This window comes from Lathyrus oleraceus, chromosome 7, assembly GCF_024323335.1.
Source record: "Lathyrus oleraceus cultivar Zhongwan6 chromosome 7, CAAS_Psat_ZW6_1.0, whole genome shotgun sequence".
NCBI classification, from domain to species: domain Eukaryota; kingdom Viridiplantae; phylum Streptophyta; class Magnoliopsida; order Fabales; family Fabaceae; genus Lathyrus; species Lathyrus oleraceus.
Window position 1 is genome coordinate 163141303 of NC_066585.1, and position 72089 is coordinate 163213391.

At 37.8% G+C, this 72089-nt stretch overlaps 3 protein-coding genes across 3 annotated transcripts; 2 read left to right on the forward strand and 1 right to left on the reverse strand.

Moving 5' to 3' along the window:
- Positions 1 to 19086: 19086 nt before the first annotated feature.
- Positions 19087 to 30219, forward strand: LOC127101244 (alpha N-terminal protein methyltransferase 1). Its single transcript, XM_051038603.1, has 8 exons — positions 19087 to 19463; positions 19555 to 19699; positions 19796 to 19854; positions 22718 to 22837; positions 25296 to 25397; positions 26130 to 26184; positions 26723 to 26820; positions 29816 to 30219. The coding sequence occupies exons 1-8, from the start codon at positions 19227 to 19229 to the stop codon at positions 29939 to 29941; spliced, it is 942 nt and encodes a 313-aa protein (XP_050894560.1). The 5' UTR covers positions 19087 to 19226; the 3' UTR covers positions 29942 to 30219.
- Positions 30220 to 37204: 6985 nt separating this feature from the next.
- On the forward strand, positions 37205 to 37552 carry LOC127102623 (uncharacterized mitochondrial protein AtMg00820-like). Its single transcript, XM_051039969.1, has one exon. The coding sequence runs from the start codon at positions 37205 to 37207 to the stop codon at positions 37550 to 37552; it is 348 nt and encodes a 115-aa protein (XP_050895926.1).
- A 3048-nt stretch (positions 37553 to 40600) lies between these two features.
- Positions 40601 to 41972, reverse strand: LOC127107837 (polygalacturonase inhibitor 2). The gene has a single exon (XM_051045167.1). The coding sequence runs from the start codon at positions 41770 to 41772 to the stop codon at positions 40738 to 40740; it is 1035 nt and encodes a 344-aa protein (XP_050901124.1). The 5' UTR covers positions 41773 to 41972; the 3' UTR covers positions 40601 to 40737.
- Between the last annotated feature and the right edge of the window lie 30117 nt (positions 41973 to 72089).

Below are 72089 nucleotides of genomic sequence, written 5' to 3' on the forward strand. Positions count from 1 at the left end.
ACAAAATGTCTCTATTGTTTATTACTTATTCTTACTTATTTCTTAATGATCTTTTGTTAGGATCCAAAGAGATTTCGATGTCGTGTACATGAATATGTACTACACGGTCCTTTGATAAAACCGTATCTACAAGCATACGATTTTGATAATATACTTAACATAGTCTCATACTCAGTTTATTACAAATTTATTCTTGTTTTGGTAGAAAGATGGAGACCCGAGACCCACACATTTCATCTTCCTTTCGGTGAGTGTACCGTCACACTTGAGGACGTCTACATGTTGTTAGGTCTACCTATCAATGATAAGACCGTAAATGGTAGAGTTAACCAAGATAAATCTATATGTGAGAAATTGTTGGGTGCCCCTTTGTGTGAAGACACAACTACGGGACAGACTTCGGGTCAACCTAGGGGTCAAAGTATTAATTTAAAATATCTTAAACAATATTATTCAAGTATAACATTAAACGAATAATCTATTGAGTATGGAAATATAATTAAAGTTCACTATTATATTATGATTTTATTAGGTAATTTTTTATTTCCTGAAAGTACTGATAATACGGTAAATATTATGTATTTGTCGTTGTTACGAAAACATAAATAAAGTAGGCACATATAGTTTGGGTTCAGCTGTTTTGTCCCGTCTATATAGTTCACTGTGTAAAAATACCAAAAAAAAATACTTGAATATTTTATTCTTATGTCTATTTGCTACAAGCATGAGGTTGGTCAAGAATATTGTCACTCACCCTAGTCAACGAGAAGTCATTCACATTCCCCTATGCAACAAAGTAAGTTTATCTTAAATCTTCTAATTTGTTAGACTTTATACTACATCTGACTGTAACCAATATATTTTCAACCTTTTCGATATAGGTGGTCAATTAAGGGGATGAACTATAACAGGTGTCCCAAACATGCGGTAGTAGTCTATCAGGATCTTTTAGACCACATTGGACTAGATAATGTATTACTACTAAACAACTCTACTTTTGACTTTAAAAAAATTATCCAATTATATATAATTTAATCATGTCAAATTCTTATATAGTTTATCTGGAGGCCGTATTTGGGTCTTGATCATCAGGTTAACCATGATGATGTTGCAGTTTGGACAACAAAAACACCAATTATCTAGTTCACTACCGTGGAGATGCACCAGAGTGACCGTGTGAAAATCCAGTTCGACATGCAACAATAAATTCCAAAACTTCCGATGTGTTTGGGAGATTGACATCAATAAAGAGTCGATGGCCAATGAGATTATTTCAATTGGAAAGACTTCGCAAAAGAGATGTGTAGTTATTGGAGGAATCGACATCAACACATCTTAAACGAACCAAGCATACATTGTGATAGACCAACTCAACATTATATGGCATGGTTTAGGTCAGTTACAATGCCACAATTTGTGTCTGAGCCAAGGTATTTAATTGATCCACGCCAACGAGTTTCGTCAACATACGCCCAACAACAAATCCTTGCCTAAGAACAATGTCAACCATCAAAACCAAACGACCAACCTCACACCATCACCATACCATATACATCCAACCACCAAACACTCAACCTTACAATCAATTCATGTCACACACTCAAACTAAAAAACAGGAACCAAACCCTAACTACCAACAATCATACATAACCACCACCTATGTCTATAGCCTGAATGATTCATAAGATTCAACCTCATGTCATCATAGCCCCCCCACCCACACACACACACACACACACTTATGAACACCCGAACATCTCATTGCCATAACACCCAATCATTGTTTGACTTTAATACACCACACGAACCATTACTTCGTTTCCAAAATGATTCAATGTCCCAATTCGGGCAACCATACCATCGACAAACCACCCAAGCACAACGACTCAACTACGACAACATGGGCACCAAACTCAATTATGACAACACCGTTACCCCTTGGCTATTAGGAAGAAATGATGACAAATTTGTCAAATACCGTTGGACCTTCCACCAAACCTTCACACCAGCCATCATTGCAACATGTCAGCACTTAAAGACCCCAAACACCTTAGGGAAATCGTGGGAGACCTCGAAGGCAGGCTAACGCACCAGGATGTGGAATAAGGGGGCGTTTCAATCGGGCGAGTTATTAATTTTCTTGTCAATTGTTATGTATTTTAGATTTATATCATAATATTAATGATTATTTTTCATTTACCTATTTATTTTATTTTTCAATTTGATATAAGTATAACATATAAATTTTAATAAAATAATAATATTCCAAGCATGACGCCACAGCAATGGCGCATACACTTCATGTGATAAAGTATGCGCCAATTGCATTGGCTTCATCTGCATGCAAGAGTCATTGCTATTGACGTTTAAGTTCAATGTCAACATGCACACGTCAGTCCAACTGGCGTATGCTTTAGAGGGATGCATGAAAAATGTTATATTGGTAAATAACTTGAAATAATGGTTATTTTGGAAATTTAATTGAAAAACTTGGTTATTTTAAAAAAAATCATCTTCTTCTCAGTGAATTTACAAAATTGTTATTTAGTTTTATTTTAATGTAACGATCTAATACTCTTGAATGAGGTAGAATTACAACTTTGTCATTGATTCAAAAATCTTATCTCTCTGATGATACATAATTACGAAAAAGTCATTTGGAGATTTTATTGATACTTAAATATTAAATAACTTTTTTATTTTAACCAAATACTTTTCTTTCTCTTCTAACAGGCTTATTAGTAAATTTGTGAATCATATATATATATATATATATATATATATATATATATATATATATATATATATATATATATATATATATATATATATATATATATATATATATATATATATATATATATATATATATATATATATATATATAAGAGCACGTCAAATAATAAATAAGATCATAATCTTGATTATATTTATATAAAAGTGTGTTATCTTCAAAATATCAAAAATATTTTTCCTCAACAATATAATCCTTAAATGATGGTTTAATTTTTTAAGGGTTTGGGAGAGCTAAACCTATATTTTGATACATGTTTGAAAATTTTAAAAAATGTTTTATATTATAAATGCTTAATCAAATTTAAACATATTTTAATTGTATTAAATATTCATCTAGTATGTTGAAAACATGTCCATATCTCATTTGAAAGGAAGATGTCCATTTTGCATTCTAAAAATTTGGCATATGTAAAATCACCCTTAATACGATTATCCTAGAGAAGACCTCATACGAGCTACTTAAAGATAGAAACAAAAACATTTCTTACTTCCGTGTTTCGGTTGTAAATACTTTATTTTAAATAATGGTAAAGACAAACTAGGTAAGTTCAATTCAAAAGTTGACGAGGGAATCTTCCTTGAATACTTCATATCTAGTAAAGTCTATAAGATTTTCAATAATGAAACCTTTGTCGTTGAAGATTTAATGCAGGTAGATTTTGATGAAACCAAACCTAAGAGACGAAGAGATGTATTTCTTCTATTTTTGATATTTAGAGAACAAACATAGAAGATTTGTCAAGGATAATATTTTAAAAGTGGATCCTTCAAAGAATGAGGACATTAGAGGTGATGAAGACGAAAGTGAACAAGAGTGTGATAAAAAATATTTCTCATAACAACTTTCTCAAGATTGGATTGTTACAAAGGAACATCAGTTGGACAATATTCTCTGGAATATAAAAAAGGGAGTAAGTACGTGTTTACAATTAAATGATTCATGTAATTACTTTGCTTGCATATCTTAAGTTGAACAAAAAACAGTTAGTAATGCTTTGAGTCATGAAGGTTGGCTTATTCTTATACAAGAAGAACTCAATCAGTTTAAAAGGAATAACGTATGGTATTTATTCCAACGTCCTAAAAATAAAATAGTCATATACTTTAAATAGATTTTTTTAGAACAAATTTGATGAAAACAGAATAATTACTAGAAATAGAGTTATATACTTGTAGAAAAATGATATAAACAAATTGAAGGGATAAACTATGAGAAAACTTATGCTTTCGTAGCTCATCTCAAAGATATTAGATTGCTTTTGACATTTGTCTGTTGTCTTGATTTCAAATTATATTAGATGGATGTTAAGTATGCTTTCTACCATGCCGTGAAAAATACATAAGCGTATCGCACACTCGAAATACAATAGAGTCACCATCAAACTTTTTTTATTCCAAAAGAAAAAGGAAAATATTGATAAAATCCACGAAAAATAAAATAAAAGGTATGGTCGTCGCAACCAAGAACGAATTCAGGAGTCGGTTATGCAAGAGGGAGGTATTAACACCCCTCACATCAATTGTACTCAGCGTAAACCATTTTGATCGTTTTGCATATATGGGTGCTAACTAAAAGTTACTTACAATTATTGATTTATTATATGATTTTTATAAAGGTTTTAATTAAGGAAAAAAAGTTTTTATTAATGTTCGCACCAAGATTTCAAAATATTGTGCCTACATATTCTCACGGTCCAATGAAAAAATCAGAGTTTGTAGTTCGTGGTAGAAAATAAGTGTTCGTTGGTTGATTTTATTGAACAATGCTAAGGTTATGTTCTAGCAGTTAAACGTTGCATGTTTGCTCGCACATAAGAGGCTTAAATATTTGTTTGTATTGTGATAGAACAAATATATCATGTTCGTTTGTGAAATTTTTTTTATTGACATTTGCCCTAAGGCAAACATATAGTTTGGTGTGTTGAGATTGTTTTTAGTCTAAAGACGAGTATACATGCAGAAAGCTCTACAACAGTGTCCAAACACTCGGAGAAGGATAAGGAGAAGGCTTACACCCAATCAATCCTTTTTCTTCTATGTTATTGTGAAAAATGTGTGACAAATTAAGTCAAGGTTCATTAATAGAAGATGATTATTCGCATAGGGACCTCTACAACAGTGCCCGAATAATCGGAGAAGGATAATATCTACATCTAATCAATCTTTTTTCTTTAGGAGAGCCAGCCTAATTCAATTGATTATCAGTTGAAGATTCGAGATGATGACGATGTTCAACATATGTTTATCAGTCATGAACAATCTGGGTACGATGATATAAAGTTATATATGTTAACACAACAACATCAAGTGTCTCAGTTCGTTGATCCATCACGAGTATTTTGTGAAACTGATGACGACGAACAAGCTAAAGTCAATGTTGTTGACGAGGAAGAAGAAGAAGCCGAGTTATTGGTCTATTCAACGGTGAATGGTGAAGAAGAAGAGGAGTCTTTACCAGATAGTCATGTATATTGTCCATCTCAACACATGACAAACTTGAATTTGGATGCAGATGAACCATCGTCAGATATATTTTATAATCCTTATGTTCAAATTCAAGGATCATTGAAAGAAGGAGACACATTTCGCACAAAAGATGACTGTGTCAGAGCCATTAAAAAGTATCACATGGAATTATCAACTGATTATAAGGCTGATCAAGCTAATGCAACGAGGTATAAGATTTATTGTCGAAATGAGCTCTGCCTATTCCTATTGTCAGCATATTACCAGAAGAGGAGTGTTTCTTGGGAGATTGGTTCCATGGGTCCAATTCACACATGCTTAATCATGAACCCAATGCAAGACTATCGTAAACTTAGCTCTCAGTTAATATGCGATGAAATTTTGTCTGTAATTAGCGACAATCCTTCGTTAAAGGTGAGTACAATAATCTCGTATATTATAACACAATGCAACTGTACTCCATCATACAAGAATACTTGGATAGCTAGGACAAAGGTGGTTGAAAAAATGCATGACAATTGGGAAGAGTCTTACAAACAACTTCCAAAATACTTGGTGGCTCTTAAACATTATGCTATGGGGACTATTGTCAATTTGAAAACGTTTTCGGCGTATACCCCAAACGGGACTTGTGCTATTGGTAATGGAATACTCCACCGACTCTTTTGGGCGTATCAACCATGCATAAAAGTTTTTGCTTTGTGTAAACGTATTATACAAATTGATGGTACATGGTTGTACGAGAAATATAAAGGAACACTACTGATGGCAGTGGTACAAGATGGCAATATCAACATTTTTCCAATCACCTTTGCCCTAGTTGAAGGGGAAACAACTGAGGGATGAAGTTTTTTCCTAAAAAATCTCCGATTGCACGTTTCTCCTCAGCCTAACTTATGTTTAATCTCAGATCGACACCCTTCAATAGTGAGTGTCTACAAAAATATTGATAATGGTTGGCAGGATCCTCCGTCGACGCATGTCTACTGCATTAGACATATCGCTCAAAATTTTATGCGGAAGATCAAAGACAAAACATTGCAGAAGAAGGTTGTTAACACAGGGTATGCATTAACAAAACCTTCTTCTAAACACTACCGTGAAGACATCAGATTGTCAAACGCAGATGCAATACAGTGGACCGACAATATTCCATTGGATAAGTGGACTAGGGCATACGACAATGGTTAATGTTGGGGCCACTTGACAATAAATCTTGTGGAATCAATGAACTTTGTCTTCAAAGGAATTTGAAACCTACCTATAACTGCTTCAGTGTAAGCAACCTATTTCAGACTAGGGGCACTATTTGAGACCAGAGTTCCAAATGGAGTTCGGTGTTACAATCTGGATAGTTGTCCAGTGATGCTTCATTGAAATTCATTAGAGAGGAAGCTGCTAAAGCTAACACACATGTGGTCACAGTGTTTGACCGTACTAAAGGTTGATACAGTGTTGTTGAGTCCATAGATCATAATGAAGGCATGTCGAGGGGACACTATAGAGTAGAACTAGATAGAGGTTGGTGCGACTGCGTAAAGTTCCAAGCCTTTCGTATGCTCTGCTTCCATGTTATAGCGGCATGTTCAAAGGTTCAACGAGATCCATCCTACTTACTATATGACGTTTACAAAGTCATAAGTCTTTCCAATGTTTACAAAATTAGCTTTTCAGTGGTAGCAAAAGAGGATTACTGACCTATATATCAATGAGACATTCTCTGGCACAATGAAATAATGCGAAAAAAGAAAAAGGGGCGCTAAAACAACACTAGTATTCGAGCCGAAATGGATAGGGTGAACAAAAGGGTTAGATTATGTGGTTCATGTCGTCAGTCCGGTCATAATCATACTAACTGTCCCAATGTTGGAACAAGCACAACAAGATAATTTTAATTGTAACTCATTTGCTTTATATTAAAAACAACATTTATTTCATATGATAACTTTGTGAGGAAATACCATCACAAACAAATACAACACATAAACAACAACACAATAAACTACAACAAATAAAATACCATTACTAACAAATACAACACATAAACAACATAATTATACGATTACAACAACATAACTATGCGATTACAACCATCAAAACAATTTTGAACATAATATACATCATCATGTGAACGTCTCTGTCAGTCTTAATATCCACCCATACAAGAACTTCTCCATTTTGGTTGAACGTGAACTCAAGCCATTGAATTCTTCTGAACCTTTCACCCTCTGCAATTTCTCCGTCTAACCAACGGTTCAACGTCCGATTAAGACATTCAAACGTTTCTATATTCCAAAGTCGAATCTTTACCGGAGTCTGCACTACTGAAAAGATTAAATCAACATTTCTCTTGTGAATATATGAGTATTCAAACATGGTTAAAGAAAAGAAAAGGAGATTGGAAGAAAATGAAGAAAAATGGAAGGAGGGTAAGAAGTTATGTGAAAAATCATGGGAGATACGTAGTTGTCATACGGTGAACTGACTTTTTGTGTTTTTAATCGCAATGTCGCGGTTAGCAAGAGTCGCCACCGACTTTTCTTTTATCCAATAAGGAAAGGTGGAAAAGAACAGGAAAGACCTTAATTTAGATTCTTAGGTTCGGGAGGTACATTATACAAAGGGAAGGTATTAGCACCCTTTGTATCCATGGTTATCCATGGGCTCTTAATTGCTCAATCATTTATGTTTTTCTAGTTTGAAAAAGTGGTTGGGAAATGTGTAGAAAATGTTTTGAAAAGGGGAATTTAACTTTGTAATGATTCTTGCATGAATGTATACAAAGTGGTTATCTCATTTAGTTTTGAAAATAGTTTAGAGAAAAATAGTTTGGAAATGTGTGAGGTGTGAAAAAATATTTTAGGTTATGAATGAGCAATTAAGGGTTATACCTGTCCGAGGTCTTTCCGGGCATTTCCTTTCCTTATGAGGGTAAAACTGTCCTTACTATTGAGAAGTAAGTAATTTTATCCTTTGGATGTCAAAGGGTCATCGTAGGGTCATCGATAGGTCATTGAAGGCAACAGTTGTGAGGATACCTTAGCATTCGAAGGGACTATCATCATTTAACCGTAGGCTACACCGAAGGGTCGTCGAGGGACAGAGTCGTAATTTCGAAGGCAACATCCGAGGGACCATGATTTATTTTATGATGATTTAACCGAAGGGTCTTTGCTAAGGGTATCCCCATATTCGCGGGACATGACCATAATACCGAAATACCGTAGGGCAGCAAAGAGAGGTCCAATATCATTTATTTAAAGTCCATATTTTAATGTTCATTAGGTAATTATGATGAATCTCCATATTAAAATCAACACATTAAAATCAATACATTAAAGATTAATACATTAAAATTAATTAAGCAATTTAGGGCAGCTCTTCACAAGGGTATCCCACAAATAAAGTGGAAGGCCTAAACGACGATCTTTTCCTGGGACATATGAACCTTTGCAAAATTCAGCAAACGGGTTAGCATACCAAATCAGGGTGCAATCGAGGATTACACCGCAAAAGAAATACAACAGCAAAAATGTCATGCAAAATAATGTATGATGATAAGGGAACAGATCAGAGAAGCATAGCACAGAACAAACGAAATATAAGCTACTGTCCCGTTCGCCTCTGCCTCGCCTAGCGAAGGCCTAGCGAATATTCGCTACGGGCTCGCTTAGCGATGTGCTAGCGAGCGGCTGCGGGTTTTGAATTTCAGAACAGTATAATCTCAGCATGCGGCGAATAATATGGTCAAACATTCAGGATAGGCTGGCATACTTAAACTCACATGCAAAACCTCAAATATGTTTATGAATTCAATTATGATATCACATGCAAGTTAAGAATATAAAGCGATATCACATGCAAATTAAGAAAATGAAGCGATAATAGTAATGCAAACCTGTTTGCAATCGAATTGCAACCTTGAGTTGGCGAGCCGGATTGAGTTGGACGGAGGTAGCTTTGCGGCCGCCGGCTTTTCCTTCAGGGTTTTTCGTTTGTGAGCGTTGGGGTTTGCTTGCTAGGGTTCTCCTTTCGTCCCTTTTCGTTCTCTTTTCATTACTGAAGTGCTGGTATTTATAATGCTCTTTTTCATGACCTAATGGGCTCAAAACGAAGCCCGAAATTTTTTGTTGTCTGTCAGCTTCGCTAGGCGAGCTGGTAGCGAACGTTTGCTTCGCTAGGCGAGCGTGTAGCGAACGTTCGCTAGGCGAGCGTGTAGCGAACGTAACGTTCGCTAGGCGAGCGTGTAGCGAACAGGCCAGTTTGGGCCATTTTCTGGATTGGGCCATTCGTGAGCTGGGCCTTTGTCCCTTTAAGATCAGTGCCATAAAATGAGTCGGAATGCCCCTGAAAAATGTCTTGAAATATTAATGGGCAAATTTTGGGGTATGACAGCTGCCCCTGTTCAATATTCTTGAACCGAGAGAGTAGAATGGTATGTGCACCATTCGTGGTCTGGAGGTGGAAGATTATTGAACACTAAAATGCCCAAAAATTTGCGCTTGTCCATCAGGAGCTAGTCTTGATGGAGATGGGCTTAAAGATGCCATCCAGGGAATTTGATGATGAGAACTTCACGGTGCGTCGTTCATTAGACGATATCTGAAGACATGGACGTCGTACCGAGTCATACGATAGACCGGATAGTGAGTCATCCATTATGATGTCGCCTTCGCTGGGGAGTCAGAGTGTGTTATACGCTGCTGGGGATAAGGGATCAGAATGGATCATACGCTAGACCGCATCTGAATACCAGAGTGAGTTGTTCATTGGGCGGATGACTTCGCCGAGGATGAAAAATCAGAATGGATCATACGCTAGATTGTCTCTGAGTTGCAGAACGACACCTCCATTAAGCGGGTGATTTCATTGGGGATAGAAGATCAGACCGGATCGTATGCTAGATCGTATCTGAGTTGAAGATCCAAATGGGTCTTATGCTAGCCTGTATTGGAGTTGCAGGATGAGTCGTCCGTTAGGCTGTGTCTGATGATGAAAGGGGGTAGTCGTATGCTAGACTACACTTCAGAAATATACCGTACACTAGGTAGCATCTGAGCAGATGAAGGTCTAACTGGGTCGTACATTAAACCGTATCTGAGCAGAATGCCGTCCATTAGGCTGAATCTGATTATAAAAGGGGTAGTCGTACACTAGACTACAATTCAGAGCTGTACCTGTCACTAGGTAGCATCTGAGTAGATGAAGGTCTAACTTGGTCGTACATTAAACCGTATCTTGAGCAGAATGAGCCGTCCATTAGGCTGAATCTGCTTATAAAAGGGGTAGTCGTACACTAGACTACAATTCAGAAATGTACCTGTCACTAGGTAGCATCTGAGCAGATGAAGGTCTAACTGGGTCGTACATCAAACCGTATCTGAGCAGAATGAGCCGTCCATTAGGCTAAATCTGCTTATAAAAGGGGTAGTCGTACACTAGACTACACTTCAGAGCTGTACCTGTCACTAGGTAGCATCTGAGCAGATGAAGGTCTAACTTGGTCGTACATTAAACCGTATCTGAGCAGCATCTGGTCTAACTTGGTCGTACATTAGACTGTATTTGAGCAGCATCTGGTCTAACTTGGTCGTACATTAGACGGTATTTGAGCGGCATCTGGTCTAACTTGGTCGTACATTAGACGGTATTTGAGCGGCATCTGGTCTAACTTGGTCGTACATTAGACGGTATTTGAGCGGCATCTGGTCTAACTTGGTCGTACATTAGACTGTATTTGAGCCGTTGAAGGTCTAACTTGGTCGTACATTAGACGGTATTTGAGCGGCATCTGGTCTAACTTGGTCGTACATTAGACTGTATTTGAGCCGTTGAAGGTCTAACTTGGTCGTACATTAGACGGTATTTGAGCGGCATCTGGTCTAACTTGGTCGTACATTAGACTGTATTTGAGCCGTTGAAGGTCTAACTTGGTCGTACATTAGACGGTATTTGAGCGGCATCTGGTCTAACTTGGTCGTACATTAGACTGTATTTGCAGAATCTGACTTGAAGGACTAACTTGGTCGTACATTAGACTGTCACTAAGTAGAATCTGAGGACTTGAAGGTCTAACTTGGTCGTACATTAGCCTATATCTGGGCAGAATCCGAGGACTTGACGGTCTAACTTGGTCGCACATTAGACTGTCACTGAGCAGAATCTAGTCTAACTTGGTCGTACATTAGACTATATCTGGGCAGAATCCGAGGACTTGACGGTCTAACTTGGTCGCACATTAGACTATCACTGAGCAGAATCTGGTCTAACTTGGTCGTACATTAGACTATATCTGGGCAGAATCCGAGGACTTGACGGTCTAACTTGGTCGCACATTAGACTGTCACTGAGCAGAATCTGGTCTAACTTGGTCGTACATTAGACTATATCTGGGCAGAATCCGAGGACTTGACGGTCTAACTTGGTCGCACATTAGACTGTCACTGAGCAGAATCTGGTCTAACTTGGTCGTACATTAGACTATATCTGGGCAGAATCCGAGGACTTAACGGTCTAACTTGGTCGCACATTAGACTGTCACTGAGCAGAATCTGGTCTAACTTGGTCGTACATTAGACTATATCTGGGCCGAATCCGAGGACTTGACGGTCTAACTTGGTCGTACATTAGACTGTCATTGAGCAGAATCTGGTCTAACTTGGTCGTACATTAGACTATATCTGGGCAGAATCCGAGGACTTGACGGTCTAACTTGGTCGCACATTAGACTGTCACTGAGCAGAATCTGGTCTAACTTGGTCGTACATTAGACTATATCTGCAGAATCCGAGGATTTGAAGGTCTAACTTGGTCGTACATTAGACTGTCTTTGAGTGGTATTTGAAGATTTGAAGGTCTAACTTGGTCGTACATTAGACTGTCTTTAAGTGGTATTTGAAGATTTGAAGGTCTAACTTGGTCGTACATTAGACTGTCTTTGAGTGGTATTTGAAGATTTGAAGGTCTAACTTGGTCGTACATTAGACTGTCTTTGAGTTATTGAAGGTCAGAATGGATCGTACGCTAGATCGTATCTGAGTTGAAGGAGTCATGTGTTGAGATGAATCAGGATGGACCGTATGCTAAGCAGTACCTGAGAAGTGAAGGTCCAACTGGGTCGTACATTAGACCGTGTTGGGAGTAGTTGAAGATCAGAATGGATCGTCCGTTAGATCGTATCTGAGTGGAAGGAGTTATATGTTGAGCTGAATCAGAATGAACCGTATGCTAGGCTATATCTGCTAGTATTTGTATATGTTGTATTTGCAATGAATGTCTGGGATGTACTTATAGACGCCATCGTTAGGAGGATGTCAGAATGAATGTTGACATGGAGTATATCTGAAAGATGTAGTTGAATCTTGAATGTAATTGATAATGCTGTCCGTCTGAATGGACCTTTGTTTTGATTGTATCAAGAGGATAATTAACCTGAAAAATAAAGTTAGCTTCATGCCATGTCATGATGCATGAGATGCAAATGTTGTATGCATGCGTGTGCTGTGAAATGATGTAATGAGTGAATTATGCGTCTGGAATAAATGAGAGCATTGTATACATGTATATGTTATGAAATGATGTAATGTATATGATGCGGAACGAAAATTGTATGTAGGTATGTGATGTGAAATGATGTAATGAATGCACTATGTGTCTGAAACGTTCTTCCGGGGGACTCTATTGGGGAAAATAAATCTCGGTCTTCTGGTCGGAGATATTTGTATTGATGACCCTGTCTCAGCTAGGGGTATTTGACCTTTATCTGATGGCAGAGATATTCAACAGAGCCTGGCTGGGGATAGAAGAAATGACCAATTCGTCTAGTGATGCCCATTTCTTCTGGGGAATAACTGGCTTAGCCGGGGAATAGAATTGGCAACAGATTCATTGGAAAGCCTGGTTAGACCTTCTCCTCGATCCTGAAGTCCTTTAGTAATTGTCATTGTTATTTTATGCATGTATTTTGATAAACATTGATCATATTCAAATGCATATATCAATTCAAGTTAAATCAATGGACATTTACGCAAACAAAACAGAGAAAGTAAAACAAAAGCATCTTTTTTTGGAAATGAAATTGTATTGATTTTGAAAGAGAGCCTACAAATAGGCAATTTGTGTACAAGGAGACAGAAATCCTAGTAAGAGGAAATTGTCAAGAGAACAAAGAGAAAGCTATACAGAAAAGGTTCTATTGATTTTAATTCCACTACTGTCATTATGTCTTCAAGCATCTCATCTCCTGCTGTCGGATAGAAGTGATTGGCTTGTTCAGTCCTTCGAAGTTGGATGGAGCTGTCCGAGGACGGGACATAGTCATACGCTTTAATCCCTAATTTTTGCCTGGACCGCCTTTTCAGGTTTTCAGTCCACCGGGATACCCTTTTTTGCTCAAGCCGCCTTTTCAGGTTTTCGACTTGCCGGGTGTACGTCTTTATATGTTTATCCCCAATTTTTGCCCGAACCCTTTTGGTTCGCCGGGATGCCCTTACTTTTGCCTAGGTACGTCGACCTAGCGGGTCTCTTTTATGCGTAGTATTTTTTTAACTATGTCAGCATTCACAGGATGCGGGAACTCTTCGCCATCCATTGTAGCAAGCATCATGGCTCCACCAGAGAATACCTTCTTAACTACAAATGGCCCTTCGTATGTGGGAGTCCATTTGCCCCTGGGATCACCTTGTGGTAGAATGATACGCTTGATAACTAAGTCGCCGATTTGGTACACTCGTCTCTTGACCTTTTTGTTGAATGCCTGGGTCATGCGCTTCTGATATATCTGCCCATGACAAACAGCCGCAAGTCTCTTCTCATCAATCAAATTTATCTGATCGAGTCGAGTCTGAATCCATTCATCCTCATCTAAGCCTGCATCTTTCACAATTCTTAGAGAGGGGATCTGAACTTCCACTGGTAAAACGGCTTCCATTCCATAGACTAAAGAGAAAGGGGTTGCCCCTGTCGAAGTGCGGTAACCATGAAGAGCAAAAGGTAACATCTCATACCAGTCTTTGTATGTTACTGTTATATTCTTGATATTGTTAGCAGCCTCCACGGCGTCGTTCGTCTTTGGCCGGTACGGAGAAGAGTTATGGTGTTTTATTTTGAACTGCATGCAGAGTTCAGTTTAGTACCATTATCAGTGATAACTCTTTCAGGAGACAGCAGGTTTCTCGAATGTATATTTGATAAGATCCATCTTAGAAATCAATAAAGTGGTATGATTCAACATATACTGTCTTAGTCGGCGAACAACCCAAACCAAAGCACAACAAGCTTTCTCGAGCTGTGAGTATCTTGTTTCACAGTCGGTACCTTTTGCTAAGGCAGTGTATGACATGCTCTTTTCGACCAGACTCGTCATGTTGCCCCAGCACACCCTATTGAATTTTCTAACACGGTCAAATACATGATTAGAGGTCTTTCTTCAACTGGTGGTATCAGAATTGGAGGTTCTCGGAGATACTTCTTGATTTTGTCAAAAGCTTCTTGGCATTCATCATTCCATACCATCTCTTGATTTTTCTCAGTAATTTGAAGATGGGTTTGCAGGTAGCAGTCAAGTGTGGAGTGAATCGGGCAATGTAATTCGAATGCCCCAAGAAACCTCTGACTTCTTTCTTGTTTATTTTAGTACCCAGATTTACAGTTTCAATTGATTCCTCATGCGGCTGTATAGTCTTTTCTTCTTGCAGTAGTCGAGCAAGTTCTCCAGGGACTTCACAATCTTCCTCGCTTCCATCCTCGGCTTGGTAGATCGGATTTTCAAAGTCATAACGAACAGTAGCAGAATTATTATCAACAGGATCCAGAGTGGCTATGGATCTGCAATTTGTTACGTGAGTGTGTGCAAGAAAACATAGCTTGTTTGAAAAATGACAGGAAAGATAAAGAGCGCAATATTTGAATGCAAAAAGTCCATTGATTTATTGAATATGAATATGCTTATGAAAATGACAAAACCCTTGAAAATTTAGCTATTATGCCCCGGGTATAGACACAATGCTTTTGAAACACTAAAATAGCAATAACAATTATTCCTGACTAAAGGAAATCGGGATAGTGTCTTCAGCCTTCCAATTGTCGAGTCTGTCACCAATTGTTGGGAAAATCCGGCTATCCAAGTCATAATCGTTATCAGTGTCTTCCACAGCATTGACAGTCTCGCCCTGATTAGGCAGAGGAGCAGTGATGACATTAGGAGTCTCAGGCGGATCAGATTCAAATTCTCCAGCGTCGATCATATCCTGAATTTTATTCTTCAACGACCAACAATCGTTTGTATTATGCCCGGGGCTATCGGAGTGATATGCACACCTGGCATTGGGATTATAACGAGGAGAAGTAGTGTTGGGTTTTGCAGGAGGATCTCTGAGAGTCATTAAATTTGCTTTTAGCATACCCTGCAGTGCTTGTGCTAAAGTCATATCGATCTTCGTAAACTGCCTTCTTCCCGGGTTAATGTGACTCACAGGTTTCTTGTCTTTTTTCTTCTCGAGCAAGAGAGCCTTCAGTTCCTTCTGCCCCCTGGATAAGTTCAAGATTATCTTCTGGAGTTGAGCATTCTGAGCCTGGAGGTCTTTGACAATTTGTTCGAGGTCCATTTTTCTGTTTGGAGGAAAACCGTGAGAATACTGATCCCTTTAGAACACCGGTTATGCAATGTTATGCTATGCAATGTATGAAATGTTTTCAAGGACTTTTGGAATTTAACTTTGCATAAACTACCAAAAAAGGAAACTCTTTTTTTTTTTTTTTTTTTTTTACGAACTAGAGAAAAGTTAAATCCCTAAGTCCTCGAAATGGTTAGTACAATGCCATGATGTTATGATGATGTTATGTATGTTATGATGTTATGTATGTTATGTAAATAACAAGCACAAGCAATTCACACAACCATCATTCCTAGGTTTTAAAGCTTGCATGAGTTCCATAGGTAAGTACCCTCCCCACTGAAGTTTGGTTGGTTCAACCTGTCCTAGAATAGTAACCGGGTTCTAGAAGGATCTCAGATCATCGACCTTCCTTTAAGTCCACTTCAGTGCAACACCAAGTGGTTGACCAAAGCTTCCCTAAAGTCCAATCTCAAAGAGTGTAGTATCGAGTCTCAACCAACCCCAGTCGGAACCGAAGTCAGTTATCTCACTACTTTCTAATGGCTAGGATGAGTCAATTAGGGTTCTAAAGGTCTGGTTAATGCTTTGATGACACCACGCGAATGCCAAATTTTTCCTCAAGTAAACATGAGGAACATCAGGACATCCAAAGTGTCACATTAACCGTAGCCATCATTTTAACCATTCCAGTATACGCCGGATAGTCGCGATGATCTATTGCTACTTACCTAAGGTACACTAGATCCGGGTGTAGGATCTTTCACTCAAGCATAAAATACCCTTAAAAGAAGGAACAGTTGAAAACATAAATGATTTTTTAAGGTGACCTCTCTTGTAATCTTCCCCAGCAGAGTCGCCAGTTCTGTCATACGGTGAACTGACTTTTTGTGTTTTTAATCGCAATGTCGCGGTTAGCAAGAGTCGCCACCGACTTTTCTTTTATCCAATAAGGAAAGGTGGAAAAGAACAGGAAAGACCTTAATTTAGATTCTTAGGTTCGGGAGGTACATTCTACAAAGGGAAGGTATTAGCACCCTTTGTATCCATGGTTATCCATGGGCTCTTAATTGCTCAATCATTTATGTTTTTCTAGTTTGAAAAAGTGGTTGGGAAATGTGTAGAAAATGTTTTGAAAAGGGGAATTTAACTTTGTAATGATTCTTGCATGAATGTATACAAAGTGGTTATCTCATTTAGTTTTGAAAATAGTTTAGAGAAAAATAGTTTGGAAATGTGTGAGGTGTGAAAAAATATTTTAGGTTATGAATGAGCAATTAAGGGTTATACCTGTCCGAGGTCTTTCCGGGCATTTCCTTTCCTTATGAGGGTAAAACTGTCCTTACTATTGAGAAGTAAGTAATTTTATCCTTTGGATGTCAAAGGGTCATCGTAGGGTCATCGATAGGTCATTGAAGGCAACAGTTGTGAGGATACCTTAGCATTCGAAGGGACTATCATCATTTAACCGTAGGCTACACCGAAGGGTCGTCGAGGGACATAGTCGTAATTTCGAAGGCAACATCCGAGGGACCATGATTTATTTTATGATGATTTAACCGAAGGGTCTTTGCTAAGGGTATCCCCATATTCGCGGGACATGACCATAATACCGAAATACCGTAGGGCAGCAAAGAGAGGTCCAATATCATTTATTTAAAGTCCATATTTTAATGTTCATTAGGTAATTATGATGAATCTCCACATTAAAATCAACACATTAAAATCAATACATTAAAGATTAATACATTAAAATTAATTAAGCAATTTAGGGCAGCTCTTCACAAGGGTATCCCACAAATAAAGTGGAAGGCCTAAACGACGATCTTTTCCTGGGACATATGAACCTTTGCAAAATTCAGCAAACGGGTTAGCATACCAAATCAGGGTGCAATCGAGGATTACACCGCAAAAGAAATACAACAGCAAAAATGTCATGCAAAATAATGTATGATGATAAGGGAACAGATCAGAGAAGCATAGCACAGAACAAACGAAATATAAGCTACTGTCCCGTTCGCCTCTGCCTCGCCTAGCGAAGGCCTAGCGAATATTCGCTACGGGCTCGCTTAGCGATGTGCTAGCGAGCGGCTGCGGGTTTTGAATTTCAGAACAGTATAATCTCAGCATGCGGCGAATAATATGGTCAAACATTCAGGATAGGCTGGCATACTTAAACTCACATGCAAAACCTCAAATATGTTTATGAATTCAATTATGATATCACATGCAAGTTAAGAACATAAAGCGATATCACATGCAAATTAAGAAAATGAAGCGATAATAGTAATGCAAACCTGTTTGCAATCGAATTGCAACCTTGAGTTGGCGAGCCGGATTGAGTTGGACGGAGGTAGCTTTGCGGCCGCCGGCTTTTCCTTCAGGGTTTTTCGTTTGTGAGCGCTGGGGTTTGCTTGCTAGGGTTCTCCTTTCGTCCCTTTTCGTTCTCTTTTCATTACTGAAGTGCTGGTATTTATAATGCTCTTTTTCATGACCTAATGGGCTCAAAACGAAGCCCGAAATTTTTTGTTGTCTGTCAGCTTCGCTAGGCGAGCTGGTAGCGAACGTTTGCTTCGCTAGGCGAGCGTGTAGCGAACGTTCGCTAGGCGAGCGTGTAGCGAACGTAACGTTCGCTAGGCGAGCGTGTAGCGAACGTAACGTTCGCTAGGCGAGCGTGTAGCGAACAGGCCAGTTTGAGCCATTTTCTGGATTGGACCATTCGTGAGCTGGGCCTTTGTCCCTTTAAGATCAGTGCCATAAAATGAGTCGGAATGCCCCTGAAAAATGTCTTGAAATATTAATGGGCAAATTTTGGGGTATGACAGTAGTGTATTTATAGATCAGCATACACATGCATACGCCATTGCCCTAGGCGTCACACACACATGGCACATGCATGCGCCAATGCATGTGGCACACACTCACAACCACACACATGCATGCACCACATGCTTGGGCGGCTAAGCCCATTAACATTACAAGTATGTGCCAGATACTTGAGCGTCTCCTTTGAATGGTAATTGGATGCGCCAATTTAACTAACGCATCAATAGTGAAAAATAATTATTTCGATAATTAATTTAAAAAATAAATTATTTTAATATTTAAATTAAAAAAGTAGTTATTTAAAAAAAATCGTGATTTTGAGTACAAACACTTAAAAGACAATTTCAAAATTTTAAAAGTGTGGTATGTAAAAGAGTGGAAAAAACATTTTTTTTTATTAACGAGTTTGTTAATATCTAACGAAAGTGGTGGTGTGTACTAAACCTATTTTTTTTTTCATTTTTAAATTCTATAAACAAAAAGGAAGAAAGAACAGTATTCATCCACTTTCGGAGTACCTGGGTTATGTTGTGTTGTTGGGTTCCTTGTCACCCTGTGTTGAGAATTCGCAACATTAGTGCCTACATTCGTCACTCGTCTCCTTTCCCTTTCCGTCAAATCCAGAGAATAAGCTGCATGGACGCCGGCGGCTTAGATAACAATGGCCGCGAATACACTACCGCCGACGAGATGTGGAGGGAACAAACCGGCGACCTTAACAAGAAAACCCTCTGGTACCGTGAAGGCGTCTCCTACTGGGAGGTATGTACCCTTTCTTTCCCCAACCATTTTCTTCGAATCAAACTGCATTCGTCTTTTCTGGTTCGTTATTTTCAACTTTTTATAAGACTAGGGTGTTAATGCAACTGTGGAAGGAGTATTGGGAGGGTTTTCAGATGTGAATGAACCTGATATTAGTTGCAGTGATGATTTCTTGAAGATTCTCTTATCTGAACGTTTTCCTTCTGATGTTAAAAGTCAACCACTCGTTGCTCTCGGTACCTTTTTCTTTGATGCTGCTTTCATTCAAATATTTACTTTTTATTATTAATATTATTATTGGAATATCTGATTTGCAAATTCTTGAATTTCAGATTGTGGTTCTGGCATTGGTAGGGTTACCAAAAATCTATTAATAAGACACTTCAATGAGGTTTGTCAGATTTGCCTGCTTACATATATTTTGGCCCTGTTTGAATAGACATCTTAATTTGCGTGATAAGTGCTTATGTACAAGGCCGTCTTTGAGGTTGTTTAAGGTGGGCTACGGTACACGGCCTCACACTTTTTCATGATTAAGCTATGGTTACGGTTAAATGGGACCCTTAAAAAATTCACACTCAACTGAAGCTAACTTCAGCTTATTACACCGGGCCTCTCAGAAGTTTGAGACGGTTCTGCTTATGTATAACTATTTTCAAAAGATCTCCAAAGAGTCACATTAGTGCGGTAGATAAACTCAAATAAGTCAATTCAAAGAGGCCATTTATCTACTTGCTAGGTCTCTATCGAAGCATTTTTCTTTCTCTCTTGGTTTATCAACCGATGCTTATTTTGAATAGTTGATATTGGTGCCTGTGCCACAATTCTTAAAGAAATTGTGTAGCATCTATTGTTTAGATACTAGTAAAGCCAAGAATATTTGGTTATTTTCAGAGTTTGTAAATACTGGGTTGGGTCAGACTAAGAGAGAGAGAGAGAGAGAGCTCACTAAGATTGTGTACACAGCTAGTGAATTCTGTTTGTTGAGCTGTAACTAACTGAAAGAAGCTAAGCTATCTGATTTGTGAGTAACTAACAAAAGTTAAGCTTCAGTTCATTGTCTAATTGTTTATATTTGAAGGTGATTGAATGTTGGCTTGTTTGAGAGGCTACTCAGGAAGAGAGAGGTCAAACTAAATGTAGATGTCGTCGGATCATGTTCATGTTCCTTTCTATTTAATTTGACGTGGTTGTAAAACTGAAATATAATGAAATTTAGGGGCAATTTATTTTTAAGGTGGTGGGTTGAAGTTTTTTCGACCATATAATAGCACTTTATTTGTGACACTAGTCTTGTTATGGTTTATGATTTCTTCAATGCAAACCCTAATTTGGGGCTCAAATTGGTTGTGGGGAATTGACTAAAGATTTTTTTTTTCTCTTCAAAACTTTCTTTGTGAGAATCTTTTATAATATACTATTGTCTTTAAAAAAAATCTTCTGTTTCTACTGACCTTGAGTTGTACAGAATACATTCATGTCCTGCCCCATATGTGTATTAACTATCTGTGCAATCTACTTAGCTGCTTCCAGGATATCATCAAGCTGTTAGGAATGGTACTCATTGAGAAGAAGAGAGTAGATGGAGAGTTAACAAAATTTTAAATTTTTCATTCTTATCCATTTTGTTACGGTAGGAGAATTTATAGAGCAGTTGAGTAACTTAACTCTTAACAAAATTCAGTTAGTTACAACTAAGCTCTAACTGAATTCTGTTATGGACAATTCAAGGGAAAGCCCAATTCTTTTCCTATACTCCTAATAGTCCCCCTTCAAACACAGGGTGATTGATCAAGTGTGGACAAGGGCTTGGTAAGAACATCAGCTTATTGATCTTGAGCAGAAAGCATCTGGGTCGGAGGTCCAGTCAGCATCACAAAACCCTGTGATGGTGATAGGAACCTTAAGGTTAGTTGGTGCAAGAAGAAGGCCGTGATTAACCGTTCCTTGGAGATTCCTTAGGATCCTCTTAATTGCCTTCCAATTTTGTTCTAATGGATTAGAAAGGAATTGACAAACCTTATTCACAATTTTCTCTGTGTAGTCAAAACCTTCAATTTGATGGAATCCCTTGCCACCAACATTGCCTTGTACTTATTGATGGTGCCATCAGGGCTCTCCTTAACTCTGAACACCTATTTACATCCAATAGGTTGTCTATGTGAGGCTGGAGGAACCAATGTCCATGTGTTATTTTTCATGAGAGTATCATACTCTAATTGCTTGGCAGCATGCCATTCAGGAATCATCAGGACTTGTTTATGTGAAGGTGAGTTAAGAGAAGGGTAGGGTGAAGACGAGGTTGAATGATGCCGTCTTTGGCTTTGGTTTGCATAGGGTGAGAGTTTTGGAGATGTATTCTTGGGATAGGTATGAGAGTCTATTGTAGCGGCAGTAGAGGGTGGGGTGATGTCAACAGAGGGCCGAGATGACGTAGGTGTAGCCATGAAAAAGACGAAGAGAACATGAACACACAGTGGATTTAGAGAAGCTCTATGATACTATATTAGAAATAATACTCATTGAGAAGAAGAGAGAACAAGAGAGATAGAGAGTTGACGGAATCTAGAAATTTCCATTCTTATCATTTCTGTTACCATAGGATAGTTTATAAGCAGTTGAGTAACTAACTCAACAAAATTCAGATAGTTACAACTAATTTCTAACAGAATTCTGTTATGGGCAATTCAAGGTAGAGGAAAGGGAATTGGACCAGGGCCCACTTCCTAATACAAAGGAAAGCCCAATTCTCTATCCTATACTCCTAAGACAAGCAACTATCTTATTCAAAAGGAAAAGGGTAAAGGGTAAGGAAGATAAACAGAGATTGTAATATTGAAAAGCATCTAAAATTAGCAGCAGTAACTTTTAACATCTTTAGGTCAAGCCTAATAAAATACAGATAGTTACTGTGTCCGGGTTGAGCATTTTAGTGTCACAACCATGTTCTATCATATGAATAATAACTGGCGTAATTTAGTTGTAGCAATTACCAACTATTTAACATGGATTGTAATATGTTTTGCCTCTTTATTTCTGATACTTCTTTGTTTCTTCCTTTGCTCGTCTTTTTCCCTATATATATATTTTTTTCTTTTATTTGTCTTTTTTAATCTTCAATGTCCTTTGTATGCATGCGACCTCTCTTAGAGTTGATAACATTTTTCTTTAATATCAGTTTAGAATTCTTTTATGTTTGATATTTTAAAGTTTATTAAGCATCTTTTATATCTCTTATTTGTTTTAAAATTCAGGTTGATCTTCTTGAGCCTGTATCACATTTCTTAGAGGCTGCACGTGAAACATTGACCTCTGGAGCTTATGCAAATTCAGATATGCACAAAGCAGTTAATTTTTATTGTGTGCCTCTTCAGGTGTGTACTTCACCTTCACATAAATGCCAGTATTTTATTTTCATCCAGTTAGTGTAATCAGAATTTGAGATAATATCGCATGTGACCAGCGTCCTATCACTACCTGCAGCTAGAAAAGTAGGCTTGTCTTCAAGGCTGAGATAAGGAAACTGAATCGAGAACATTTTATCATTCCTAGGCACTGGGTTAGCCTTGACACAAACAGCTTGCAAGTCACCCAATAATTTTGACAGGATTAATTTTTATTGTTGTCCAATAGAACATGATAAAACCCGGGAATTCAAGAGAATGAAACTGTAAATTATTCAATAAAAAGATGAGTTCAAGAGCTTTACAAGGTTGAAACAAATACTATCCAGAGCCTATGGCTCCCATGAGAGAGAAACTCTCCTAACAAACAATAATAAACATGAGTGATTCCCTCCCTCCACTTGCTGCCCCCATATTCCCCCTCTAACAGAATTGAGTGGCTCTAATGCCACGTCAGTAACTTACTTCCCTATTCTGCTTAGGCCCAAAACCAGTGTACTATCACTACGCGCCGCTGGTAAAGCAGGCTTGACCTCAAGGCTGAGAATAGGAAACTGATTTGAGGACATTTTATCATTCCTAGGTACTGGAGAGTAGCCTTGACATAAGCAGCTTGCAAGTCACCCAATAAAATATTATTGAATACCTATAAGAAGTTCATCATTACATAGAAAAAATCTAAACAAATCACATGGTTCACATTATTGTGGGAAAATTCATTTAAGGAGACTTAGGGCCAGTTTGTTTTAGCTTTAAAAAAATGGATTTTTTCTTTGTATTTTTGAAAATGGATTCTACAAAAATGTTTTTCAAAATATTACAAGTTTTTCTAAATTTGTTTTTTATAAATTAAAAGATTGAATTGTTCATTCTATAACATAAATATACATTATTGAAGATCAAAATATAGTCAAAATCACAATTTTTTCAAAAAATTGTATCTCAAAAATGACTATTCAAACCAAATTTAGTGATTTTTATGAAAAGCTATTCGAAATAGCTTCAAAATTAAGTGATTTTTTGATATTCAAATAAAGTTTCCATAAAATGATGAAATACCTAAAATAACATTTTAAAATAACTATTCAAACCAAATTTTCATTTGAAACTTTTATGAAAAATTTCTTTGTAAATTTTTTTTACACTAAAATATTTAACACTATAAAAATCATTTTTAAAAAAAACCAAAACAAACGGGCCCTTAATCTATAAGGGAACTAGCCCCCCATCCTTAAGAGATTCATGGCCAATACACTAGAAAGAGAATAATAAACCTTACAAACAATTAGGGAGGAATCCCTAATGATTCACTGGCTTCTCCCCTGCTCCAATGCTTTAGAATTTGTCTCCTTGATCATAAAATTCTGAACCATAATGTCTAATTTTTTTTTATAATTTATAGAAAAATCATGTTCTCGCAGAATCGCGCTGCTTTGCATTATAGGTGCACAACGATTTTTGTGTTGTTGCTGATGCGGTAGTCTGTGATCGTAGTTAGCGCGCCACTATTGCTTTGTATGAGCGCCACAATTTTTGCAATAGCGAAATATCAAGCTGCTTGGCCTTGGGTACTACCTGTTTTCTTCATTTGTTGATTTTGTTCTATCCATGCTCGAAATAGCATCGATCTGCTTTATAGGTGCGACATGTTTTTGCGTCCTTTTGCAATTTCTCTTCTTTTTCTTCCATTTCTTGTGTACGAGTCCTCTCCTTACTTTGTCATCATAACTTCCATAGTAAATAAAATACCATAGAATTCTCAATGTTGTTGCTTCAATCTGCTTCTAAGAGGTATCATGAACAAAAATTCATAAAAAAATGGTTTATCCAATTTGAGAGTGATTTGTTTATTAGCAAACGACTTGAAGATGTTCTTCGAACTGGGAATCAGGGACGTTGTTATGGATTCTCAAACTGTGTGGTTCGAATCACCTTAGGATGTCACGGCAAGAGACCTGATTTCAAACATAGCTCATTCTAGCTTTTATTTCTGATTACAAAAAAGTAACTTTAATAGCTCCAGACCTTTAAATTCATTGGTTTTGTTGGTTCTCCAGTTTTTCTTTCTTTTTTCCATGTATTCTGGCTGTTGAGGGACATTGTAAGTTTACATCAATAATATTTAGATTATGCTTTTCATTTTTTAACCATGACAGTTAGCAAGTAAACAACTATCTGGAAACTGCCATTTTTCATCATAAAGATGTATGCATTAAAGCAGCTATATATTAGTTTAAATACTCTTGCAATGATAGTACCAAGACAGTGGTTGTTTCCCTTTTCCATTCCCAAAATGAACAATTGAAGTAACTACTTATTAAGCTTTTCGGGCAATTTCAATACTTGTTCGAGCTTTAATAAATTTACTGTTTCTTTTGATCTTTTCTTCAGTGAAGTTATTGAGCACCTCTTGATTTTCTTGGTTTAGGATTTTACACCAGATACGGGAAGATATGACGTAATATGGATTCAATGGTGTATTGGTCATCTCACAGATGACGATTTTATTACATTTTTCAAGAGGGCAAAGGTAAGTCCTCATTTGTTTGATTGATATTTCTAACTATGTATATCCCTAGAATTAATTCGGAGTCAAGAAATACATTTAAAACAATCAATTTTTTGGATTTAAGAATATCCGTAGAATTAAAGATTTACTTAAAGCTTCAGCAGCTCAGCTTTATCTACCAATATTTTAAATTAAAATGATATATACTTGCATCTTTATGATGTAATCCATTTTATTGATTATCTGAGATTTTCTATAATTGAACTGTTTTGGTTCACAATTACCAAATTACCGGTGAATGATATTTCATGATAAGAATTCAGCAACTATTTCAAAAAACATGTATAGTATGGACAACTTTTCATTTAGTAGGAATCTTTTGGTTTCTATGTACTATCAAAAGTTGTCACTTACTCACACTAAATATTCAAAATCACAATGTATTAGTTATTTCATTAGAGAAACTGTACCTCTTACTATTTGGGTGTCAGAAATATTCGATATTCTGGAAGTTTGTATATAATCAAGCTCAGCACTTCTAAGGATTGATAATCTGTAGTATCTATTCGTTGGTTATGGTTGAGTCTTAACCATGTGATGGTTTTTGTTCAATTTAAACTATTATAACTTTCAATTGATTCTTAAAGTCAATTTCTTTCTTTCCTTCTGTTGTGCTAATTTAAAAAATTATGCAGAAATTCGCCAAAAATATCTCACTTTCATCCTTTGTTTTTACTAATGGCATTAACATAGGTTGGTCTTAAACCAGGGGGACTATTTGTCCTGAAGGAGAATATTTCCAGATCTGGTACGCCGTTGCTCTTTGTTGCATTTCTGTCTTTCCATTCGTAAATGATTCATTTCCTTTATTTCATTCAAGTTCAACTTGATTGTATTTAGTCTTTAACTGTATATTAAGTCGCTCCTTTTGCTCCTCAAGCATCCAGAGTACCAAACAGAGGGATGGAGTATAAGGTTTTAATATATGAAAATAGGGGGAACAGCTTGATGTTTAGAAATGAATGTTAATACAGTATCACAAGATAAACTTCCTTGGGATTAGACCTGTTATAAAGAAACCATAGATTGAAAACTAAGTGTTTCTTATTTTAAATATTTTATTAAGCTGCTGGGAAAGATCATGCTTGTTTTAAAGATTATTTACCAAGTATCTGATCATAAACTTTTTATTATAGAACATATTAATATTGTCTCTACAGCTATCAAGCACAACAGTATAGGAGCTCTGGTTCCACCCAGTGATAAAAGATGTGTTGATAATAGATCTGTGCATCTTCCAGTAAGTTGAACTTTATTGTTTTGGATTAATGCTTTGTTCTTTGCAGGATTTGTGCTTGATAATGATGACCGAAGCATTACAAGGTCTGATTCATACTTTAGAGAACTCTTTTCTAGATGTGGCTTGCATATTTACAAAGCAAAGGTAATTTACTGTCTTTTCATTAGTAAGATTAAAAGTGCCGGCCAAGGTTCAACCACTCTCGACTGGACACTAGGATTCTATTTTCTTCATCGATTAAATAAACTATAGTCTGCTTCTTGAAGATGTTTTGATTTTTAATATACATAGGTGGTTCTCTACTTTTAATCCGTATAATCAACAACTTTGTTGAATTTTTTTAATGCATCTTTGCACATTGATACAAATACGTCTTTAATCTTCTTCCTCCAAATCTAAAATTATATTTATTGAGGAAGGTCATATCTTAGTGTTTTTGGGCCATGACTCTATACTCGGCTTCTCGGCTTCTGTACTTGATTGAACAACAACAATTTTCTTTTTGCTCTTCCCTGAGAACATTTATCCACCAATAAAAATACAATAACCCGATGCAGAGCGTCTATCAATTGCATTGCATCTCCTTCCCAATTAACATCTAAATATCCAATGATATTAGTGTTGTCTCTATCACAAAAAAACAAGCCTTTTTCGAGGTGATCCTTTGATTTACTTAAGGATTCAAATAACATCATCCCAATGGTTGTTGAGAGTTGGGGAATTGACTTACTACACTCATTGGATAAGATATATCAAGTTTAGTCATGGTAAGGTAATTCAACTTTTCCACAAGTCTTCAGCATCTACCTGGATCACTACATGGCTCCCCCTGATTGGGAAAAAGCTTTACATTAGGATCCATAAGAGTATCAACTAGTTTGCAAATATGTAAGACTTGTTTCCTCCAAAATATCAAGAGTATACTTTTTTTTTTGAGAGATAACAATACTTGATTTTGATTGAGCTACCTGAATCCCTAGAAAATAACGAAAATGATTGAAGTCCTTAGTCTGAAATTTCTGAAATAAGTGTTGTTTTTTAAAGCCTTAATACCCTTAGAGTCATCACATCACCTTTAATTACAATATTGTCAACATAAACCACTATATAAATATATTTGTTTGATGAAGAGTATTTGGTGAAAATAGAGTGATCTGATTCACAACGGATTATCTGAAATTGTTGCAGCACTTTACTAAATCTTCCAAACCATGTCCGAGGTGACTATTTCAAGCCATATAAAGACTTGTGTAATTTGTATACCCGATTACACTCCCCGTGAGCAACAAACCCAAGACGTTGCTCCATGTAAATCTCTTCTTCCAAGTCACCATGCAAGAATGCATTCTTGATATTCAATTGAAATGGAGACCATTGTTTCATGGTAGCCATGACCAGAAAGAGGAACAAAAACCATTTTCACAAACGAAGAAAAAGTTTTTCTGTAATCTTGACCATGAACTTGAGTATATCCCTTTGCCACTAGGAGAGCTTTCAATCGATCTACTTGTCCGTCAAGACCCATCTTAACATTAAATATCCACCTACAACCAATTACAACAATCAAGCCTTGCCCCACTAAATGGGGTCGGCTACATGGATCAACTTTCGCCATAATGTTCAATTAAAAACCATACTTATCCAAATTGTTAAACTCGAAATCTTTCTTAATAACTTCTCTTGTAGTTTTTTTAGGTTTTCCTCTGGTTGTTTGACTTCTCTCCATCTGATACACTCTCCTTACCATCGAATCTACAAGTCTTCTCTCTACATGCCCAAACCACCCAAGTCTATTTTCCACCATCTTCTTTACTATAGGTGCTACCCCAACACTCTCTAATATTTTCATTTAATCCTATCCTTTCTAGTCTTACCACACATCTAACGTAACATCCCATCTCTGCTACACTTACTTTATTCTCGTGTTGATTCTTAAGCGTCCAACATTATGTCCTATACAACATATCAGGTTTTACTGCAGTCTGATAAAATTTTCCCTTCTGCTTAAACGGTACCTTTGTGTCACATAAAACACCCGAAGCCCTCTTCCATTTCAGCCTCCCAACTTGAATTCGATGGTTTTCATCTCCTTCTATTTCTCCATCATTTGGTATTACAGACCCAAGATATTTAAATCGTGTGACTTGAGAGATTATATGGTCTCCAACTTTTACCTCTAGGTTAGAAATGCTTATTCTTTTGTTAAACTTACATTTCATATATTTTGTCTTACTTCTATTTAGGTGAAAACCATGTATTTCTAAAACTCGTCTCCAAGTCTCCAACCTCTCATTTAAATCCTCCTTTGACTCCTCAAGTAGAACTATATCATTTACAAAAAAATATGCTCTTGATGCAAAATATGCTCTTGATGCTACCTCGCTAACAGCTGCAAAACAAGAGACGGCAGCCCCTTCAAAAACAACCACAACAACGGCTAGAAACAACCAAGAGACACCAACAAAACCAACCTGCTGCTGCACACAAACAGAATCAAAAGACCTGCTAAATCAATTACATATCCACCTGTCGAAGCCGATTCTAGTTTTTGAAATCCAACTCGGCCGCCGAAAAGCTTTCTAATCAACCCTTAAGTTGAACTAAAAAAAGAATGATTAAATGCAATAAGATTTTAAAAGATACTAGTATAATAAAAACAATATCTCAACAATTATTATTATTATTATTATTATTATTATTATTATTATTTCAAACATTTTGGATTTGAAATTAGGCTGATGTAAGTCTTTGAGTAGAGTGGGCGGGGAAATGATTTTGCCACCATTTTTTTGTTAGGCTGATGTGATAAAAAGTATTTTTAGGTTGAAAATTTAACACCAAATTCTTACAAAGAAAAAGTGGAAGTTACTTTTTTACTGTCTGTGCACTGTGCAGCATGTGGTTGCTCTCTACTTTAAACCATATTTTCTCATAATGTTCTTGTGTTTTAAACCAGAATGGCTTATTTTTGACGTCCTTTCGTTAAGAGTAGTACTGCATGTTTTTATTGTCTGAACAGTGTATTGATTGGCATGGCCCTCCATTATTATTGAGAATCTCTTCTGACATGGTATACTTTTTACCACTCTTTTTCAGTTTCATTGATTATGATATTAAAGCCGTTTTTATGTTCCATCAGGATCAGAAAGGATTCCCAGACGGATTATTCGCTGTGAAGATGTATGCATTAACTACAGAAGCTCCAAAGAAGGTGCATCGCACTAGATCTAAAACACAATCTAATAGACCTAGGAAAATCATGTGATCAACTTGTCTTATGGGTTTTGAATATCTGTCAAAACCCCATTTTTTTCATGTTGTAATCTTTTGTTTTTTGAATTATAAATGCTGGGGAGTTTAAAGTATACTTACTTTCATTCCCTAAAAAAACCCTAAATCCTAAACCCAGTTTCACTCCCAAAAAGAAAAAACCATATACTATCTGTTTGGAACTGTTTGGAAGTATATTTTCGAACAGCAGAAAAATAGATTTGTTTAGATGTAATGCAAGTGACTTTTGTGGCTAAAAATTTTGGCTCTAAATGTTCCTGATTATTTAGTGAGGGAGACAAAGAATCAGCAATTCCATAGTTTTGAAACAATACAGAAGTAAAAAGGGAGTATATCAAATCTTTAACTATGTAATTTAGTCTATCCGTTTTAAAATAATTAAAAATAATTACAATTTTTTCAATTATATTATTTTAATTATTATTATGTAAATTAATATTTTAATAAGGTTAATTTAGTAAAAGGATAATGTCCTATAAGAACGTTATTACATTCTTTAATTTTTGAATAAAACTTTTAAATGATAGTTATTTTAAAATGGAGGAAGTAATAATGGAGAAAGTATTTGGTTTCAAGGAAATGCATAAATTCACAATCCAGAAATTGTTGTAGCATGAAATTACAATCTGGTAAGTAGATTATGAATTTCATTTGAAAGCAACAACAATAATAATCTTAATTTCTCCTTTCAATAACATCAACAATTAATTTGGATTTCAGTGTTGTGGCATGAGATTTGATAGAGAAGATATTATAGATTCATAAAAAGAAATTTTAGTGACCGATTTTTTTCCTGCTTAATCAATCCAAAAGTTCAATGCTACACTCATCCAAATCTATTGAGTTTGAGTTTTTCAATCTACATATCTATTGACTCAACTTATTAATATGATATTAGTAGTTTATTATTATTTTAAATAAAAATATAATATCTCACTACTAACTATAATTTTTTTAATTTTTTTATTCTCCACAAATAATATTATTAGACAAATTAGTTTGAATAATTTTAAGATTAAATATTGTTTTTTATTTTTTTCACGTCATTTTCAATTTGAATTTAGTTGAAATACACTGACAGTATAAAATGATTTTACACCGTCAGTTAATCATAGTCGTTGGATGTTGAAACAAGTTTGACTTTTATTTTAAAAATCTATAAAGTAATACGAACTAGTGATGGTGATGAATCGATTTTGTAAAACTTTTTACACCGAAAGTGCATAGTAATTAATCTCTTCCAACTTACATATCTTATTTAAAATACATAGTAATTAATCTCATTCAACTTACATATTTTATAAAAATAATATGTCTATTAGAATTTTATACTATTATAAAGTATTATATCATATTGATAAATTTTATTAGATATTATATTGATAAATTTATACTATTTGAGTTATGTTAAATTTGTTTATATTAAAAAAACATTAAAAAAATAATTTTTATTTAAAACACAATTCACGAATCCAACACAACCCATAAATAGACGGGTCGGTTTATGTCAATTTTAAGAATGAAAATGCGGGTTGAACGACGAATCCAACACCTTAAAATTTAAATGAGTTGGATAACGAATTAGGTCAAACTCAATCCAACCCAATCTCTACACCCCTAAACTTATATGATTCAAAATGTTGATAGATATATCATGAACTTTTGATTATTTTATTATCTTTTAGTATGTGTAAAATTTTGAAATAAAATTCATTTTAAAATTAAGATAATATCAAATATTATTAAAAGTTATACAGTTAACTTTTCTTTTTCAAATTGTACAGAATTTAAAAAAACATTTATTATTAGAGAGAAGGAAGTATTGTTTTTTCACCCTCTTCATCATTTAATTTTGGACAAGTATCTTTTTCTTTACTTTTTCCTAATTTGTATTTTATTTTTTGTTTCTACTTTTATGGCCCTCTTTCTGTTAGACTCATTTTTCGCAATTTATTTTACTTTTTCGTTCTTTGTGTCTTCATTCACGTGATCCTTTCTGATGCAATGTCTTTGGTCCCACACTAGTACTATATGTCTTTAACTTTTTTATTCAATTATTTTTCCTTACGTATTTTGTTATCAACACACGTTGTTCTAACTAAATTAGATTGGGTGGACTTGCTTTTAACATGCTATGAACAAGATCGTGTTTATATAGGTGGTAGGAGAGTTCTGCCAGCATTGTGCTTGCGGCATGACATTTTACGATCAATCCTTGATAAGAAAAAATTGTTTGGGACAAATTTTCTGGATTGACACCGAAATCTGAGGATTGTCCTCAAACATGATAGAAAGCTGTATGTCTTGGAGAAACCTGTTTCTGAAGAGGAACCTCCTAATTCTGCACCTAAGGTAGAAAGAGATGCTTATAAGAAGCATGTCGATGATGCCAATGAAACTGCTTGCCTCATGCTAGCTACCATGAACTCAGAGTTATAAAAGCAACATGAGAATATGACAGTGTTCGATATGATGGAACACCTGAAGATGCTCTATCAAGAGCAAGTAAGGCATGAAAAGTTTGAAGTTTCAAAAGCCCCTTTTCAAAGCAATTTAGCTGAGGGAGCCCCTGTAGGTCCCCATGTGCTCAAGATGATTGGGTATGTGGAGAACCTTGAGAGGCTGGGTTTTTCCCTCAGAAAGGAACTTGCGACTGATTTGATCTTGCAATCGTTGCCAGATAAATTCAGTCAATTTGTCCTTAATTTCAATATGAATGATATGTAGATTTTGAAGGCCAACGTTTACCTCGTTTTGTGCCATAATCCTTTCGACCATGACTGCCAAATTGTTATCTGCTGCCATGTAGTGTAGCTTATGGAGGCCAACGTTTAGTGTAGCTTATGGAGGCCAACGTTTACCCCGTTTCGTGCCATAATCCTTTCGACCATGGCTTCCAAATTGTTATCTGCTGCCATATCATTACGTTGAACTTGACATATGACTTCGTCAGCGTCCTGATTCCTATTCACCATCAACACTCTTGGCTCCCTCTCTATTGGTATTGGCTGTTTGACCCTGGGAGGTTCTACTCCAACCCCCTGGTTTGCCACATCTACCATATGCAGATTTAACTGGGTTTGGTTAATGGTGGGGTCCTCTTCGAGGGCTGCTCCTTGGTTTTCTAATAACTGCTCTCTCTGGAGTTGTCGAGGGGCTTGTGGGACCCCAAAGAAATTCGTAATGCGCGTCATCTACACTGTTATTTGTTGGTTCGTTTGGGTGGTATTTTAAATCAAGGGATTGAATACCGTACCAATTTGTTGGGCAAGCATATGGACCATTTCATGGTTACTTTCATCCATTTGTTACCTCAAAACCGCTGTCGAGTTTGTTGTAAGATTGAGCATTTGTTGGATCGAAAATCCCATTCCCGGGGTGGGTTAATTCAACCCATATTATGAACAGCAGATCCAAACCCTTGTAGAGGTGAGAACGTAATCACCAATGGGTCAGCGAATGATGTAGTCGTATTATGTAAATTTTCCATCATCGAAGTTGGCATGCCATATGGTTATTCTCGACCATTTAAAGGTATCGTAAATCCCGTCGCATATGACCTGAATGCGCTAGATCCTACTGGAGGAGGGGTCATTTGTTGACCCCGCATCCTTACAGAAGATAAGATTGGTCCAATGTACTTGACGTTGTGGTCGTCGTACTCACCGTGGATGAAATTGCTTCAGACGCAGATATTGGGACCGTAGTTTCTCCATTGTTACTTGGCGGATTTGCCATTTCTCTCATGTATTTCTTTCTCATTATGGCCTCGTTATCGGTGGTTAATTTACCACTTCTTAACCTCATGCAATAAAGTTAAAGGAAATAAATAATGAATAATAAACAAGGAAATTCTGAATATTTCAAAAGATTTTGACAATAGCACCTGTCCCACTGGACGTGCTAATTTGTTTACCGTTGAATTTGGTAAATAAGCGTTAGTCTTCAAAAAATAAAAAATAGTTTGGTTACTCACAAGATCGACTAGATTGATCCTAGGACATGTGCTCTTGTTAATCTTAAGTCTTATAAATGATGAACATTTCGACAATGTTCTTGACTTGGGAACAATATTCAAAGGTTTTAAAAGTAAAAGAAAAGCAGCAATGTAAAGAAACGGTATAAAGAAGGCTTTGAATTAAACTGGAAATAAAGATAAATGACTTCAACAATGTAAATGACTTTATATAAAAAAATATAACATATGGTGATCATACGTACATTCTCACTAACTCGTTTCTCAACACACACAGATACTTAGAATGAACTTGAGATTTTGTACACGATGAAACACCTCGAATCCTAAACACAAGACTCTTATTTATACTAATTTGAAATAATTGTAACAAACGGTCTCTTCTTTAGAAGAAGACACGTTTTCGTCTGCATGCACTTCATCATCCACAACTTTCCACGTGTTTTCTTAAAGAATCAGATAAGGCCAAAAAACAATTGCGAGCCTTATTTGAATTCACGCCTTATCGAAGACATCCCAATCAAAATGCTCTTGTCGAATTGCAGTCTGAATCCAATTTGTTTCTAAGTCCTAAACCAGCATTTTCCTCTACGCAAGGGGTTCATTCGACCAAAACTCCCTTTGTCGAAAGAATCAACTTTATGTATTCTTTTCAAAATATTTTCCCTTGATCTTTATAGTTTATCTCAAACATTTTCTTAGCGTCGATTTTCCAACTAACACAAAGATAACTGAAGTTGTTAGTCTAATTGTTGAAGCTTCTCATTCTCGCAATAATGTTGCGGGAAAGCAATACATTTGTGAAGTGATGGGTGAACTTCAAACATCGATGAAGTTTCAAATGATCTTGTGTGGCATATATATACAAAATGTTGCCAATTGATGATGTTTAAGCCAACAAGGAAGGTTTCTATTGCCTTTCAAAGTTCAGAGGAGAAAAAGGTTGAAGTGGGTAAGGCATGCAATTGATAACCCTTTGAAATTCATGAATATGTAATTTGAAAGTGTTGTAAACTAAGAAGCACTACGAAGTTAATTAAGAAGTATTACGAAATCAATTAACAAGTGCTAGGAGTCAAATATTCTATTATTTCTTTGAATGTTTTGATTTTAATTAAGAAGCATTAGGCTTTTATTGTGTTTGTGTACTCGTTTTAAACTTGGTTTCTAGTGATTTTGTTCTAGCTTATGTACTGAGTGAAGGTTGATTATATTATAAGTATTGAAGGTTGATTATGATATAATTTTTTATTGGTTTTATGATGGTTCTGCACCGGTTATTTTTTCTGGTATTCATAATGGAAGTTTATATATTGTACTAGTTTTATACCGGTAATGAAGGTCTATATATTCAACTAGTTTGGTTTTATATACTGGTATATATTTTTATATGCTATATTGGTGTGATTTGATTTTCTATATGTTTAAATTATATACTGTTCTAGTTTTTAGTTATATATGTTTAAATTATATGATTTGATTTTTAGTTTGGTTTTATATACTGGTATATATTTTTATATACTATATTGGTAATGAAGGTTTATATATTTTTATATACTGTATAAAACAGTATGTATTGGTTGTTTTAGTTATATAAATTATATACTGTTCTAGATTTTTAGTTATATAAGTTTTAGTAATATAAGTTATATATTTTTTTTTTTTGTTTTCATGAGTTATATAAGTTATATAAATTCTATAAGTTCTATTCATATATATATATATATATATATATATATATATATATATATATATATATATATATATATATATATATATATATATATATATATATATATATATATATATATATATATATATTATGCATTCACTATTTCTTGCAATTTATTATTTTATTTGTAGTGTTTAATAATAGTTTGTATTAAATATTAGAAAATATATTATTTTCGATTTTATTATTGCCTTTAATACTATCTTTATTCTTCTTTATTCTCTATTAAGGAGAAAATCAATTGTAATAATTGTATTCTCACTATATAAATCAGCCTAAGGCTGACGAATAAAATATTTAAGCTTTTATTTATTTTTTTCAATATGGTATCAGAGCACTGGATTAAGGATTACCGTAAAGCTTTCCTCAACCTATTGTTATTGAGTTAAGAGCATTGTGTTAGGGGTTACCGTAAAACTTTTTTTCAACCTATTTTTGTTGGGTTAGGGATTACCATAAAGCTTTCCTCAACATATTTTTGTTCGATCCGCTTTCTTACTCGGCCCGGTTCACATACCCGTTTAGCCTTCTATGGCGAATAACAACAACAAGTGGCATTCCCCATCACAGACCTACACTAGATCCAACCATGGCGAACAAGTGGGAAATCAGATGTTTGTCAGACTAAAAAGAATTTTTTTCAATGGTGCAGAACCAATTTCAAACAAATATCCAAGTCTTTAGAAGTGATAATGGCAAAAAATATTTTAACATTATCCTGGATGATTTTTTTTCTAAAAAATGGGATTGTACATCAAAGTTCATGTCCTAATACTCCTCAACAAAATGGAGTGACCGAAAGGAAAAATAAAAATTTACTAGAGGTTGCTAGAGCTCTACTTTTTTCAAATAAAGTATCAAATTATTTGTGGGGCGAAGCTGTTTTACCAGTTGCGTATTTAATTAACAGAATGCTCTCCAAAATTCTCAATTTTCAAACTCCCATTAATGTCTTCAAAGAATATTTTGCTAGTACTCATGTTTTAACTGATTTGACTTTAAAAATCTTTGGTTGCATATTTATGAGTTTTTTAAATAACTTATCTTTGCGAGTATCATAAAATTCAGAGATTTTTACACCTGCACCAACAGGAAATGACCATGATTCTTTATCTGATCCTACTCCTGTTATGAGTAAGGAACCTTGTGAATCCAAGCCTACATTTTGTCTTGTAGAAAATAATGAGAATCCTAAAAAAGATGATAATGATGATCTAATTGAAATGCCACAAAATAATGAGTCACTTCAATAAAACAAATTTGAATTAGGAAACAGGACTTGGAAAGGAAAGATTTTTGTGAAAAAGCACCATAAAGGAAATGACCAATCCACATGTCAATATTGTCAGGAATCTGAACCGGGGAATGATCAATTTCCTAACATAAGAAAAGGTAAGTCTATTTCTGTTTCTGAGAGTCGTATTTTGTATCCTGATATAGATGATCCTGTTGCCATTAGAAAACCTGTCAGATCTTGCACTAAACATCCCACGTCCAATTTTATATCATATTCAAATTTGTCTTCATCTATGTCTGCCTTCACTTCAAGATTGTCTAGTGTAGAAATTCCAAAAAGTGTACATGTTGCTCTACAAATTCCAAAGTGGAGGGAAGCTATACTTGAGGAGATGAAAGCTCTTGAAAAGAACAAAAATTGGAGTGTTACGTCACTACCAGATGGCAAGAAGACAGTTGGATGCAAAATGGTGTTTATTGTGAAGTATAATTCAAATGGATCAATTGAAAGGTACAAGGCTCACTTGGTGGCTAAAGACTTTACTCAGACCTATGGTATAGATTACTCAGAGACATTTGCTCATGTTGCAAAATTGAACACTGTCAGAATTCTTTTGTCTCTTGCTGCTAACATGGATTGACCTTTGCATCAGTTAGATGTTAAGAATGCATTTCTTAATGGCGATCTAGAAGAAGAAGTATATATGGACATTCATCCTAGCTTTGAAAATAAATTTGGATCAAATGTGTGCAAACTAAATAAGTCTTTGTATGAATTAAAGCAATCCCCTAGAGCTTGGTTTGAAAAATTCACTCAGTCCATGAAGAAACAAGGGTACATCCAAGGATAGGTTGATCACACCTTGTTCACAAAATTCTACCACGATGGAAAAGTTGCTGTCCTGATTGTTTATGTTGATGATATTGTCCTTACTGGAGACGATACAGTGGAAATGGCAAGAGTAAAAAAGAAATTGACAGTAGACTTTGAAATCAAGGACCTGAGATTCATGAGATATTTTCTAGGTATGGAGGTTGCTCGGTCAAAAAATGGTATTGTGATTTCACAACAGAAATACATTATAGACTTGTTGAAAGAAACATGAATGCGTGGATGTTGTCCTGCAGATACCCCTATGGATCCTAATGCTGAACTTTGGGGAGAAAGTAATGTTTTTGTTGATACTGACAGATATCATAGATTGGTTGGGAAACTGATTTATTTGTCACACATCCGACCTGATATTGTTTTCTCAGTTAGTCTAGTGAGTCAGTTTATGCATTCTCCTTTCGAGGAACATCTTGACGCAGTCTATAGGATACTGAGATATTTGAAGGGAAATCCTGAAAAATAATTATTTTTAAGAAAACTAGTGAAAGAAATGTGTCTATCTTCACCAATGCCGATTGGGCAGGTTCAGTCACAGATAGAAGATCAACCTTTAGATATTGTACCTATGTTTGGGGTAATCTCGTGACATGGAGGAGCAAGAAACAAGGAGTTGTAGAAAGGAGTAGTGCAGAGGCCGAGTTTAAAGCTATGTCTCAAGGTATTTGTGTAGGATTATGGATCCTTAGAGTCCTAGAAGAACTTAAGATGAAAATTGAGCTTCCATTGAAATTGTACTCTGACAGTAAAGCTGCTATTAGCATAGCTCATAATACAGTTCAACATGACATAACCAAGCATATCGAGATTGATCAACACTTCATAAAGGAGAAGTTAGATGCGGGAATCATATGTCTACCCTTCGTGACTTCAAGTCAACAAACTGCGGATATCCTGACCAAAAGTCTGACAAGATCTACTTTTGAGTATTTGATAAACAAGTTGGGTTTGATAGATATCTATGCACCAACTTGAGTGGGATGTTGAAAAATATATTATTTCCGATTTTATTATTGCCTTTAATACTACATTTATTTTTCTTTATTCTCTATTAAGGAGAAAATAAATTGTAATAATTGTATTCTCACTATATAAACCAGCTTAAGACTGACGAATAAAATATTACAATTTTTATCTATTTTTTCCGATATTAAACAATCAATTTCTGAACAAGTCTTTTTACTGGTTGCACTAAAAAAAAATTATGCAGTAAAATATTTATGCAAAGAGTCGTATAGAACTAGTGAACTAAAGAACATGCATGGATAAAAAATATATTGCAAGAGAATCTCACTCCTGGCTATGAGATGTTTTTAATGGAAAAACATATTTATTTATAAACTTTACAATGAATTAGTTGATCATGGTTTAAAGCATACTAATCACATTGGAGTTTGAGGAGATGGTTACAATATTCTTAGTTGTAGTTGGACACGGGGTGGTAATAGAATTATACAAGAAATATTTTAACATTCAAGAGAAATTGTAAGTAGACATTTTCATGATGTGTTATTTGCTTGCTTAGTTTGTGCGTGGAATATATTAAGCCTCAAGTTTCTTGTTCCATGATAGTCATTCATAAATTAAAAATGATCAACGATATTGACCATTTTTTTAAAAATGCCATAGGAACAATTGATGGTAGACATATTCTCTGTGTGGTTAGTGCTGACGATTAACTTATATTTATTGGAAGAAAGAAATATCCTACACAAAATGTAACAAGTGTATGTGATTGAGACATGTGCTTTACTTTTGTATTTGCCCGATGGAAAAGTACATCCCATGATGCTTCTATTTTTGACCAAACTTTCATAAATGCTAATATAAGTTTTCCGCATCCTTCTCCACGAATGAATATCATTCTTTACAATTTATTGATATTATTTATAATGATTTATACTTGTTATCTAACACCGATAGAATATTTTGGTCCATATAGATGTGAACATGTGATTTTAAACGTTCTTATGGATTTGCTAATCACAGTGAGAATTTCAATTAGTGTGACTCAAATTTAAAATGCACGGTAGAAAGAACTTTTGTTGTGTGAAAGAATATGTTTGCAATTTTATGTTGCGCGTCTAAATTCTCAATTAAGACACAAGTTAAAATAGTTGTTGCAATAATTATACACAATTTTATTAAAAGATTGCTAAAATAGATGTTGATTTTCATCCATAAGAAGATGAAGAGATAGATCTTGATCATGACGATTATTATAGATTGATTAATTTGAATTCATCTCAAAATTTAAATATAACTCCTTTATCTAAAATGAATCATATTAGAGACTCCTTATTCGTGATCAAATTATAAAATAGTTAAATCGTATTAATGTTTCAGTTTTATATTGCACTTTAGATTATATTTTCTATTTCTAATTTAATTTGAGTTTTTCTAATTTAATTTGAGTTTTTTTATATTTAAGTAGTAGTTGTGTTTATATTTATATTTAAATATTTTGTTATTAAAACACATTTACATACTAAAAAACAATTTTGATAAAAATATTCTGACAATAATTTTTATACAAATAATTTTGTTATAAATATATCTAAACAAAAATCATTTTATATTAAACTCAATTTTAACTAAAATTAAATCTACAAAATCAGTTTATTCAAAATAAATTTTTTCACAGAAAAACCAAAAGATTGAAAAAAAAAAAAAGAGAATTTAAATTCTTACAAATATATTGTTTTTCATGATTTTTAATGTTTTCTCTCTCAAATAGGAAACTGTAAAAATATTTTCCATTAAAAGCTACACTTTGTAGTTAATTTAGGATCACATAATATATAAGATGGAGGGATCAGTAATTAATTGTCCAAAATTACATCAACATTCAACGCAATACAATATGTGGCTTTAAATTTAAACCTACACTCTCATCTATTTTATTAAAACTGCAATAGTTCAGTGATATTCTTCTCCTCAAGCTTTGCAACCTCCAAGAGGAGATCCACACAAGCATTGATTATGAGCATAAGAAGATTCATCAAACCTCTGCAACTTTCCACCTTGTGGAATCTTTCCACATAAATTATTGTTACTCACATTGAACTTGCTCAAAAACTTCAGCTTCGTTAGTCCCACAGGTAGCGTACCATAGATTTTATTGTTCCTCAAATCCAACGCATTCAAATCCTTCGACAACCCAACTTTCCCAATATCAAAAGCTAAAGAGTTCTTTCCCAGCAATATCTTCTGAGTGCTTTTCTTCGACCCAAAAAACACAGAAGCATCACCCTCCAAAGCGTTCCGTTCCAAGTCAACAAACGCAAGGTTCAGTTTCGCCAGAGATGCTGGGATTTTTCCCGAGAGGCGGTTTTTTGAGAGAGTTAGCACTGTGAATGACTTCGGGAACGAGCCGTATGATTCTGGAATTGTACCTGTGAGTTGGTTGCCGTCGAAGGAGATTCCGATGAGTTTAGGGAGAGAGGAGAGTGAGGCGGGGAGAGGACCGGTGAGTTTGTTGTTGGTTAAGTCGATGGTTAAGAGGGTTTTGATCTGTGAGAGAGTGTTGGGTATCTCGCCGGAGATGCCGGTTTGCATGATGTAGAGATACTGGAGTTTGGTGAGGTTGGCGAGGGAGGGAGGGATAGGGCCGGAGAGGTTCGGGGTACGGGAGAGAGTGAGGAAAGAGAGGAACGGGAGGTTGGGAATGGAGGGTGGAGTCGGAAGCGGTTTAAGAAGGTCGAGTTCGTCGAGGTCAAGGTTGGTTACGCGGTAGGTTTGTGTGTCGGTGTCGCATGCGACACCGAGCCATTTGCCGTTGCAGCAGTCGGTGGTTGGGTTCCATGAGGAGAGTTTGGTTGGGTTGCCGAGTTCTTTTTTGATTTGGAGAAGGGCGTTTTTGTCGTGTGGGTTACATTTTTCTGAGAGGGAAGGTATGAAGTGATGTGTTGTTAGGATTAGGAGGAGGAGGAGTGTGCATGAGAAGTGTTGTTGCATGGTTGAAGATATCATCTTTGTTTTTCAATTCATTTGTTTGCTGTTGGTAATATATATAGGACAAATGCCTTGCCAACAAATGGAATGGTGACCATACATTAGTGGCTGAGATAAGAAGTACAACATGTTAAACATAAAATAGGATCCTATGCTTCAATATTTTATAGCATTCACTCATTGGAAATTTAATTAGTTTGATTTTGATCTAACAACGATAAATGTATTGATGTTAAAAATTGACAAACAATGATGGTGCGTTAGAGCATGCTTTACTTAATGTCTGCCGAGTCTCATTCTTAAATATTGTTATCAATTCTCTCTTCATACAATATAAAAAGTGTGTTCTTCATCGTTAAAAAATAATAAGATTTGTTTAAATTTTAACACAAATTCATAGATGAAGAGATGGATAAAATAGAAGAACATATTAACAATGAAACTTTTAAAAACAAATTCCTTTTTGATAGAAGTTATAAACATAAAAATTTCTCATAAACATATTTTTTCACAATAAATTCACAATGGTTCAAAAGTACCAAATATAGTTCAACCATTATTTTTCGATGCTGAGCACAAGATATACATTTAATTTTGGTGAAGATTGATGCTTGTCGTGACTATATATAAAATATAGTCTATCGGGTACTTGACTGCAAGTGCACAGTCCAGTCACTTTAGTTTTAAAAGATATCGATCCTACAGGGACCTATGGTCAAACTAGTGTTACTAACGTCACTATGTTTAGCTAAGGGAATGATTAGTAGAAGTTCGGGTGCAGAATAGTAAATCTAAGGGGAATTTAGTTTTAAGAAAGAATTGATGGAAGGAATCAGTATGCAACGCATTAATTGTCAGAGATTCGATAAGTCACCGGTGAATAGTTTAAATGCCAAATATCTCTCAGTAGAAAATATTTATTTAAAAAGCTTTATCTCACACTCTCGTGATTGTTGATTCGGCTTATAACTTTAAATCAGAATGTACGCTCTCGCTGTCCCATTTGAAGTTAAAATTACTTTTTGAAAATAAATAAGTTCTAATTGCTTTTAAAGTGCTCTCGCTGTTTTTAAACTCAATGCCTAATTTTTACTATCCAGCTCGAGCCTCACGCTCTCGCGATTGTTGGTTCTCACCTTAGTTAATTTCCCACTCTCGTGTCAAAACCGTATTAAATAGCTTTTCACGCTTTTGTGATAAAGTTAATTAAATTTAAATTAAAAACTTCAGCCTAAAAGATTGTTTGAGAAAAAGGGTTTTCACCGATTATTATTAAATCCCATCAAATTGAATTGCTACATACCGATACCGGTAATTTAGCCGGACATGTTAAATAAGGCAAACACAAAGCATAAACAGATCAACATTGCGGCAAATATAATTATAATAATAACTGGGCAATAATAATAATAATTCAATAAAAACCTGGCAATCGAAGTAACAGAGTATAGCGAATCTCGGAGCACTTGAGCAGTCCTCCACAAGTCGGTAGGCTTCTGCTTCTTCAATACAAATTTCTTACTAAAATTAAATAAAGTGTAGTAGTTCCCCAGTGTAGGCAACTACTACTATGGTTAACTGGAAAACGGAAAGGAAAGAAAAAAAAAAGGAAATTCTAAAAAGAATGGCGAATGAATTAAGGCAACGGAAACAAAGTTGCTGAAAAGAAAATAAATTAAAAAGCTAGAAAACTGTAAAAATTAATTGCAGAGCGTAAGTGTAAATGTAGGTGTCCCCAATTTTTCCCACTTTGGTCCTTTATATAGTGCTCCCTTAGGTCTTGGTGGTTGAGATTTTTAAGAAAGACTTGGTTTGAATGAGGAATCCGGGGGAGTCAAGTTGTTGGAGGAAATTTAGGCACGTTTGGGTGCCTGTGATTGACTGTTTCAAAGCGCAGATTCTGGCCGCGTGACGGTCGTCATGGGCCTGTGACGGTCGTCACAGGTTGGGTCGGGACGGTCGTCATGAATCTGTGACGGTCGTCACATCAACAAATTCTGCATTCTGGTTTTCTGCTTTTTCCTGTGCTTTTCCATCTGTTTCTTCTTCTTTTTCTTCCTTTTCTTCATTTTGCTCATTAATGCCTGGAGATTTAAATACCTGCAAAAACAACTCGAATACTTGCGGAATAATCAGAATATTAATTAAAATGGTATGATCTTTGAGTGTAAATCAAGGCAAATATCTGATGTGTTTTCGCGTTATCAAACTCCCCTAAACTTGAATCTTTGCTTGTCCTCAAGCAAATACAATTTGAAAACAATGTTAAACGCGAATACATTACCCATTCGTACGTGGTTGTCAGGTGGATTGTTAAGACGACCGATATTCAAGTAAAACACCAAAGATACTGTGACGACACGAGCTTTCAGCTTTAGCGTAGATCTCTCCTTTGCACAAGCCAGTTCGAATCATGCTATTATAGCTCGACCTAGTGTCTCTGTTTCTATTTCACCCGGTTTTATTCTAGCGCAATCACATTAAGCCCTTTTCCTCCGCACGCACTTAGTGAAGTAGCCGGTTAGTAACTTTGATCCTTCTCTTAGCACGGGGTTCTGGTACATTAGTGCGGTACCCCTTTATATATCCCCTTTTTGAAGGTTGTGGGGGATCGAACCGTAGTTCGCCCTACCGAGTCCAGTACCAGGTACCTTTAGACCAACTGTCATACCCCAAAATTTGCCCGTTGGTATTACAAAGCATTTCTCAAGACCCTCCGACTTATTCTGCAAGGCACCGACATCAAGTGAACAAAAGCCCAGCTCACAACAGGCCCAATCCAAAAGGGGCCCAAAATAGCTTGCTCGCTAGGCGAGCAATCCCTTCGCCTAGCGAATGCTTCGTCATGACGCTCGCCCAGCGAAGCGTCAGATCCAGAAAAAGGCCCAGACCTAGTTTGCTCGCTAGGCGAGCAATTCCTTCGCCTAGCGAAGCTTGCGAAGTTTGAGATTTTTGGACCTCATTTTAAGCCCATTAGGTCACCACTACCTCTACTATAAATACCTGCTCCTCTGCCACGAAAAAGAACACACAGAGACGGACGAAGACGGACGAAAACACGCATCCAGAGGGAGAAACACAGAAACCCTGCTGATCCAAAGAATTCAGGAGGCGGAAACCCTGAAGGCCGCTTACTCGCTCCGAAGCTACCGCCGTCCAACTCAATCCGACTCGCCAATTCAAGGTTACAACGTGATTTGCAAACAGGTTAGCCTCACTATTATCGCTTTAGCTTCTTAATTGGCATATGATTAATTGGCATATGATTATCATTTGGTGTCCGTATTTTGCATGTGGTATCATTTTAGTATCTTAATTTGCATGTGATATTATTTTGTATTTTCACTTGGCATATGGTATCACTTCATGTTCTTAATTTGTGGATTATAATTGAATTCATAAACATTTTGAAGTCTTGCATGTTAAATGTGTTTGCCTATTGTGAAACTGAACCATATAATTGTATGTTGGATGCCATAAGCCATGTTGCGGGTTGAGGTCATAATGTTCTCAAATTTCAAACCCGTGGCCGCTCGCTAGCTCATCGCTAGGCGAGCCCGCAGCGAGCCTTCGCTGAGCCTTCGCTAGGCGAAGCAGAGGCGACCGGGCCAGGGGCTGCTTTGCTTTTTGCTGCCTATTTCATGTTTACCTAATGATGATTCTGCATTATTTGGCCTAAATTCTTGGCTGCTATATTTATCTTATGACGCAATTTCCAATTGTATTTTATGCTTTAATCCGTGTGTTCATGGTGTAAAGGCTAGCATACTTCCGAAGAAATAGCCGGTTAGGTACTCCGCTTTACGCATGGGAAGCCTTCATGGAGAGGGATTCAACATTATTTCACTTTAATGTGAAGATTCATATTGATTGCCTAATTAATTTTACTATATTAATTTTTAATGTAATGTTGACTTTAATGTATCGATTTAATGTAATGGACTTAAAACATGGACTTTAAATAAATGACATCGGACCTCTCTTTATTACCCCACGATTACAATATTACGGTCATGTCCCGCGAACGTGGGGATACCTTTAGCAAAGACCCTTCGGTAAAATCATCATAGTCCCTCGGATGTTGCCTTCGAAATTACGATTTTGTCCCTCGATGACCCTTCGGTGTAGCCTACGGTTAAATGATGATAGTCCCTTCGAATGCTAAGGTATCCTCACAACTGTTGCCTTCAATGACCTATCGATGACCCTACGATGACCCTTATACATCCCTAGGATAAAATTACTTACTTCTCAATAGTAAGGACAGTTTTACCCTCATAAGGATGGGAAATGCCCAGAAAGACCTCGGACAGGTATAACCTTAATTGCTCATTCATAACAAAAAAATACTTTTCACACCCCACCCCTTTCAAATATCTTTTGGAAAATCACCACTTAGCATACATCCATACTGGGGTCATTGCCAAGTTATATTTTTCTAAACTACTTTCAAAAAAAAACTAAATGAGATAACCACTTTGTATACATTCATGCAAGAATCATTACAAAGTTAAATTCTCATTTTCAAAACACCTTTTATACATTTCTCAACCACTTTTTCAAACTTAGAAAACATAAATGATTGAGCAATTAAGAGCCCATGGATAACCATGGATACGAAGGGTGCCTAACACCTTCCCTTTGTATAAAGTACCTCCCGAACCTAAGAATTTAAAATTAAGGTCTTTCCTGTTCTTTTCCACCTTTCCTTAAGGGATAAAAGAAAAGTCGGTGGCGACTCTTGCTAACCGCGACATTGCGATTACAAATCCGATAAAGTCAGTTCACCGTATGACAGAACTGGCGACTCTGCTGGGGACTACAAAGAGAGGTCCATCTTAAAAAAAAAAAAAAAAAAAAAAATCATTTATGTTTTAATGTGTTCTTCCGTTTTAAGGGGGGCTTCGAGTGAAAGATCCTACACCCGGATCTAGTGTACCTTAGGTAAGTAGCAATGGATCATCGCGACTATCCGGCGTATACTGGAATGGTTAAAATGATAGCTACGGTTAATGTGACACTTTGGTTGTCCTGATGTTCCTCATGTTACTTGAGGAAAAATTTGGCTTCCGCGTGGTGTCATCAAAGCATTAACCAGACCTTTAGAACCCTAATTGACTCATCCTAGCCATTAGAAAGTAGTGAGATAACTGACTTCGGTTCCGACTGAGGTTGGTTGATACTCGATGCTACACTCTTTGAGATTGGACTTTAGGAAAGCTTCGGTCAACCACTTGGTGTTGCACTGAAGTGGACCTAAAGAAAGGTCGATGATCTGAGATCCTTCTAGAACCCGGTTACTATTCTAGGACAGGTTGAACCAACTAAACTTCAGTGGGGAGGGTACTTACCTATGGAACTCATGCAAGCCTTAAAACCTAGGAATAATTGTTGTGTGACATGTTTGTGCTTGCATAACATCACAACATCATAACATCATAACATCATAACATCATAACATCATCATACTAACCATTTCAAGGACTTAGGAATTTAGCTTTGCTCTGTTAAACAGGTTATGGCTTCCAGGAAGACTATCCGGATCAATCTTGTAGTAATCTCTCCTCAACTCAAGGATTTGGTGTCAGAACTCCCCGACCATGTTCAGTTCAACAAGAAACATGGTCATCTCCTCAATTTGGTTATCACTGGTTTCAAAGAAGATATGATGAGAGTCCTATTCCAGTTCTTTGATCCTAAGCATCATTGCTTTACTTTCCCAGATTATCAGTTGGTACCCACATTGGAAGAGTTTTCCAAGCTGCTTGGGATACCTATCCTCGATCAAGTACCCTTCAGCGGTTTAGAAAAGATGCCAAAGGCCGAAGAAGTTGCCGCAGCTTTACACATGACAAAGTCCGACATTGAAACTAATTGGGTAACAAGAAGTGGAGTTAAAGGTTTGCTTGCCAAATTTCTGATAAGTAGGGCCCGAGAATTCCTAAAAGTTATGAATGTCCATGCTTTTGAAGATGTTTTAGCATTGCTAATCTATGGTTTGGTGCTATTCCCTAATCCGGACCAATTCATAGATGTGAATGCTATTAAGATATTCCTCACTCATAACCCTGTGCCTACTTTGCTTGGAGATGTCTTGCATTCCCTTCACACTCGTACTATGAAGAGGCAAGGGACTCTCATGTGTTGCGTACCTTTGTTGTCTAGGTGGTTTATTTCGCACCTCCCTCAATCAGTCTTGAAGAATGATCAAAATCTGAAATGGTCTCAAAGGATAATGGCACTCTCCCATTCAGACATCCGGTGGTGTTCTAACCTCAGAGAAAATGTTATCATCATCGACCGTTGTGGAGAATTCCCTAATGTACCCCTCATGGGGATAAGAGGAGGTATTACTTATAATCCTGCCTTAGCCTTACGTCAGCTTGGGTATGCTCGAAGAGACGGTCCGCATGAAATGATTATTCAAGGTATAGTGTTTGACTATGACAATGACTCTCAAAATCTCCGTCAAAAGTTTGTACGAGCTTGGGGCATGGTGAAAAGAAGCAATTTAGGAAAGAAAAATTCTATTCCTATGGAGCCTTATCTCAGATGGGTACGCGCCAGAGCTGGTGAACTTGTCATGCCATATCCTGCAGTCGGACCATTGATTGTTGAATCAGAGGTCGAAGGAGGTACTTCCCAGATCATTTCTTACCCAGATATGCCTACTGATGCTGAGGAATTGAAAAGATCCTGGACCCAGTTGAGAGAGGAGAGAGATACTTTCGAAGCTCAGTTCAATGCAGAAAGGAAGAAAGTACTAGAGCTCACCAGTCAGCTTAATGAGGAACGAAGACTCAATGCATATCTTCGCCCAAAAAGAAGTCGCCCCTGGGAGACTTGAACTTTCATTGTATTTTATCATTATTCCTTTTGTAATGAACATTGAAAAAAGTAGCAATAAACATTTCTCTCTTGTTGTTGATTTATGCAAAGTTAAATTCCAAAAGTCCTTGAAAACATTTCATACATTGCATAGCATAACATTGCATAACAGGTACTCTAAAGGGATCAATGTTCTCACGGTTTTCATGCAAACAGAAAAATGGATCTCGAACAGACTGTCAAAGATCTCCAGACTCAGAATGCTCAATTCAAGGAGATGATGCTAAGCTTATCCAAGGGGCAGGAAGAACTGAAGGCTCTCTTGCTCGAGAAGAAAAAAGACAAGAAATCTGTGAGGCACACTAACCCGGGAAGAAGGCAGTTTACGAAGATCAATATGACTCTAGCACAAGCACTGCAGGGTATGCTAAAAGCAAATTTAATTACCCTCAGAGATCCTCCTGCAAAACCCAACACTACTTCTCCTAGTTATAACCCCAATGCCAGGTGTGCGTATCACTCCGATAGCCCCGGGCATAATACAAACGATTGTTGGTCGTTGAAAAATAAAATTCAGGATATGATCGACGCCGGAGAATTTGAATTTGATCCGCCTGAGACTCCTAATGTCATCACTGCCCCTCTGCCTAATCATGACGAGACTGTCAATGCTGTGGAAGATACTGATAACGATTATGACTTGGATGGCTGGATTTTCCCAACAATTGGTGACAGACTCAATAATTGGGAGACTGAAGACACTATCCTAGTTTCCTTTAGTCAGGAGTAATTGTTATTGCTTATTTAGTGTATCAAATTTGGTTAAATGTTTGTCATTTTCATAAGCATATTCATATTCAATAGATCAATGGACTTTTTGCATTCAAATATTGCGCTCTTTATCTTTCCTGTCATTTTTTTCAAACAAGCTATGTTTTCCTGCACACACTCACGTAACAAATCGCGTATCCATATTCACTCTGGATCCTGTTGATAATAGTTCTGCTACTGTTCATTATGACTTTGAAAATCCGATCTACCAAGCCGAGGATGGAAGTGAGGAAGATTGTGAAGTCCCTGGAGAACTTGCCAGACTGGTACTACAAGAAGAAAAGACCACACAGCCGCATGAGGAATCAATTGAAATTGTAAATCTGGGTACTGAAATAGACAAGAAAGAAGTCAGAGGTTTCTTGGGATGCTTGAACTACATTGCTCGATTTATCTCCCACTTGACCGCTACTTGCAAACCCATCTTCAAGCTACTGAGGAAAAATCAAGAGATGATATGGAATGAGGAATGTCAAGAAGCTTTTGACAAAATCAAGAAATATCTCCAGGAACCTCCGATTCTGATACCACCAGTTGAAGGAAGACCTCTAATCATGTATTTGACCGTGTTAGAAAATTCAATGGGGTGCGTACTGGGGCAACATGACGAGTCTGGTCGAAAAGAGCATGCCATATACTACCTGAGCAAAAAGTTTACCGACTGTGAAACAAGATACTCACTGCTCGAGAGAACTTGCTGTGCTTTGGCCTGGGCTACTCGCCGACTAAGACAGTATATGTTGAATCAGACCACTTTGTTGATTTCTAGGATGGATCCCATCAAATACATGTTCGAGAAGCCTGCCCTCTCCGGAAGAATAGCGAGATGGCAGATGATCTTAACAGAGTATGATATCCAGTACACTACCCAGAAAGCAATCAAAGGAAGCGTGCTGGCTGATCATTTGGCTCATCAAGCGGTGGATGATTACCAATCTATGAATTTCGAGTTCCCAGATGAGGATGTCATGTTTGTTACTGATAATGAAAAGCCTAAACCAGATGAAGGACCCGAGTGGGGATCCCGATGGACTATGGTCTTTGATGGATCTTCTAATGCATTGGGCCATGGTGTTGGGGTTGTACTCATTTCTCCCGAGGGTTACCATACGCCTTTCACAGCTAGACTATGTTTTCATTGTACCAATAATATGGCTGAGTATGAAGCATGTATTTTTGGACTCAAAGCTGCTATAGATTGGCGAGTCAAGTTTTTGAGTGTATACGGAGATTCGGCCTTGGTAATCAGTCAGATCAAAGGAGAATGGGATACTAAACATCCAAATCTCATTCCTTATCGAGAGCAGGTAATGACATTAATCCCCTACTTTGAAGAGGTCACATTCGAACATATCCCACGAGAAGAGAACCAGTTGGCAGACGCATTAGCTACCATGTCATCTATGTTAAGAGTCAGATGGGACAATGAAGCTCCCAGGATTACCATTGGACGGTTAAATGAACCAGCATACTGTTATGAGCTTAACACTGAGAAGGTACCGGAGAAACCTTGGTTCCACGACATAAGAAGATATTTGGAAGCTCAGGAATACCCTGAAGGGGCATCCATCAATGACAGAAAATTCCTGAGGAAGTTCTCCGCTAAATTCTTTCTGAGTAACGGAGTATTATACAAACGTAATCATGATTCGACTCTGCTTCGCTGTGTGGATAAAAAGGAAGCAGAAAGGATTATGGAAGACATGCATGACGGTATTTTTGGGACTCATTCTAATGGACATACAATGGCCAAGAAGATTCTGAGATCAGGGTATTATTGGTCTACCATGGAAGCTGATTGCCACCATCACTCCAGAACCTGTCACAAGTGTCAGATCTATGCAGACAAAGTACATGTGCCTCCTGCTCCATTGAACGTGTTGACAGCTCCTTGGCCCTTTGCAATGTGGGGCATCGATATGATTGGAGAAATTAAACCTACGGCTTCTAATGGACATCGCTTCATCCTCGTCGCTATTGATTACTTTACGAAGTGGGTAGAGGCAGCCTCATTCGCTTCTGTCACCAAGAGTGTGGTGGCCCGGTTCATCAAGAATAGTCTTATTTGTCGGTATGGCATCCCTGAAAGGATTATCACTGACAATGGTACTAATTTGAACAACAAGATGATTACTGAGCTCTGCACGCAGTTCAAAATTAAGCATCACAACTCTTCTCCGTACCGACCAAAGATGAATGGCGCTGTAGAAGCTGCTAATAAGAATATCAAGAAGATCATACAAAAGATGACAGTAACGTACAAAGACTGGCATGAGATGTTACCGTTTGCTCTTCATGGTTATCGCACTTCAGTACGCACTTCGACAGGGGCAACTCCTTTCTCTTTAGTCTACGGAATGGAAGCCGTCTTACCAGTGGAAATCCAGATTCCCTCTCTAAGAATCATGAAAGAGGCAGGTTTAGATGAGGATGAATGGATTCAGACTCGACTCGATCAGATAAATTTGATTGATGAGAAGAGACTTGCGGCTGTTTGCCATGGGCAGATATATCAGAAGCGCATGACCCAGGCATTTAACAAAAGAGTCAAGAGACAAGTGTATCAAATTGGTGACTTGGTAATCAAGCGTATCATTCTACCCCAAGGTGACCCCAGAGGCAAGTGGACTCCCACATACGAAGGGCCATTTGTGGTTAAGAAGGTATTCTCTGGTGGAGCCATGATACTTGCTACAATGGATGGCGAAGACTTCCCGCATCCTGTGAATGCGGACATAGTTAAAAAATACTACGCATAAAAGAGACCCGCTAGGTCGACGTACCTAGGCAAAAGTAAGGGCATCCCGGCGAACCAAAAGGGTTCGGGCAAAAATTAGGGATAAACATATAAAAATGTACACCCGGCAAGTCGAAAACCTGAAAAGGCGGCTTGAGCAAAAAAGGGTATCCCGGTGGACTGAAAACCTGAGAAGGCGGTCCAGGCAAAAATTAGGGATTGAAGCGTATGACTATGTCCCGTTCTCTGTCAGCTTCAACCAAGTTCAAGGGACTGAACGAGCCAATCACCTTTATCCGACAGCAGGAGATAAGATGATGGAAGACATGATGACAGTATTGGAATTTAAAATCAATAGGACTTTTTCTGCATAGCTTTCTCTTTGTTTTTGACAATTTCCTCTTACTAGGATTTCTGTCTCCTTGTACACAATTTGCCTGTTTATAGGCCTTCTTTCAAAAATCAATACAACCCTCTTTCAAAAAAGATGCTTTTGTTTTTTACTTTTCTGTTTTGGTTGCGTAAATGTCCATTGATTTAATTTGAATTAATATATGCATTTGAATATGACCAATGTTTACCAAAATACATGCATAGAATAGCAATAACAATTACTACAAGACTTCGGGATCGAGGATAAGGTCTAACCATGCTTCCAATGAATCCGCTACCAATTCTCTTCCCCAGCAAGCCTATTTTTCCCAGAAGAAGTTGGCAGTATTCCCCGGCATAGCCAGCTATTCCCCAACAGAGGTCGGCATCATCAGACAGATTATCATCTCATCCATCCCCAGCCAGGCTCTGTTGAATATCTCCACCATCAGACAGAAATCAGAACCCCCAGCCGAGAGAGGGTCCTTAACACGAATATCTCCAATCAGTAGATGGGGATTTATTTTCCCCAGTAGAGTCCCCAAGCAGAACTTCTCATGCGCATAATTCATTCATTACATCATTTCACAGCATACGCATGCATTCAACATTCGCATTTATTTTCGAAAGCATAAGACATCTCATGCATCATGACATGGCATAAAGCTAACCTTTCTTTGCAGGTTAATTATCCTCCTGATATAGTCAAAGTAAAAGGCTCATCCAGGCAGACGCCTTTATCAATCATAGACAAGATTCAGATACATATTCCAGATGCAATTCATGGGAACATTCATTCTGGCAACACTTCGATATCCTCCTAGCGATGGCATCTTTAAGCCCATCCCAGACATTTATTGCAAGTACAACGTATACAGATACAGCCTAACATACGGTTCATTCTGATTCAGCTCAACATCTGACTCTCAACAACTCCAATACGGTCTAACGTACGACCCATTTGGACCTCCAGCTCAGATACGATCTAACGTACGATCCAGTCTGATCTTCAACAACCCAAGTATGGTTTAATGTACGACCAAGTTAAACCTCCCTCTTCTCAGGTGCTACCTTCGGACAGGTACATTCCTGAATGGTAGTCGAACATACGGCTACTCTCCTTTCTCAGGTGCTACCTTCGGACAGGTACATTCCTGAATGGTAGTCTGGTATACGACTACTCCTCTTTCTCAGGTGCTACCTTCGGACAGGTACATTCCTGAATGGTAGTCTGGTATACGACTACTCCTCTTTCTCAGGTGCTACCTTCGGACAGGTACATTCCTGAATGGTAGTCAAGTATATGGCTACTCCCTTTCTCAGGTGCTACCTTCGGACAGGTACATTCCTGAATGGTAGTCTAATGTACGGCTACTCCCTTTCTCAGGTGCTACCTTCGGACAGGTACATTCCTGAATGATAGTCTAGTATATGGCTACTCCCTTTCTCAGGTGCTACCTTCGGACAGGTACATTCCTGAATAATAGTCTAGTATACGGCTATTCCCTTTCTCAGGTGCTACCTTCGGACAGGTACATTCCTGAATGGTAGTCTAGTATACGACTACTCCCTTTTCAGCAACTTCAGCCTAACGTACGGCTCATTCTACAACTCAGATACGATCTAGCGTACGATCCATTCTGATCTTTCATCCCCCAGCAAAGTCATTTGCCTAATGAATAACTCACTCTGGTATTCAGACACGGTCTAACGTATGATCCATTCTGATCCCTTATCCCCAGCAGTATAGCATACTCTGACTCCCCAACGAAGTCAACAGCATGATGGATGGTTCACTATACGGTCTGATCTATGACCCGGTGTGACACCCATGTCTCTAGATATCGTCTAACGTACGACACAATCTGGAAATCTCCTCAGCAAGTTTCTTGGGTGGCATCTTTAAGCCCATCTCCGTCAAGACAGATGAACAAGTGCAAATTTTTGGGGCATTCTAAGTGTTCAATAATCTTTCACCTCCAGACCACGAACGGCACCTACCATTCTACTCTCTCGGTTCAAGAATATTGAACAGGGGCAGCTGTCATACCCCAAAATTTGCCCGTTGGTATTACAAAGCATTTCTCAAGACCCTCCGACTTATTCTGCAAGGCACCGACATCAAGTGAACAAAAGCCCAGCTCACAACAGGCCCAATCCAAAAGGGGCCCAAAATAGCTTGCTCGCTAGGCGAGCAATCCCTTCGCCTAGCGAATGCTTCGTCATGACGCTCGCCCAGCGAAGCGTCAGATCCAGAAAAAGGCCCAGACCTAGTTTGCTCGCTAGGCGAGCAATTCCTTCGCCTAGCGAAGCTTGCGAAGTTTGAGATTTTTGGACCTCATTTTAAGCCCATTAGGTCACCACTACCTCTACTATAAATACCTGCTCCTCTGCCACGAAAAAGAACACACAGAGACGGACGAAGACGGACGAAAACACGCATCCAGAGGGAGAAACACAGAAACCCTGCTGATCCAAAGAATTCAGGAGGCGGAAACCCTGAAGGCCGCTTACTCGCTCCGAAGCTACCGCCGTCCAACTCAATCCGACTCGCCAATTCAAGGTTACAACGTGATTTGCAAACAGGTTAGCCTCACTATTATCGCTTTAGCTTCTTAATTGGCATATGATTAATTGGCATATGATTATCATTTGGTGTTCGTATTTTGCATGTGGTATCATTTTAGTATCTTAATTTGCATGTGATATTATTTTGTATTTTCACTTGGCATATGGTATCACTTCATGTTCTTAATTTGTGGATTATAATTGAATTCATAAACATTTTGAAGTCTTGCATGTTAAATGTGTTTGCCTATTGTGAAACTGAACCATATAATTGTATGTTGGATGCCATAAGCCATGCTGCGGGTTGAGGTCATAATGTTCTCAAATTTCAAACCCGTGGCCGCTCGCTAGCTCATCGCTAGGCGAGCCCGCAGCGAGCCTTCGCTGAGCCTTCGCTAGGCGAAGCAGAGGCGACCGGGCCAGGGGCTGCTTTGCTTTTTGCTGCCTATTTCATGTTTACCTAATGATGATTCTGCATTATTTGGCCTAAATTCTTGGCTGCTATATTTATCTTATGACGCAATTTCCAATTGTATTTTATGCTTTAATCCGTGTGTTCATGGTGTAAAGGCTAGCATACTTCCGAAGAAATAGCCGGTTAGGTACTCCGCTTTACGCATGGGAAGCCTTCATGGAGAGGGATTCAACATTATTTCACTTTAATGTGAAGATTCATATTGATTGCCTAATTAATTTTACTATATTAATTTTTAATGTAATGTTGACTTTAATGTATCGATTTAATGTAATGGACTTAAAACATGGACTTTAAATAAATGACATCGGACCTCTCTTTATTACCCCACGATTACAATATTACGGTCATGTCCCGCGAACGTGGGGATACCTTTAGCAAAGACCCTTCGGTAAAATCATCATAGTCCCTCGGATGTTGCCTTCGAAATTACGATTTTGTCCCTCGATGACCCTTCGGTGTAGCCTACGGTTAAATGATGATAGTCCCTTCGAATGCTAAGGTATCCTCACAACTGTTGCCTTCAATGACCTATCGATGACCCTACGATGACCCTTATACATCCCTAGGATAAAATTACTTACTTCTCAATAGTAAGGACAGTTTTACCCTCATAAGGATGGGAAATGCCCAGAAAGACCTCGGACAGGTATAACCTTAATTGCTCATTCATAACAAAAAAATACTTTTCACACCCCACCCCTTTCAAATATCTTTTGGAAAATCACCACTTAGCATACATCCATACTGGGGTCATTGCCAAGTTATATTTTTCTAAACTACTTTCAAAAAAAAACTAAATGAGATAACCACTTTGTATACATTCATGCAAGAATCATTACAAAGTTAAATTCTCATTTTCAAAACACCTTTTATACATTTCTCAACCACTTTTTCAAACTTAGAAAACATAAATGATTGAGCAATTAAGAGCCCATGGATAACCATGGATACGAAGGGTGCCTAACACCTTCCCTTTGTATAAAGTACCTCCCGAACCTAAGAATTTAAAATTAAGGTCTTTCCTGTTCTTTTCCACCTTTCCTTAAGGGATAAAAGAAAAGTCGGTGGCGACTCTTGCTAACCGCGACATTGCGATTACAAATCCGATAAAGTCAGTTCACCGTATGACACCAACCAACTGTGGTTACTGTTCCTTCTTTTTGTGTATCTTTTCAACCTTTTGTATGGTTCGTTTATCAATTTCTTGATAGCAACAGTATGAAGGAATTTCTTAATTTGTAGGAATCAAACACTTATATTCATCGACTCTCCACGTGGTTTGTAACACCCCGATTAAAATAAGATAATTATTTAATTTGAGTTAATATTATTTTATTAATTTAATTAAATAATTTAGAATATTATTGGATTATTATTATTATTGGAATAATAATTATTATTGGAAAATATATAAGTTGGAACAAGTAAAAAGGGTTCATTTTTGGAAAATAAGATTTTCACGTGAAACTCAGAGAAGCGGCTGAAAGAGGAAGAGCAAGAGAAAGAGCAAGAGGGCAAAGGTTGGAGAAGAGAAGAGCTTGGAGCTTAGAGATTGCCGGATTAAATCAGGTAAGGGGGGTTTATCGTCGTTTAATGGGTATTATGGGTTAGCATGTAATGGGTAGTGATAAACCGTTGAATTGACCCTAATTGGGATTTGAAATGCTGAGAAATTGTGATGAATAAGTTGTGTGAAAACTGTAATTGAATCGATAATGGTGCGTGTCGTAAATTTCTGGACGTATAGCTTTTTACGGAATTGGAATCGGAGGTCCGGAAGTCCTCTAATGGCGGAAAATGCGGAGAATTCTGCATTCTGCTTGAGTTAGCGCAGGAACAGCTTCTGTCTTGCGTTAACCGGTTAACCCAGGGTGTTAACCGGTTAACACTGTTTTGAATTGTGAAAATTGCTGTTTTGTCTGCGTTAACCGGTTAACCCAGGGTGTTAACCGGTTAACACTGTTGTGATTGCTGAAATATTGCTGTTTGTGCTGCGTTAACCGGTTAACCCAGGGCGTTAACCGGTTAACACTGTTAAGTTTTGGGACAGGAAGCGTGTTGTGCTGCGTTAACCGGTTAACCCAGGGCGTTAACCGGTTAACGCTGTTGCAGAGTGGAAAAATGGATATTTTAAATGTTGTGTACATAATTGAGAGTTGGCCTATGTTGGCGTATGATGTAATAGGGATTATATCCCGCTGTTTTGAGCAGTATAGGTATTAGTAGAGTGTGCTAATACTGTGTTTAATTGAATTACATGATAATGATGTGTTGATACCTGTGTTGATGATGTATGATGGCATGTATAATGATGTGAATGTATATATTATGCCTGTATTTGTGAGTGGACTGTTGTATGGCTTAGAGTGTGAGCATATGTCCATTGTGAATTTTTGTTGATGCTGCATTGCTAGATGATTAGCGTGCATAGCATAGCCTTTGGGGCTGTAGCTAATTCCCATGGTGAGGAATTAGTGAGTGAACCATTGTGGGTTTGTTGTTGATGTTTGCATGCTAGATGATTAGTGTGCATAGTCTAGCCTTCGGGGCTGTAGCTAATTCCCATGGTGAGGAATTAGTGAGTGAGTCACTAGATCTCAAATGAGTGGGACTAGTGAGCTTAGTAGCCGTATCTGGATTTGATCGGTGAGCTTGAACTATATGTTCAAGAATAGTCGGTACCGCATGTGTGGAGTCTCATTGCATAATGTATGTATGGCGTATAATATGAATGGATGTATTCCAATATTATACATGTGTTTGTGTTGTTATGGAGTATGATTTGAGATTATACTTGTGTTATGTTGGTGTTGAGTATGATGTTGAGCTAAGGTGCTGTTACTGATTGTATGCTGTGATTAGGGTGATTGATGTGTCTAATTACTTAACATGACATGAGATTTTATAATGCTTATTATATCGATTGAGGAACTCACCCTTACAACCATTTTTCAGGTAACGAGAAATGAGTTGAGTAGAAGCGAATGCTTGGAGTCTAGTGTAGTCTCCTTAGTGGGTCATGCTCTGATAGATGTAACATCGGGAGGGAACCTTTTAATTATATTGTTAAAGATTGTTGAACCAGTTTACATGTAGTATGTTACATGTTTTGATTGATTTGATTTATATCCGCTGCGATTTATGCAAATGTTTAATTGATTAAATAAAGAGCATGACAGTTATTTGGAACATGGTGTGAATGATTGTGTGACACCCTTAACTGCATAATTACTCTGATATATGTTTATTATTTTAATTGAATATTTGGGGTATTTTAGAAGGGTGTTACATTAGTGGTATCAGAGCATAGTCGGTCGAGTCGAGTCGTAATTATTCTGTTTCCCCTGTACGGGATAGGTGTTGTGTAACCCTATCAGTACTTATTGTTTTAGCTTGTTGGGTTTTCAGAATAGAGATGGCTGGAAGAGGTAGAGATGATGCTGCGATTGCTGAGGCTCTGGGTATGCTAGCTGGAGTACTTGGAGGAAATCCGAATGTTGTGGGAATGGGAGCTGCTCGTCAACTGAGTGAGTTCCAGAAGAACAATCCTCCAATGTTCAAGGGAGCATACGATCCAGATGGTGCTCAGAAGTGGTTGAAGGAGATAGAGAGGATCTTCCGAGTGACTGAGTGTGCTGATAACCAGAAGGTCAGGTTCGGTACGCACATGCTGTCAGAGGAAGCTGATGATTGGTGGGTTGCTACCCGCACTGAGTTGGAATCTGCTGGAAATGCTGAGATCACTTGGGCAGTGTTCAGAGAGAGATTCCTGAGGAAGTACTTTCCAGAGGATGTTAGAGGAAAGAAAGAGATAGAGTTCTTAGAATTGAAGCAGGGTAACAGGTCTGTTACTGAGTATGCTGCTAAGTTCACAGAGCTGTCAAAGTATTACACTCCCTATAATGAGGCTGCTGGAGAATTTTCGAAATGTGTGAAGTTTGAGAACGGGTTGCGTCCCGAGATCAAACAGGCTATTGGATATCAGCGGATCAGAGTGTTTTCTGACTTGGTTGACTGTTGCAGGATTTTTGAACAGGATTCCAAAGCCAGAGCAGAGAGCTATCAACAGAGAGTTGATAGGAAAGGCAAGAATCAGAATGATCGTGGAAAACCGTATGCAGCTGGCAAAGGTTTCCAGAAGCAGAGTGGGATGAGGAGGCCTAGTGGGGGAGACTCTAGTGCCCCTGCTAAGTGTTATAGATGTGGTCGGGCTGGACATCGTGTTCATGAGTGTACCAGTGCTGAGATGAAGTGTTTCAAGTGTGGCAAAGGTGGTCATTTGGCTGCAGAGTGTCGGTTGAAGACTGTAACTTGTTTCAACTGTGGAGAGTTGGGTCATATTAGTCCACAGTGTCCTAAGCCGAAGAAAGAGAATCAGTCAGGAGGCAAGGTCTTTGCTTTATCGGGTTCTGAGACTTCTGCAGATGATCGGTTGATCCGAGGTACGTGTTATATTAATGGCTTTCCTCTTGTAGCTATTATTGACACCGGTGCTACTCATTCCTTTATATCTTTGGATTGTGCTGTGAAACTTAAGTTAGAGATATCTGAGATGCTTGGAAGTATGGTGATTGATACTTCTGCGAAGGGTTCAGTGACTACTACTTCAGTTTGTTTGAATTGTCCTTTGAGTATTTTTAGTAGAGACTTTGGGATAGACCTTGTGTGTCTTCCACTAGTGCAGATTGATGTTATCTTGGGTATGAACTGGTTGGTGTTTAACCGAGTTTCTATCAACTGTTTTGATAAGACTGTGATATTTCCTGAGATTGAAGAAGGAAAGAGTTTGTTTCTATCAGCGAGGCAAGTGAATGAGGCAGTAGTAGAGGGGGCAGAGCTGTTTATGCTGTTAGCGACTTTGGAGGCTAAAGATAAACTGGTGATTGGCGATCTAGCCGTGGTGTGTGATTTTCCTGATGTGTTTCCGGAAGAGGTGAATGAATTGCCGCCAGAGCGTGAAGTTGAGTTCTCGATTGATTTGGTACCTGGTACTAGACCGATATCGATGGCTCCGTACCGTATGTCTGCTGTTGAGTTAGCTGAATTGAAGAGTCAGCTGGAAGAGCTGTTGGATAAGAAATTTATTCGTCCGAGTGTGTCACCGTGGGGTGCACCAGTGTTATTGGTTAAGAAGAAAGAAGGTACTATGAGGTTGTGTGTGGACTACAGGCAACTGAATAAAGTGACTATCAAGAATCGGTATCCTTTGCCGAGGATTGATGATTTGATGGATCAGTTGGTTGGTGCGAGTGTGTTCAGCAAGATAGATTTGAGATCGGGATATCATCAGATACGTGTGAAGACTGAGGATATTCAGAAGACTGCTTTCAGAACAAGGTATGGACACTATGAGTATTCTGTAATGCCTTTTGGTGTGACTAATGCGCCTGGAGTATTTATGGAGTATATGAATAGGATTTTCCATCCGTACCTAGATAAGTTTGTTGTGGTGTTTATTGATGACATTTTGGTGTATTCGAAATCTGAAGAAGAGCATGCTGAGCATTTGAGAGTGGTTTTAGGAGTTCTACGAGAAAAGAAGTTATTTGCTAAACTGTCGAAGTGTGAATTTTGGTTAGAAGAGGTTAGTTTTCTTGGTCATGTGATTTCAAGAGGTGGTGTTGCTGTTGATCCTTCTAAGATAGAGGCGGTGTCTAAGTGGGAAGCTCCTAAGTCTGTTGCTGAGATTCGAAGTTTCCTTGGTTTGGCTGGTTATTATAGGAAGTTCATTGAGGGATTTTCTAAGTTGGCGTTACCGTTGACGATGTTGACTAGAAAGGGGCAAGCATTTGTTTGGGACTCAAAATGTGAAGAAGGTTTCCAAGAGTTAAAGAGAAGGTTAACTATTGCTCCTATTCTGATATTACCGAGTCCGTCGGAATCATTTGAGGTTTACTGTGATGCTTCTTTGTTGGGTTTGGGTGGTGTGTTGATGCAGAATAAGCAGGTTATAGCTTATGCTTCGAGACAACTGAGGGTTCATGAGAGGAACTATCCGACGCATGATTTAGAGTTGGCAGCTGTGGTATTTGTTCTGAAATTATGGAGACATTACTTGTATGGGTCAAGATTTGAGGTTTTCAGTGACCATAAAAGTTTAAAGTATTTGTTTGATCAGAAAGAGCTGAATATGAGACAGAGGAGATGGTTAGAGTTTCTGAAGGATTATGACTTTGGTTTGAATTACCATCCGGGTAAGGCAAACGTAGTGGCTGATGCGCTGAGTCGGAAATCATTGCATATGTCTATGTTAATGGTTAAGGAATTGGATTTAATTGAGCAGTTTAGAGACTTGAGTTTGGTGTGTGAGAGTACTCACAATAGCGTTAAATTGGGAATGTTGAAGTTAACAAGTGGTATTTTGGATGAGATCAGAGAGGGTCAGAAATCCGATGTGCTTTTGGTTGATAAGTTGACTTTAGTGAATCAAGGTCAAGGTGGTGAATTCAGAGTTGATGAGAATGGTGTTTTGAAATTTGGTAATCGGGTGTGTGTTCCGGATGTTACCGAACTTAAGAAGAGTATTCTTGAGGAAGGACATCGTAGTGGCTTGAGTATTCATCCTGGAGCTACGAAGATGTATCATGATTTGAAAAAGTTATTTTGGTGGCCGGGAATGAAAAGAGAAATTGCGAGCTTTGTCTACTCTTGTTTGACTTGTCAGAAGTCAAAGATTGAGCATCAGAAGCCGTCTGGGCTAATGCAACCGTTGGCTATTCCAGAGTGAAAGTGGGATAGTATCAGTATGGATTTTGTCTCTGGTTTACCGAGGACAAGCAAGAATTTTGAAGCTATTTGGGTGGTTGTTGATAGATTGACGAAATCGGCTCATTTCATTCCGATCAGAATGGATTATCCGTTAGAGAGATTAGCCGAGTTGTATATTGAGAAGATTGTAAGTTTGCATGGTATTCCGTCGAGTATTGTTTCGGACAGAGATCCTAGATTTACATCGAAGTTTTGGGAAGGTTTGCAGAGGGCTTTGGGAACTAAGCTGAGATTGAGTTCTGCATATCATCCGCAGACTGATGGTCAGACTGAGAGGACGATTCAGTCGCTAGAGGATCTTTTGAGAGCTTGTGTTTTGGAAAAAGGAGGTGCTTGGGATTGTTATTTACCTTTGATTGAGTTTACCTACAACAATAGTTTTCATTCGAGCATTGGTATGGCACCGTTTGAAGCTTTGTATGGTAGGAGATGTCGGACACCTTTGTGTTGGTATGAGTCCGGTGAGAGTGCTGTGGTTGGACCGGAGATTGTTCAACAAACTACGGAAAAGATTAAGATGATTCAGGAGAAGATGAGAATTGCTCAGAGTCGTCAGAAGAGTTATCACGACAAGAGGAGGAAGTCACTTGAGTTCCAAGAGGGAGATCATGTGTTTCTTCGTGTCACTCCGATAACTGGTGTTGGTCGAGCTTTGAAGTCGAAGAAGTTGACACCTCGATTTATTGGTCCTTATCAAATTTTGGAGAGGATAGGGGAGGTAGCCTATCGTATCGCTTTACCGCCGTCGCTTGCGAATTTGCATGAGGTTTTTCATGTGTCTCAGTTGAGGAGGTACATTCATGATCCGTCGCATGTAGTCCAAGTAGATGATGTACAGGTGAGAGATAACCTGACTGTTGAAACATCACCTATGAGGATAGAGGATCGAGAGTTGAAGCAGTTGCGGGGTAAAGAGATTGCTTTGGTAAAGGTAGCTTGGGGAGGACCAGCAGGTGGCAATGTGACTTGGGAACTTGAGAGTCAGATGAAGGAGTCTTATCCTGAGTTATTCGCTTGAGGTATGTTTTCTGTAACACCCTTCTACCCAAACGACATATTTATATATATTATCAGAGTACAACATGTAGAAGAGTTTACATTTCATACAACATGTTATTTCTCGCATCACAACATAACATATATTATTTATTTGATTTAAAACTTCGCAGCGGACAACAACATAATTATTATAATAATGTGTCAACATGATCTCCACAAAACATCTCAACAATTATTCATCATAAACAACATAAATAAAATGTAATTATCTATCGAATCCCATAACCCCGGTGTCACATGACCAGAGCATTTGACTCGACTCCGTAGAATAACTCTACACTTATTCTTCAAACCTCAACAATAGCTACTCCGCTGTATCTGCACATTGCTCATCATAGATGAACATAAACACATGCAGAAGGGGTGAGAATTACATTATTAAATAATAATATAACGACAGGAATATAAACATAATTATATATCACATATGCCAACACATCTCATCATAATCATCCTAATCAACATACGCATGAACATCTACGAAACAACATATCAAATGCAATGCACACACCCATGCATGACTCAACACGACTCGGTATACCCATTTTGTGACCAACTACAGGATCACTACTCCCAGATTCATCACCATAGAATCCGAGTTCCCCGTAAGGAACCAAGCCTCTCAACAAGCCCGGAGTCAACAACATCATTGGAACTCAGTCCGTTCATCACTAGGCATCGGCCTTTCATGAATGCATGCACACCAAACATGCCTCACAATCAACATCGCAACAACAGCATCACGTAGTCATGTTATCATCATCATTAATAGCATGACATACAACTCAACAAAACCACAACCAAATTATAACTTAACAAATTAATTCATCACACTTAACCACAATAGGCCAAATCACAATTTCAACATAAAAATTAGCCATTTTTCAATACTGGAACAGTGTTAACCGGTTAACACCATGCGTTAACCGGTTAACGCAGGACAACAATACCTCTCCAGGCAAAACGCAACAGTGTTAACCGGTTAACGCTATACGTTAACCGGTTAACGCAGGCAAACTCAACATTTTCACAAAATATAACGGTGTTAACCGGTTAACGCCCTGGGTTAACCGGTTAACGCAGACAAAACAGCAGTTCCTGCGCTAACACAAGGCAGAATGCAGAGTTCTCCGCATTTTCCGCCGTCGGAGGACTTCCGGACCTCCGATTCAATTTCCGTAAAAAGCTACGCGTTCGGGAAACGCGACTCACACAACTACGGATTCAATTTCAGCTTAATTCGACTTATTCATCATAGTACTAAACGACGGTAAACCCCAACTTCCCCAATCTTCCTAAATCCCCAAAATCCATCAACAATCCCACATAAATCATGAAATGCTCGCATATTATCATTTAATAAGGTTCAGACCCCTTACCTGAGATAATTCGGTAACTCAACGCTTCCGCTTTTCCGTTCTTCAGCCTTTGCTCTACAGCTTCTCCCTTCTCTGCAGCTTCTCAACTTCCACGTAAAACTCTTCTGTTCCAAATGAGAAACTTTTTCTCTTAATTCCAACTTATATATATTTTCCAAATATTATTATTCCAAATAATAATAATAATAATAATAATCCAATAATCCATTTTATTTAATTAAATTAATAAAATAATATTATCAACTTAATTAAATAATTCTTTTACTTTATTTGGGGTGTTACAACTCTCCCCCACTTTAGAAGTTTTCGTCCTCGAAAACATACCTCAAGCAAATAGAGCCGGATACGACTCCTTCATCTGATCTTCACGCTCCCAAGTCAAGCTCTCACCAGCTGGACCTCCCCAAACAACTTTCACTAGCGCAATCTTCTTACCTCTCAGGGTCTTCTCTTCTCGGTCATCTATCCGAATTGGCAACACCTCAACGGTCAAATTATCCCTCACCTGGATATCATCCAACCGAACAACATGCGAAGGATCCGCAATATATTTTCTCAACTGAGATACATGGAACACATCATGCAGATTAGAAAGCGACGGCGGTAAAGCTATCCGATACGCCACTTCCCCAACCCTCTTCAAAATCTGATACGGACCCACAAACCTCGGAGTAAGCTTCTTAGACTTTAAAGCTCTACCCACACCTGTCGTCGGAGTAACTCTCAGGAACACATGATCTCCCTCTTGGAACTCAAGTGCCTTTCTCCTATTATCATGATAACTCTTCTGACGACTCTGAGAAATCTTCATTTTCTCCTGAATCATCTTAACCCTTTCAGTCGTCTGCTGCACAATCTCAGGTCCGAGTACAGCACTCTCACCTGATTCATACCAACACAATGGAGTTCTACACCTCCTACCATACAATGCTTCATATGGAGCCATACCGATACTAGCATGAAAACTATTATTATAAGTAAACTCCACCAACGGCAAATAACTATCCCAAGAACCACTCTGCTCCAACACACAAGCTCTCAACAAATCCTCCAAGGATTGGATAGTTCTTTCAGTCTGACCATCAGTCTGAGGATGATAAGCTGAACTCAACCTCAACTTGGTCCCCAACGCTTTCTGCAAACTTTCCCAAAATCTAGAAGTAAATCTGGGATCTCTGTCCGACACAATACTGGATGGAATACCATGCAGCCTCACTATCTCCTCAATATACAACTCTGCCAACTTCTCCAAAGAGTGATTAATCTTCATCGGCAAGAAATGCGCCGACTTAGTCAATCGATCCACAATCACCCAAATAGAATAATTACCTTTCACCGTCCTCGGCAATCCCGTCACAAAGTCCATGGAAATGCTATCCCACTTCCATTCAGGAATCTTCAAAGGTTGCATCATACCTGCCGGTTTCTGATGTTCAATCTTTGACTTCTGACAAGTCAAACAGGCATACACAAACTTAGCAACATCTCTTTTCATACCAGCCCACCAAAACAACTTCTTCAAATCTTGATACATTTTAGTTGCACCTGGATGGATACTCAACCCACTCCTATGGCCCTCTTCAAGAATACTCTTTTTCAATTCAGACACCTCAGGAACGCAAACTCTACCTTTAAATCGCAGGATGCCATTCTCATCAATCTCAAAATTACCACCATTACCCTGGTTAACCATAGTAATATGATCAACTAGAGCGACATCAACTCGCTGACCATTCCGAATATCTTCCAGAATTCCACTAGTCAACTTCAGCATACCCAACTTTACACTATCAGCGGAAACTTCACAACCCAAACTCATATCACGGAACTGTTCAATCAACTCAAGCTCTCGAACCATCATCATAGACATATGTAGAGACTTTCTACTCAGCGCATCTGCAACTACATTAGCCTTACCGGGATGATAACTCAATTCAAAGTCAAAATCCTTCAGTAATTCTAACCATCTTCTCTGCCTCATATTTAACTCTTTCTGATCAAACAGATACTTCAGACTCTTGTGATCACTGAACACTTCGAATCTGGAACCATACAGATAATGCCTCCACAATTTCAACACAAATACAACGGCTGCGAGTTCCAGATCATGCGTAGGATAATTCCTCTCATGAACTCTCAACTGTCTAGAAGCATAAGCTACAACCTTACCATTCTGCATCAAAACACCACCAAGACCCATCAAAGAAGCATCACAATAAACAACGAAGGACTCACCAGGATTAGGCAAGATCAACACTGGAGCACTGGTCAGCCGCCTCTTCAACTCAACAAAACTCGCTTCACAAGCTGCATCCCACACATACACTTGGCCCTTCTTAGTCAACTGCGTCAATGGCAATGCCAGCTTAGAGAAGCCCTCAATAAATCTGCGATAATAACCAGCTAACCCCAGAAAACTGCGTATCTCAGTAGCAGACTTCGGAGTTTCCCACTGTAATACAGCATCAACTTTAGCAGGATCCACAGAAATCCCACCACTCGAAATCACATGGCCAAGGAAACTCACTTCCTTCAACCAGAACTCACATTTAGATAACTTTGCATATAATTTCTTTTCTCTTAACACCTGCAAAACAATTCTCAGATGTCCTGCATGCTCTTCTTCCGTCTTAGAATATATCAATATATCATCTATGAATACCACAACAAAATTATCAAGGTACGGATGAAATATACGATTCATATATTCCATAAACACACCTGGAGCATTAGATACACTGAACGGCATCACAGTGTATTCATAATGACCATACCTCGTACGGAAAGCAGTCTTCGCAATATCATCTGACTTCACTCGGATCTGATGATAACCCGACCGCAAATCAATCTTACTGAAAACATGAGCTCCAACCAACTGGTCCATCAAATCATCAATCCTCGGTAATGGATACCGATTCTTGATAGTCACCTTATTCAACTGCCGATAATCGACACACAACCTCATCGTACCTTCTTTCTTCTTCACTAACAATACTGGTGCACCCCAAGGAGAAACACTTGGACGCACAAACTTCTTCTCAAGCAATTCTTCAAGTTGTTTCTTCAATTCAACTAATTCAGTTGCCGACATTCTATAAGGAGACATCGACACTGGACTCGTACCTGGTACTAAGTCAATGGCGAATTCGACTTCACGTTTTGGAGGTAAATCACTTACATCCTCCGGAAACACATCCTGAAATTCACAGACAACAGGCAAATCTACACTCACCACTTTCTTATCCGCTTGCAGAGACGCAAATAAAGCGAATATCTGAGCTTCCTCTTTCACAAAATCCCCCACTTGCCTAGCAGATAGAAATCTTGCCTCATCATTCTCACCAACTTCAGAAAACCGTACCGTCTTCCTATAGCAGTTGATAAACACGCCATAGAATTCTAGCCAATTCATTCCCAGAATAATATCGATTTGGTGCAAGGGTAAGCACACCAAATCCACCACGAACTCTCTCTCGAAGATCGTCAATTGACAACCTCGACAGACAACCGAAGTTTTCACAGAACCATTAGCAGGAGTATCTATCACCATACTTCCGCCTAGGGACGACATAATCACACCAATCCTAGTTGCACACTCATATGAAATAAACGAATGAGTAGCACCAGTGTCAACAATAGCAAGCAATTCAACATTATTAATCAAGCAAGTACCTTTAATCAGATTATCTTCTTTAGGAGCTTCAGTCCCACTCAGAGCAAACACCCTACCAGTAGTATGAGCTGCAGTAGCCGCCTTCTTCGGTTTCGAGCACTGCGAACTGATATGACCTTTCTCGCCACAATTAAAACATGTCGGACCAGCATCCTTACATTCCGTAACTCTATGACCGGTCTGACCGCATCGGAAACATCTCAGCACTTTCTTGGTACAGCTATCAGCACGGTGGCCTGGCTCGCCACACTTGAAACATTTACCAGCTATGGAAGATCCTCCCCCACTTGGCTTCTTCTCATCTATCACTTTCTGCTTACCTTTACCATTCGGAGATGCATAAGGACTACCACGATCCTTATTCTTCTTCTCACTAAGACTTTTGTAATGAGCAGTCCTAGCCTTGCTATCTTCCTCAAATATCCTGCACTTATTAACCAATGTAGGAAACCTACGAATCTCCTGGTAACCAATGCCTTGTTTGATCTCGGGACGCAACCCGTTCTCAAACTTGACACACTTGGATCCCTCAGCATCAACATTATTATAGTGAGGACAATACTGCACCAGCTCTTCAAACTTCGAAGCGTAGTCAGCAACAAACATGTTACCCTGCTTCAGTTCTAGAAATTCCATCTCCTTCTTACACCGCACATCAGCAGGAAAATATTTCTCCAGAAAGGCCGTCTTGAACCTTTCCCAAGTCATCTCAGTACCTGGTACTTCAATTCTCTGGCGAGTGTTATCCCACCAGTTTTCAGCCTCTTCAGATAACATATGCGTACCAAACTGCACCTTCTGTGCTTCAGTACACGTCATCACCCGGAAAATCTTCTCAATTTCCTTCAGCCAAATCTGAGCACCATCTGGATCATAGCGCCCTTTGAATGTAGGAGGGTTATTCTTCAGAAACCTTCCCAAATTCTTAAACTCGTCGACCGGCGGATTCTGCTGCGCCTGCATAGCCTGCGCTATAGCAGCCAAAGCCTCAGCAATCGCAAGGTCATTTTCTCCAGCCATACTCTGCACAACACGACCACAACCGTTAGGTATCGACAGTGTCATCTACACTAATCGACCAACAGGGAAAACCTCACATTATGACTCGACTAGACTGACCATGTTCTGATACCACTAATGTAACACCCTTCTACCCAAACGACATATTTATATATATTATCAGAGTACAACATGTAGAAGAGTTTACATTTCATACAACATGTTATTTCTCGCATCACAACATAACATATATTATTTATTTGATTTAAAACTTCGCAGCGGACAACAACATAATTATTATAATAATGTGTCAACATGATCTCCACAAAACATCTCAACAATTATTCATCATAAACAACATAAATAAAATGTAATTATCTATCGAATCCCATAACCCCGGTGTCACATGACCAGAGCATTTGACTCGACTCCGTAGAATAACTCTACACTTATTCTTCAAACCTCAACAATAGCTACTCCGCTGTATCTGCACATTGCTCATCATAGATGAACATAAACACATGCAGAAGGGGTGAGAATTACATTATTAAATAATAATATAACGACAGGAATATAAACATAATTATATATCACATATGCCAACACATCTCATCATAATCATCCTAATCAACATACGCATGAACATCTACGAAACAACATATCAAATGCAATGCACACACCCATGCATGACTCAACACGACTCGGTATACCCATTTTGTGACCAACTACAGGATCACTACTCCCAGATTCATCACCATAGAATCCGAGTTCCCCGTAAGGAACCAAGCCTCTCAACAAGCCCGGAGTCAACAACATCATTGGAACTCAGTCCGTTCATCACTAGGCATCGGCCTTTCATGAATGCATGCACACCAAACATGCCTCACAATCAACATCGCAACAACAGCATCACGTAGTCATGTTATCATCATCATTAATAGCATGACATACAACTCAACAAAACCACAACCAAATTATAACTTAACAAATTAATTCATCACACTTAACCACAATAGGCCAAATCACAATTTCAACATAAAAATTAGCCATTTTTCAATACTGGAACAGTGTTAACCGGTTAACACCATGCGTTAACCGGTTAACGCAGGACAACAATACCTCTCCAGGCAAAACGCAACAGTGTTAACCGGTTAACGCTATACGTTAACCGGTTAACGCAGGCAAACTCAACATTTTCACAAAATATAACGGTGTTAACCGGTTAACGCCCTGGGTTAACCGGTTAACGCAGACAAAACAGCAGTTCCTGCGCTAACACAAGGCAGAATGCAGAGTTCTCCGCATTTTCCGCCGTCGGAGGACTTCCGGACCTCCGATTCAATTTCCGTAAAAAGCTACGCGTTCGGGAAACGCGACTCACACAACTACGGATTCAATTTCAGCTTAATTCGACTTATTCATCATAGTACTAAACGACGGTAAACCCCAACTTCCCCAATCTTCCTAAATCCCCAAAATCCATCAACAATCCCACATAAATCATGAAATGCTCGCATATTATCATTTAATAAGGTTCAGACCCCTTACCTGAGATAATTCGGTAACTCAACGCTTCCGCTTTTCCGTTCTTCAGCCTTTGCTCTACAGCTTCTCCCTTCTCTGCAGCTTCTCAACTTCCACGTAAAACTCTTCTGTTCCAAATGAGAAACTTTTTCTCTTAATTCCAACTTATATATATTTTCCAAATATTATTATTCCAAATAATAATAATAATAATAATAATCCAATAATCCATTTTATTTAATTAAATTAATAAAATAATATTATCAACTTAATTAAATAATTCTTTTACTTTATTTGGGGTGTTACATTTTCGAGGACGAAAACTCTTTTAGTGGGGGAGAGTTGTAACACCCCGATTAAAATAAGATAATTATTTAATTTGAGTTAATATTATTTTATTAATTTAATTAAATAATTTAGAATATTATTGGATTATTATTATTATTGGAATAATAATTATTATTGGAAAATATATAAGTTGGAACAAGTAAAAAGGGTTCATTTTTGGAAAATAAGATTTTCACGTGAAACTCAGAGAAGCGGCTGAAAGAGGCAGAGCAAGAGAAAGAGCAAGAGGGCAAAGGTTGGAGAAGAGAAGAGCTTGGAGCTTAGAGATTGCCGGATTAAATCAGGTAAGGGGGGTTTATCGTCGTTTAATGGGTATTATGGGTTAGCATGTAATGGGTAGTGATAAACCGTTGAATTGACCCTAATTGGGATTTGAAATGCTGAGAAATTGTGATGAATAAGTTGTGTGAAAACTGTAATTGAATCGATAATGGTGCGTGTCGTAAATTTCTGGACGTATAGCTTTTTACGGAATTGGAATCGGAGGTCCGGAAGTCCTCTAATGGCGGAAAATGCGGAGAATTCTGCATTCTGCTTGAGTTAGCGCAGGAACAGCTTCTGTCTTGCGTTAACCGGTTAACCCAGGGTGTTAACCGGTTAACACTGTTTTGAATTGTGAAAATTGCTGTTTTGTCTGCGTTAACCGGTTAACCCAGGGTGTTAACCGGTTAACACTGTTGTGATTGCTGAAATATTGCTGTTTGTGCTGCGTTAACCGGTTAACCCAGGGCGTTAACCGGTTAACACTGTTAAGTTTTGGGACAGGAAGCG

Coding starts and splice junctions, on each gene's coding strand:
- LOC127101244 (XM_051038603.1), top strand. CDS start 19,227: ATGTTGTGTTGTTGGGTTCCTTGTCACCCTGTGTTGAGAATTCGCAAC. Junction 19,700..19,795: donor TCAACCACTCGTTGCTCTCG/GTACCTTTTTCT, acceptor CTTGAATTTCAG/ATTGTGGTTCTGGCATTGGT. Junction 22,838..25,295: donor TTTATTGTGTGCCTCTTCAG/GTGTGTACTTCA, acceptor TTCTTGGTTTAG/GATTTTACACCAGATACGGG.
- LOC127102623 (XM_051039969.1), top strand. CDS start 37,205: ATGTCTGCCTTCACTTCAAGATTGTCTAGTGTAGAAATTCCAAAAAGT.
- LOC127107837 (XM_051045167.1), bottom strand. CDS start 41,772: ATGATATCTTCAACCATGCAACAACACTTCTCATGCACACTCCTCCTC.